The sequence below is a fragment of the Triturus cristatus genome, chromosome 7 (assembly GCF_964204655.1).
Source record: "Triturus cristatus chromosome 7, aTriCri1.1, whole genome shotgun sequence".
Classification (NCBI taxonomy): Eukaryota; Metazoa; Chordata; class Amphibia; order Caudata; family Salamandridae; genus Triturus; species Triturus cristatus.
In genome coordinates, this window is record NC_140590.1 from 1,515,028,540 (window position 1) to 1,515,100,628 (window position 72,089).

General features: G+C 46.0%; 1 pseudogene; it reads left to right on the forward strand.

Moving 5' to 3' along the window:
• Positions 1 to 2,830: 2,830 nt before the first annotated feature.
• LOC146812272 (uncharacterized) lies at positions 2,831 to 44,385 on the forward strand (annotated as a pseudogene).
• Positions 44,386 to 72,089: the final 27,704 nt, after the last annotated feature.

Below are 72,089 nucleotides of genomic sequence, written 5' to 3' on the forward strand. Positions count from 1 at the left end.
GTCTAGACCATCAAGGTCTAGCACAAACATTTTGATGCCAAAGAGCATTTCATATGGGGTCCGCCCACCCAGAGGTCTTCTTGGGAGATTATTAAGTGCACGTTGGACTCCATACTAATGGGCTAACAAGTTCCTGCCAGTACCTAAGGGGCCGATTCACAGAACTAACTTAAGACAAAATCCTAAACTTACTACTTTTGGTATTCACAGAAGGCATTTAGTAGTAGTAAAGTTAGGATTTTGTCTTAAGTTCGACTTAAGACAAACTTAAGACAGACTTAAGACAGACTTAAGAGAGACTTAAGACAAACTTAAGACAAACTTAAGACAAACTTAAGACAGACTTAAGACAGACTTAAGACAAAATTAAGACAAAATCCTAACTTAAGTCTGTCTTAAGTCTGTCTTAAGTTTGTCTTAAGTTTGTCTTAAGTCTGTCTTAAGTCTGTCTTAAGTCAAACTTAAGACAAAATCCTAACTTTACTACTACTAAATGCCTTCTGTGAATACCAAAAGTCGTAAGTTTAGGATTTTGTCTTAAGTTAGTTCTGTGAATCGGGCCCTAAGACTCTAGCTGTCAAGGATTGCTTTACTTCACGGTTCATTCACTTCACAATTGAGTTGCCCTCAGGCCTGTATGGAGATGAAAATTGAACCAGCACCCCCAAAGACTTCATCGCATCCTTGTACGTCTTAGAGGCGAACGCTGGACCCTGGTCAGAATGAAAGGTGCCACAGGCAAAAATCCCTACAAGGCACGCAAATCCCTGATGACATTTCGAGCGTCAGCACTGCTTTGTGGCCATACCCAAAGGAATCTAGTGCACGAATCCACTGCAACTAAAATATATTTATCTCTGATATCGGAAGAAAAGGGACCGCAGTGATCAAGATACACACAAGCAAAAGGGCGAATAGCAATGCTAAGCGGTGTTTGTGGTGGACGTGTTACCACAGAAGGTTTGATTTGTTGACAGATGTCACAAGAAAGTACATAATTGCGGGTCTGTTTATATAAACCACGCCACCAATAACGTTGCTGCAAGATAGAAACAGTCACAGACACTCCGGCATGGGCCGAGGCCATGCCTTCGTGTGCGGTTTTGATTAAAGTGTGCCTGCATTCCGCGTTGGGAATCAACGTCCAGTATTCTAGCAAAAGGAACTTGTTCAGTAGTTAACTGATAAGAATATTTTGCAGGGAAACCTTGCGGGTAATTGAGGCCCTCCTTAGTAGCAGCTATTGCCGCTAAAATGTTATTATCAGTCTTAGTCATTGATATAGTAACGGCTGCTACGGAACACGTGGCTACTGCAGATTTGGCTGCTTCATCAGCCAAACAATTCCCAAGAGTGTGCGCTTCCACAGCAAGAGAATTTATAACATTTGTGAGCGACAGACGCTGTTTTAGATCTGCCACTTGAGCCCAAAGCATTTTATGCTTAATTGTGCTGCCTTTGGAATCTCGATAATCATTCCGAGACCAAATGAATAAGTTGTCATTGAAAGACTGAACACAGTAATAAGAGTTGCAGACAATGAGAGTCGAAACATTTGGATCAGCAAACTCGAGAGCAAGAACCAGAGTACGCGGCTCAGCTAATTGTGCAGTACAGTCTCCCAGTGCCTGAGTATGCACTATGGAAGACTTGAATTCTCCATTCACCATTGTACCGGCCACAATAGCACAAACCGCTGAGTATGCATGTTTAGAATCCGTGGCCGGCTGCGCCGAACCATTGGTGTTACTGATACATGCGTACTCCTCCAAAGGAAGCAAAGACAGGTGAGGTGGATGACCGTGTTCAAACTGCAAGAACTTCTGTTTCTGAAGAGAGGGGTCAAAGATAAAGGTGACATCCGGGGACGTCAAGGAAGTAGCCCATTGTATCCAACGGGGATGCAAAGCTTTTCATTTTGGCACACTTGCCTTTGTCACTGCTTCTAAAGCAGGGTAAGGTGTAACCACCAGAATGTGTTTTCCTTGTGCCAGTGTGCTTTCCTTTAGGACCACCATCTGCACAGCTGTCAAAACTTTTTCACCAGTCGAAATCCTCATCTCAGCCAAAGTATATAAATGTGATTTGTATGCAATAGGTACTGAGTCTCCTTCATTGTACGTCAAGTAAGTGAAACCCACTGTGGCTGGCACGATTCGTATCACCAGATTTGTGTGGTTATCATGCATCAACAAGTACTTAGATTCAAGCAAATCAGATTGCAAAGAAAGTAAAATAGCAGAATGTTCCGGTAACCAGCTGGCTTTTGAAAATGTGGGTTGTATCAAGGCATAAAGCAGCTTGATACGCTGGGAATATAAGAACGCCCGAAGTTCAAAAATCCGAGCAAAGACTGAAGTCTTTTCAGGGTAGTCGGAGACTACAAACATGCGCATTTCTCCAGAAAGTGGGGAGGCAAGCCCCAACCTTCATTGTTGAGCTCATAGCTCAAAAAGAGCACCGCATAACACGTGATGTGGGATTTAGCAAAAATTCTAGAATTATGCGGTCAACACGGCACAGATGCATCATAATTCATCGTCTGTGAGATAGATATCATCCACATACAAGTATGCATCTGGGTCTATGCGCCCAACAAAGAAACAACATGTGCGGCGAAAACTCCTGGGCTATTTTTATACCCCATAGGCAAATGCCGGTATTTTTTCTGTTTTCCACCGGCCGTGAATGCGGTCCATTGACTGCATTCAGGGGACAGGTTGTGGCTATAAAAACCATTGGAAATATCAAGAGTCGTTTTATATTTTTTACAAACTATGCTGTCTACTAAAGCAGAGCTATGGGTATTCTGTACCGCAAAGGTCCGACAATGAGAGTGCAAATGCCGGTCATCAAAAACTATGCGGTAAGACCCATCGGGTTTGGACACGGTAAAGAGCGGATTATTCATTGGCGATACCCATGTTTCAATCACTCCGTGATATTCCAACTGAGTGAGAATATCAGCAAAGGGACCTTTTGCTTCCTGCCGTATGGTATATTGGGGTTGTGGTTGAGGCATAGACCGCAATGGAATATCATGTGGCGGTGAATCTTTATCCCAGCCAACTTGATTATGGGACAGGGCCGGTGCCAGGGTCAAAGCCCACTCAGCTGCAAAAGCCTCTGCATGCTCTCTGGGGAGGTAACGCGAAAAACTCGGAAGTATCATGTCCTCCCCGTGAGCTGCGGCCAGAACAAAAGGTGGGGGCCAATCTGCCTCCGCTAATAAAATGTCATAGGAAGCGGTCAGATTCTCCCAAAAAATGTCACCCTCCATATGTAAAACCATGTCGTACAGTCGATCCGGGGGGGCAACCCAGGTGTCAGCTGTCTCCACAGTAATGAAAGTTTCAGTTGCCTCCAGACAAGGACGCAGTGCCTCCCACACTATTGTAACTTCCGCTGCACTGTCTAGCAGGGTTACCGCCCATGTCCAGTCCAGCAGTCGGGCTCTCACCGTCTGAGGCATATCTCGCTGTCAAAGCGGCACCTTTTTTCTCTTGAAAAGGGGCACGGAAGCGTGGTTGTTCCTCCTGCTTCCCCTTGTCTTCAAACTGACGAGGTAGATCACGTCCGCTTGGAACTGGTTGACTCGTGCCATGATCCTGGAATTCCCCACCACCGACTTGTGAGCCAGATGAGTCCTGTGAAGAACGAGAGGAACGCTGATCAGGGACCTGAAATCGATCAGGAATCTTAATTTTTGCACGGTTGCGCAAGTCATAAGTACGCTCAGAAGTCTCATGTGTCGGTGAACCAGCACGCAGCCCCTGCTTCTATTGTTGTTGCTGCCCCCTTTTTTTATCCCTCCAATTCATTTTTAGAAAAGACCTGGCATCCAACTGTGTCAGATGGAACTTTTGGTTGTGTTTGAGACTGAGTTTGCGTTTCAGTAAAAGGCTTAACCCCCAAACTATTGCGGCCAATGGTTTTGTAGGCCTTTGCAATAATTTTCGGTAATTCGTGTGGTTTGTCCACATCAGAGACTGCTGCCAAGCCGTTAGCGACTTGAAAGCTTACTGCATCGCCCTTGACATTGGCATGGATCATATCAGCCACCATGTCGAACACTCCCACCAGACGAATCCCAGTTCCACAGCCGCTTCAGCACCATACTCATCTTGAACACGCTTAATCATGGAGGGGAGAACTGTCATAGAGGGAGTGCTGAAACACTTCGAATATACAGCTGCAAACGCCTTGCCCCAAGTGTTACAATCAGCTAACTCTGGTATTAAGTCTTTAGGCAAACTAATAGTCAAAATTCTGTGTTTTTCTACAGGAGAGGTATTAGGAAAATGAGCTTCAAGCTGCCCAATAAGGCAATTCATCCTTATTTGTTGGATGCTTGCCCATTACCGAACTAACCATAACGGGACTGATAGTCACCCCACCAGTCTCCTCAGGTTGCGCAACAACTCCAGGTGGAGCCACCTGGAAAGTACATGACACAAACTGAATTGCAGCTCTATGTACTTGAATCAGAGAAGTATGCAACATGCGTAGCTCAGGCAGCGTTGCTGTTGTTAACCCACGCGGGTGAGGTGCATACCCAGCTAACACTGGCCACGTGGCCCCTTCTATTGATAAAGGACCTAAGCGGACCGGCATGAAAGTGTGAGGAAGGGCGCCATTAAACCAAATTCGGTGTTGCCAAGCTGTTAACGGAACCTCAAGGGTCTGATAGGGTTGATACGCAACCGGAACAGCCGCGGCGGTGTATTCAAGAAACAGATTGTCTCCCCCGTCCACCGCCGGAAAGGTGACCCAAGAGTAAAAGACCTCAAATGAGTACACAGGATCTGCTTCCACTACAAAAATCAGATCCACACTAGCATCAGGGACACCATATGCTTGTAGACAATTCCTGAGCGGAGCATGATTGTGAACAGCAATATTATGCCCAATCACAATAAAAAATGTAGAACAACTTAAAAAATCGGCAGCACAACAAGGGCAAATAAGAGGGAGAAATACCTTTTTTAAAATTCAAGCTTGAAAGAACCTATAAAAACTTCAATATAGGAGGTTGCAGCGTCACAGCCGCCTCCGGAGGCAGAAGTGAGGGTATTGTGGACAAGCACAAGCACTACTCAAGCGTCTCGCAGATAAGAACCAGACCAAACATTGGCAGCGCCATGTTGCGGGGATTTTTCACATATACAGAACTATGCACAGGAAAACAGGACCTCAGTGAATAGGGGTGTAACAACCTACCACATTAGTACCCTAAATACCAAACCGACTAGCTATAGTATCTCATTCGTTCTCCATCTACAGCAAAGCTACCAATGATTAGACAACCCAGAACACGTCACTCTATCTTGGGAATCGCGGGAGCCAGACTTGTCCACAATGCGAGTAATCAGAGACGCGGTATAGTTTAAAATGTTAATTTCAACTAACGCGCTCTATGGTGCAGTACACGAGCCACTACTAGCAGCAAAATGCATAAACACAATATAGTCAGCATTGTTACAATACCATAGAATACAAACAGGGATATCATGTTATAAAAAACAGTGGAAAAGGACTAGATGACCTAACCACCCTCCCCGTGACAAGAGATTGTTTATTATAAAAAAGAAGACCTCTGGGCTTTGTAAGCAGACCCCCATACCTCAAGGCCTAGATGCAATGTTCACATTGCAGGACAAGCACAGCTCTTCTCTTCGGAAAGGTGTCTCTCCAAGTGTGTCAAGACATGTTGCGCTTGCAATATTAAAGTACACGTTTTCCAGTAGTGCAGCTGTGTGTAGCATGTTATATCTAGGTGCGAGGGACTGACCAGAACAGAATAACAAGGGCATTGTTGTTTAACCGTGAACATCGTGTGCAGGCTAAACCTCAGAGCACAGCAGAGAACATGCAAGGTAGCCAGTTCTCATGTGAAAGGGGCACAAACAGAGTCTTGCGAAATATATGCATGCAGTGTTGTGCGCAAAAGCAGCCTCATGGCAGCGGAGCTCATGCTAACTTAGCAAATATCGACAATGGACCTATAAGCCATACTACAGTTCTTAGATATAAAGTGTGGAGGATCACATAGACAAGTATGAGTTTGCACACCATGATGGTAGTATAACAATCTTCCCCCTGACATGTCCAGGCATCGGAACCTGGACTTCAGTACTCCAAATGTACGTTCAACCACATTCCTTGATCTGTACCTGGTTGTACTGTTTTTTTGGCTCTGTCTGGGGATGAACAATTGGGGTTAGGCAATGTGGGCCATTTTTATGTAGGACACACTGATGTAGAAATAAGTAGTTTTCTACTACAGACCTGGACACAATACTATAGGTTTTTACATGTATGTCTATGATTCTAACTTGTTGAGGATTCTGTACTTCCATGCCTTCATTCGCTCATCATTGATTTGGCAAGAGAATGTTGAGCTTGGGATTCTGAGTACACTGTGATACCTTGCCCTGGTTGATTTTCATTCTATGTTAGTTACTGTTGTATGATATGTTTGAAAGCATTGTGTTTGACTTTGCAAGTTTAAAATTGATGGGTTTATATACAAGAAATGTGGTAAACTTACACCACAAAACTGGTGATCTATCACATTGGTTACATATGTCAATGTGGCTTGATACCTATGTGTATGTGTGTACCTAGACTGTCAGTATGGCTGAGAGATATGTGTGTTTTGTACTGTTGGTATCACATTGGTACCTGAATTTGACCTTCACACATGAATGTGGCCTACACTTGTATTGCATGACACAAATGGAATTTGCAACTACTTCTTCGAGTATGCTCCTAAAACTTTGGTCAACATACATGTATACTGCCACATGTGGCACACTTACTTATCAACAAAGGATTTGTTTACTTGCATGCAGGATTTTTTTTCAGGAAATGGCACCTTCCAGCACAAATACAATAGTTAGAGGCATATTCCTCTGTCTATGTGTGCCACAGAATGCAGCACACAAAGGAAGAGAAGGTAACATGGATGAATTAAGGAATTTATCCTCATTACGCATCATCTGGGGATGCATATTTATATGAGGCAAGCTTAGGTTTACCTGGTTTGGTGTACATGCCATGAATCATAAACCATGGAAGTTGTGTGGAAAAGCCCACACAACGCCCATGGAACACCTCCCTTGCACACTGTAAAGCAACACAGCATTTTGTGCTGTGTTGCATTACTCCACATTTTTCATGCCTTTCAAAGCGATGCAAAGTGGCTTTTTGTGTCTTCAAAAATATGCCTTAGAGGTTTGCATCACACATGTACCACAATGCATGTTGGAAGCATGAGGCACATAGACAAACACATAGATGGCTATTTTGTCATACATATCTACATTTTAGTTGGGTGTTGTATACTTCAGATTTCCTTACCAACAAGTTGGCCATCGCAATATTGTTCATTGATGATACTGTGCTGGAAGATATAGGCATTGTGCACACTTCCTGGGTATTTGGTCAGCACATTGAGGAACATCCCCAGATGGTCTACTGTTGCCTGGACGTGTGCTTCCCGTTTCTGTACAGGTGAATGTTTCAGCAGGAGGAACCAACTGCACATGTGTACAACCAATAGCACCTAAGACATAGGGAAATCCATAGAAGCCTTGCTTGGTGTTCATTTGTTGTTATGGGGTCTTGGGGAAGAGGAGACACTGGGGTATGAGCCTGATTATGGCATCCAGGACAGAGGGCAGGAAGGCAGAAAACAATGCGTGTGAGATTCCTGCCAGTCTGGCTGTTGTGATCTGGACTAAACCAGACCGGATGCCAGCATGTGGAGCTCGGCCATCAGTTTGACCTGTAGGAGAATGTTATTGGGCCAGGCAGTTGGGGGCTGGAGACTTGGCACAATCTTGTAGCGCAATTGAATGATAGACTCCCTCTTGAGTCTGCAAAATTTGATGACCTCATCCTCCCTGAGCTCAATGAGGGATATGTGCTGCGGGAACATACTCTCCCTCCTCCTTCGCTGCCTACATGGTAGAATTAGTGGTGGTCTCCTCACGACTTCTAGCTGCAAAATGATGGCCTCCATGACGTAGTTGAGCTTGCCAAATTGTTTTGTATGGTTGCTCTTTTTTAGTCACTAAGAGTGATCCTGAGTCCGGCATCACCTCTGTGGCTCATGATTAACAACTTGGTAGCAAAGGCACACTATACAGACGAACTTCCCATAATAATAAATAATTTTACAGCAGTACATGTCTCTGATGACATATTATTTTATCCATTCAATGTTAGCTTCGGATTATTGATTTAAAAATATATTTCCTATATAGTTTGTTGTAATCATGACCCATGGTTAACATCTCTCTGTATCTCCTTGTTTGATTTACAAATCCATTTGAAAACCAGGATCTTCCATTTGTTGTACACACTGCATATTTTTCTCTTGTATATCATATTTTTACCCTACATTGCACTTAATGATAGGCCAAATTATATTGATACCTGATATTGAATTGAACTAAATATGTTTTTTTTTCACTTAGTCCTCTGTAATTTGTGTGGATCTTTTTATTCTAAATGAAGTGGGGATTTTTAGTAGTACAGATCCACATACTATTTTCAAAGTGAAGGGCTTACTGGCCCTCGCTTATTACATGAATATGCTCTTTTTGATACTTACATGTTAAGATATTGTAGAAACCTTTAAGAGATGATCATACACCCCTGACTTCTGACATTACTTATAAGACTGTTTATATCCCAAACTCCTTTGTATCAACGATTAGCCAATATCTTTTACAAACTTTCTACCCCCTGTAACCAAGACCATGTCACTCCAGATGGGAGCTGCCCTATGGAGTCAATGCAGACCACACAAACAACAAGCATTGGAAATGCAATAGGTCTCGCATTTGCTTAAATTAGAACTACTGGTGTTGTAAATGACAGTGTATTTTACCCATGTGGTATGGAGTGTATGTATGTGGTGTGTAGTGGAATTATGTGAGTTGCATTGGAATTGTTAGTTGTGGAATTATGAGGTGTGGAATTGTATGGTGTGGAATTGATTTGTGTAGTGGAAGTATGTGGAAAAGTGAGCAGTGTAATTATGTGAATAGTAAATATGTTTTATTGAGTGTATTGGAATCATATGGAGTGGGATTGTGTGTTATGGAGTGTAATTATGTGGAATGGTATTTTGTGTTGTGGTGTGGTATGTAGTGGAGTTAAATTGTGTGGTGTGCTCCAGAGCTAAGGCAGGAAACAATTAAAAACAAGCGGGAGGTGGAAGTGCACCTTGGCCGCGTCTGCTTAAATGCCATGTGTGCCAATGCACGAGGGGGAATTGTAGCAATAGGTGTCCTCAGAAGCATCAAATGAGTCAGGGTTGGGGGGGGGAGTGCGTAGCTGTGCCTTAAACACCAGCTACGACGAAAACGTGATTAACAAAAGTGTACTTTGAAACTGTAAATAAAATGTACAGAGTAATTTTACTTGTAAAAGGGGCTGTCCTCATGGGAAGTAATAACAGAAGAGAGGGAGGTATTAAACAGGAAGAAGGAGGGACTACTAACAAAATAAACCAATAAAATAAAAAGAATTCTGGAAGATAATGCAAAGAGCCAATGAAATGTATGGGCAGAACATAGACAGAACTTACTGTCCTTACCCTGATTACAGCATGTCTCGAAGAGACAGCGCAAGCGTTGCCTAGGCGAGACCAAAAAACATGCATATTCACGCTTCTCTGCTTTTATTGACTCTTTCGCTGATCTGACATGACATAACTGCTGATGCATTTCCTAAGGACCAGACCGCAGGTTCCAAAAAGTTAGTAAGGATATCCATCCCTTCTATTCCACTGCACTACCAATACAGTAAGTCAGCATCGGGGGTCAATGGACTTACTACCTCCAGCACTGAGTCAGTGCATTCATGCAAAATTGATTGCTAATTGCTTTTCCCCTGGTACTTAATTCTAAGAGAGATTCATAACATGTATTCAATGTACCATTGATAACTACATGTAAACGATTAACCCAGACTGTAATTGCTTATGTTGCCTTAAAGCTGGCCATCCCCAGTTCTATCTCCAGCCCTCCCTCACTCCATCTTAAGTCATTTTTCTCCTTATGTCACACTAACAACAGCACAATCCCTCCACACAAATGACCACATGTACACAAAATATTAGTGACGATTATAGTGTGTGCAGTGTCATGAGTTGCTACGTCTCTAAACACACTTGTGGGTACACTATCATAATATGTAAGCTATACTGTCTTACAGTGTGTTTCAACAATCAAAATTAATAATATGTTCCAGCCTTAATAAAGCCCATTGCATTCCCCACACAAGGGGCAAAACTGTTGTTTGATGAAGCTTTTGTGCACTCTAAAAATGATATCAATGTGAAAAAGAACCTTCTCCTTACAAAAGAAGCATGCCTTGAATAAAAAAAGTGTACACAGCAGCAAGAAGTTTAACAAATCCATTATCGACAAACAAGATAATGAAAAAAGGCAACATTTGCTATACAAGATACTAAGAAATATTCAACATCTGATGTTATGTACCATTATCCTTTTAATTTACAGTTGCCTGTTGGTTGGTTGGTTGGTTCAACAGGTGGAAATGAGCGGAATGGTAAGACTCCTGGAGGTCAGGTGAAAGCGAAAAATTACTGGTCAGTGAAAGGGAAAGCGAGCAAAAGCCTCTTAGAATAGGATAGTTTGTAGTAAGTTTAGGAGAAAGGTGAAGATATCTGCATTCAGACAATGACCCAAGCAAATTCATCAACACAACATCTGGAAAGAGGCTTCTTGGTGGTAACAAGCTGCCCAACTAGCCATAGCAGGCAGAGCCCAAGTCTTCACTCCTGAGAAATGCAGGTTTAGCATAAGAACAAAGCTACTGAATACAAATATGGAAAATTGAATATCTAAGACAAAGATAAGTATGCAATTTAGAGTCAAGAATGTATTTATCACAGTACTGTAAAGGGTAAAAAGATGCCAACTATAAATAAAATAGCAGTTAGAATGTTGTGTCAAAAAGATGAGTAAGCGGAATACACAAAATTAGAACACAACTTTTCGAAAATGTCAGAATTGTAAGGTTTTTGGAAAATGTTTACTAGAGAAAATTCATTAGTGATGTTTGCAGCGTTAATATACTTAACAAATGAGTAGTGACAGCAATGCTATGCTAGTATTCCTCTTCCATCAAAATTGTACGCTGGACCTATAGCATATCACCATTTTAGTTCCCTGTATTTCTGAGTGTCATGGAGCAAATCCATACTGATCACTGAAATTAAAATCTTGCCCATATTCCTTACTGCATCCCCAATAGTCACACATATCAAAAAATATGTTTTGGAGCTTCATTCTCTGTGCGATCAGAGCTGCATTGAATACGTATGATGGGTTTTCGAACACTTTCATCTGTTTTGAAAAATGTCAAGCGGAAGCTAGCCGGGTTTGAGGGAACATCTCAGTAGGGTCACTCCAGCTGGGCCCCATCTTGAATCAGGCACTCATCACCTTAACATCTTGTATTGTCCAAGGAATCTCTGCACCACAGCTAGAGACTTGATAATTCCCATTGACTGAAGATTCTTAAAGACAGATGTCTACACCTACTTGTGTGACCTCCGGAGGACTTTGACTCCCATGATGAATTTTTCTGTCATTTGAAAGGTCAGGACTAGAAACATGATGGTTCAGAAACTTGGAAACATGGAATCAATTACCTCTCTTTGAATTACACAAAAATTAGCCACTCAGATCTCAAGGGAAAATTAATTTGGAAAGGGCCAAGTGTAGTAGAATATGGAAAAGTTACAAAAAACGTACAGACGCTCCTTCTCTGGGGCGGTGCCAAGGATCTGGAACTCCTTACCACCCAAGGTGCATTCAAACCCATCGTCCCACTTTTTCAAAAAAGAGGTGAAAAAGATCCTAATGAATAGATTCCTTGCATAGACTTTCGGAGAGACCCTCCCCAGGGTGCAAGGGACGTCACAATGGCAGCAATTTCTAGATTGGTCAGAAGCAAGTCGTTGACAGGAGAACCCCCTAAAACACAGTTCCCCTGGGTACCTGGATCTGAATAGTTTCAGAGCAGCACCCACCGTGAAGATGCCAGAACAATGCCAATTAATGGAATATTAATGGAATGATGTTCGTTTATTGTGATATCTGTTGCAACAGCCTATTGTGGCTCTTTACTCTTGAGGTACCTTTCTATACCTATCTTTTGGTTCAATCAACACTATGTACAGCGCTCTGATACCCTTGGGTCATGTGTGCACTTTATAAAAACCTCTAAATGAATTAAATAAATAAATAAAGTATTTAACAGCGGTACAAAGTATTTCAAGCTGTGTGGTTTCTGTTGTTTTATAGTCAGTATGTGATAGAGATAATGATTTTGTGAAAGACTTGCTAGAGGAAAAGAGCTTGCAAGGAATTTACTTGAAGAAATACTGTAAATGTAGAACTCGAGGTAATCTCTTGCAAAACAAAACTAGCATGGAGGCCTTATCAGAACAAGTCTGGACTTTTAAAAGTCCTAAAAATACAACACCAGTGATATTAATCGAGTTCCCATTCTTGCTTTGTGCCTTTGTGAGAAAAAAATGAACCAATGTCTTTCCCCCTCCATCTACCCCCAAACCTCTATTGTTTCTGTTAATGGAAATCAAAACAAACACTGCGCTGGAAAGATGTTTACTGAAACAAAATGGAGGTCCGAGCAAACAGACATGAGCCCAAATAAAAGTGATCAGTCAGCAAGCTATATACACACTGTATACTTTAATCCCGTACCAGCGAAGGGCTTTGTGCTTGCTGGCATGCTGTGTGCTTTGCTACCTTAAAAATGCGTACGGCGGGGAGGTATTTTGATAAGAGGCCCCTCTGAATAGCGTGACATGCCTTCTCTGAATAGGCCTTTCGGCCAATCCGTCAGTAAAAGTTTTTCTTCGCCAATGGCAGCGAATCAAACATTTCACTGTGATTTTTAGACTTAACTTGCGTGCAGTTGTCAAGGCTACAGTAAATAAATGTGCACTGTCAGGGAGGAGGGAAACTCTGAGTTGCCCCGCAAAGGTTTATTTTCGAGCGGGGTCATTGTGAAGCAGGAATGAGTGAATCTTTTACCGGCAATATTCAACGCTTTAGTTTATTATTGAAAAGAACCTCAAAATACTTTTACATGACTGGCATTTTTGTCGGATGGGGTTTGAGTTCCTCCAGTGTGATTGTGTAGCCCATCCTCCTCGATTAAAAGAGTGAGTGAGGCCAGACAGCACCTGGGTCGTCCTGAGCGGAAGACGATGATGTTTTTGGCAGCTTTTTCAGTTGAGCACTGACAAGTCTTGTTCTCCACAGGAAAACAATCATAACATATCAGTCCTCGTGCTCACTGTAGTGAGGAACTTTGTTGTCATATCTTTCAAACTGTTTTAACGTTTCTGCCCTGGCCGACTGAACCATCACAAAATGAGACGTCTTCTACGCATTTTTGCTTTTGTTGGAAACAACAGCGTGGGCAGAGCAGAAAAAATGCCAAGCTACTGCACCCTGAGCAGCTAACACCCAAAAACTACTCAGAGTTTTAAAAAGCAATGGCTCGAGTTCTCGGATTACTTACCAGTAACTTTCATTACTCCGATTCAGTGGCGGCTCCTCCGCTAAGGCGGAGGAGCGCCGCCCCACTACCTTCAAGCAGTAAAACAAAGGAAAAAATAAAATTATAATAACTAATGTTATTATCATTTTATTTTGTCCTCCTGCTGCTGCAGCTTTGCGTGATGGGGAGGGGCTGCAGAGCAGGGGAGGAGTGGTAGCAGCCGGCTAAGTGCGCAATGACAGTTTGGCCGCCCCTCTCGGGCCCGCCAGTCATGCTGGAAGAGGTGTGGCGCCTCGGCCAGGGCGACTGACTCCAGAATCTGGGGGTCACTGTTCGTTCCCGGCGCCAGATTAGCCCAGCACCATGTGACTCTGGGCAATAGCTTGCTTAATCTTCCCGACGGCCCCAGCGCCTAGAGACCCTTACGGGTGATTGTTTACGCTGTACAAATGTGTATTATTATTTTTATTATTATGCGCACTTTCCCTATTTTCCATGCAGGCTGCATTATAGCCTGCATGGAGAACATGCCCAGGCCCCCAGTCCCTAGCTGAGTGCCAAACCACAGTGCTCAGACAAATCCCAATGTTGATTTGTAGCATTGTGATTGGTATGGGGAGCCTGGCTGACTGCTTCCTGTTCCATTCCAGACGCGAGGAGCGATGACGGAGAGACACGGCGGTAAGGTACATTTTGTTTTCTTTAAAAAAAATATCCTCTTAAACCCCCCGCCCCCACGCCCCCTCGCTCCGCCACCCCGATCCATGCAGGCCACTACTGCTCCGATTCTTCCTTACTGGTCCCACTACTTGGAGTGAATGTGTCCATCCACTACTTATATTTTACTGCTTCATCCAAGGTATTTTATATTTCCACATTTGGGTAGAGGAACTACCCATAAATCACCTCACCTCCTCAGACACTACCTGTTCTATGCCAAGCCCCTGACTAAAGGCTGAGGAAGGATACTAGGCGGCCGATTCCGATGGCCGGTCGGACAGCTGTCCGTAGCCTTACCCTGCGACCGACACGTACCCGGAGCCGGTCCGTCCTGTATAGGAAGTACGATGCTCATAACTGCCAAAACACGACCGACACGTAGGCTGTGAATCAAGACCCATTCTCCGTCCGAGCCGTAACTCCCAAAGAGGAACCCTGTCGCCCGGAAGCAGTATCCATAGCAGTTTCCGGCATGACAAGTACGATGCTTACTTCCTATGCGCCGAACGGGTCGTCACGTACGGCACGTCACAGCATCTGTAAAACAAGGATATCAGCTACGATTCGCACCACAAATCAATACACAGCTACGAGCCGGAACAGCTTGCAGTGGGTACGAGATGGAGCAACAAGCAGCGTGTACCACATGAACACATCATGAATCCCATCGCGCAGGTCATACCAGTACTCTACATCTATGACCGGATCAGGGACCGACGCCGACGGCGCAGACGGTAAGTCAGACACCTACCACATAAACAAACGACACGTACCCGCAAAATGGCACACACACACAGGGGATACATATCCTGGCCACTAACAACAGCCCACCATACGGGTTGCATGGCCAGCACCACTAACACCCCCACCCATAGGGGGACTGTTGCCCATCACCCCTGCCACCCCCAGTCACAGGGCTTATGTTGCCCATCACCCCTGCCACCCTCACTCATAGGGGACCTGTCACCCATCACCCCTGCCACCCCCACTCACAGGGGACCTGTTGCCCATCACCCCTGCCACCCCCACTCACAGGGCTTATGTTGCCCATCACCCCTGCCACCCAAACCCATAGGGGGCCTGTTGCCCATCACCCCTGCCACCCCCACTCACAGGGGACCTGTTTCCCATCACCCCTGCCACCCCCACTCACAGGGCTTATATTTCCCATCACCCCTGCCACCCCCACTCACAGGGCTTATGTTTCCCATCACCCCTGCCACCCCTACTCACAGGGCTTATGTTGCCCATCACCCCTGCCACCCCCACTCACAGGGCTTATGTTGCCCATCACCACTGCCAATCCCACTCACAGGGCTTATGTTGCCCATCACCCTCGCCACCCCCACTCACAGGGCTTACGTTGCCCATCACCCCTGCCACCCCCACTCACAGGGTTTATGTTGCCCATCACCCCTGCCACCCCCACTCATAGGAGACCTGTTGTCCATCACCCCTTCCACTCCCACTCACAGGTCTTATGCTGCCCATCACCGCTGCCAATCCCACTCACAGGGCTTATGTTGCCCATCACCCTTGCCACCCCCACTCACAGGGCTTATGTTGCCCATCACCCCTGCCACCCCCACTCACAGGGTTTATGTTGCCCATCACCCCTGCCACCCCCACTCATAGGGGACCTGTTGTCCATCACCCCTTCCACCCCCACTCACAGGGCTTATGCTGCCCATCACCCCTGCCACCCCCACTCACAGGGCTTATGTTGCCCATCACCCCTGCCACCCCCACTCACAGGGCTTATGTTGCCCATCACCCCTGCCACCCACACCCATAGGGGGTCTGTTGCCCATCACCCCTGCCACCCCCACTCACAGGGCTTATGTTTCCCATCACCCCTGCCACCCCCACTCACAGGGCTTATGTTGCCCATCACCCCTGCCACCCCCACTCACAGGGCTTATGTTGCCCATCACCGCTGCCAATCCCACTCACAGGGCTTATGTTGCCCATCACCCTTGCCACCCCCACTCACAGGGCTTATGTTGCCCATCACCCCTGCCACCCCCACTCACAGGGTTTATGTTGCCCATCACCCCTGCCACCCCCACTCATAGGGGACCTGTTGCCCATCACCCCTTCCACCCCCACTCACAGGGCTTATGCTGCCCATCACCCCTGCCACCCCCACTCACAGGGCTTATGTTGCCCATCACCCCTGCCACCCCCACTCACAGGGCTTATGTTGCCCATCACCCCTGCCACCCACACCCATAGGGGGTCTGTTGCCCATCACCCCTGCCACCCCCACTCACAGGGATTATGTTTCCCATCACCCCTGCCACCCCCACTCACAGGGGACCTGTTACTCATCACCCCTGCCACCCCCACTCACAGGGCTTATGTTTCCCATCACCCCTGCCACCCCCACTCACAGGGCTTATGTTGCCCATCACCACTCCCACCCCCACTCACAGGGCTTATGTTTCCCATCACCCCTGCCACCCCCACTCACAGGGGACCTGTTGCCCATCACCCCTGCCACCCCCACTCACAGGGCTTATGTTTCCCATCACCCCTGCCACCCCCACTCACAGGGGACCTGTTGCCCATCACCCCTGCCACCCCCACTCACAGGGCTTATGTTTCCCATCACCCCTGCCACCCCTACTCATGGGGCTTATGTTGCCCATCACTCCTGCCACCCCCACTCACAGGGCTTATGTTTCCCATCACCACTGCCACCCGCACTCACAGGGGACCTGTTGCCCATCACCCCTGCCACGTCCACTAACAGGGCTTATGTTGCCCATCACCCCTGCCACCCCCACTCACAGGGCTTATGTTGCCCATCACCCCTGCCACCCACACCCATAGGGGGCCTGTTGCCCATCACCCTTGCCACCCCCACTCACAGGGGACCTGTTGCCCATCACCCCTGCCACCCCCACTCATAGGGCTTATGTTTCCCATCACCCCTGCCACCCCCACTCACAGGGCTTATGTTGCCCATCAACCCTGCCACCCCCACTCACAGTGCTTATGTTGCCCATCACCCCTGCCACTCCCACTCACAGGGCTTATGTTGCCCATTGCCCCTGCCACCCCCACTCACAGTGCTTATGTTGCCCATCACCCCTGCCGCCCCCACTCACAGGGCTTATGTTGCCCATCACCCCTTCCACCCCCACTCACAGGGCTTATGTTGCCCATCACCCCTGCCACCCACACCCATAGGGGGCCTGTTGCCCATCACCCCTGCCACTCCCACTCACAGGGGACATGTTGCCCATCACCCCTGCCACCCCCACTCACAGGGTGTATGTTTCCCATCACCCCTGCCACCCCCACTCACAGGGAACCTGTTGCCCATCACCCCTGCCACCCCCACTCACAGGGCTTATGTTTCCCATCACCCCTGACACCCCCACTCACAGGGGACCTGTTGCCCATCACCCCATCACCCCTGCCACCCCCACTCACAGGGCTTATGTTGCCCATCACCCCTGCCACTGCCACTCACAGGGTTTATGTTGCCCATCACCCCTGCCACCCCCACTCACCAGGCTTATGTTTCCCATCACCCCTGCCACCCCTACTCACAGGGCTTATGTTGCCCATCACCCCTGCCACCCCCACTCACAGGGCTTATGTTTCCCATCACCCCTGCCACACCACTCACAGGGGACCTGTTGCCCATCACCCCTGCCACCCCCACTCACAGGGCTTATGTTGTCCATCACCCCTGCCACCCCCACTCACAGGGCTTATGTTGCCCATCACCCCTGCCACTCCCACTCACAGGGCTTATGTTGCCCATCGCCCCTGCCACCCCCACTCACAGGGCTTATGCTGCCCATCACCCCTGCCACCCCCACTCACAGGGCTTATGTTGCCCATCACCCCTGCCACCCACACCCATAGGGGGTCTGTTGCCCATCACCCCTGCCACCCCCACTCACAGGGCTTATGTTTCCCATCACCCCTGCCACCCCCACTCAGAGGGCTTATGTTGCCCATCACCCCTGCCACCCCCACTCACAGGGCTTATGTTGCCCATCACCGCTGCCAATCCCACTCACAGGGCTTATGTTGCCCATTACCCTTGCCACCCCCACTCACAGGGCTTATGTTGCCCATCACCCCTGCCACCCCCACTCACAGGGTTTATGTTGCCCATCACCCCTGCCACCCCCACTCATAGGGGACCTGTTGCCCATCACCCCTTCCACCCCCACTCACAGGGCTTATGCTGCCCATCACCCCTGCCACCCCCACTCACAGGGCTTATGTTGCCCATCACCCCTGCCACCCCCACTCACAGGGCTTATGTTGCCCATCACCCCTGCCACCCACACCCATAGGGGGTCTGTTGCCCATCACCCCTGCCACCCCCACTCACAGGGATTATGTTTCCCATCACCCCTGCCACCCCCACTCACAGGGGACCTGTTACTCATCACCCCTGCCACCCCCACTCACAGGGCTTATGTTTCCCATCACCCCTGCCACCCCCACTCACAGGGCTTATGTTGCCCATCACCACTCCCACCCCCACTCACAGGGCTTATGTTTCCCATCACCCCTGCCACCCCCACTCACAGGGGACCTGTTGCCCATCACCCCTGCCACCCCCACTCACAGGGCTTATGTTTCCCATCACCCCTGCCACCCCCACTCACAGGGGACCTGTTGCCCATCACCCCTGCCACCCCCACTCACAGGGCTTATGTTTCCCATCACCCCTGCCACCCCTACTCATGGGGCTTATGTTGCCCATCACCCCTGCCACCCCCACTCACAGGGCTTATGTTTCCCATCACCACTGCCACCCGCACTCACAGGGGACCTGTTGCCCATCACCCCTGCCACGTCCACTAACAGGGCTTATGTTGCCCATCACCCCTGCCACCCCCACTCACAGGGCTTATGTTGCCCATCACCCCTGCCACCCACACCCATAGGGGGCCTGTTGCCCATCATCCTTGCCACCCCCACTCACAGGGGACCTGTTGCCCATCACCCCTGCCACCCCCACTCACAGGGCTTATGTTTCCCATCACCCCTGCCACCCCCACTCACAGGGGACCTGTTGCCCATCACCCCTGCCACCCCCACTCACAGGGCTTATGTTTCCCATCACCCCTGCCACCCCTACTCATGGGGCTTATGTTGCCCATCACCCCTGCCACCCCCACTCACAGGGCTTATGTTTCCCATCACCACTGCCACCCGCACTCACAGGGGACCTGTTGCCCATCACCCCTGCCACGTCCACTAACAGGGCTTATGTTGCCCATCACCCCTGCCACCCCCACTCACAGGGCTTATGTTGCCCATCACCCTTGCCACCCCCACTCACAGGGGACCTGTTACTCATCACCCCTGCCACCCCCACTCACAGGGCTTATGTTTCCCATCACCCCTGCCACCCCCACTCACAGGGCTTATGTTGCCCATCACCACTCCCACCCCCACTCACAGGGCTTATGTTTCCCATCACCCCTGCCACCCCCACTCACAGGGGACCTGTTGCCCATCACCACTGCCACCCCCACTCACAGGGGACCTGTTGCCCATCACCCCTGCCACCCCCACTCACAGGGCTTATGTTTCCCATCACCCCTGCCACCCCTACTCATGGGGCTTATGTTGCCCATCACCCCTGCCACCCCCACTCACAGGGCTTATGTTTCCCATCACCACTGCCACCCGCACTCACAGGGGACCTGTTGCCCATCACCCCTGCCACGTCCACTAACAGGGCTTATGTTGCCCATCACCCCTGCCACCCCCACTCACAGGGCTTATGTTGCCCATCACCCCTGCCACCCACACCCATAGGGGGCCTGTTGCCCATCACCCTTGCCACCCCCACTCACAGGGGACCTGTTGACCATCACCCCTGCCACCCCCACTCACAGGGCTTATGTTTCCCATCACCCCTGCCACCCCCACTCACAGGGCTTATGTTGCCCATCAACCCTGCCACCCCCACTCACGGGGCTTATGTTGCCCATCACCCCTGCCACTCCCACTCACAGGGCTTATGTTGCCCATTGCCCCTGCCACCCCCACTCACACTGCTTATGTTGCCCATCACCCCTGCCGCCCCCACTCACAGGGCTTATGTTGCCCATCACCCCTTCCACCCCCACTCACAGGGCTTATGTTGCCCATCACCCCTGCCACCCACACCCATAGGGGGCCTGTTGCCCATCACCCCTGCCACTCCCACTCACAGGGGACATGTTGCCCATCACCCCTGCCACCCCCACTCACAGGGTGTATGTTTCCCATCACCCCTGCCACCCCCACTCACAGGGAACCTGTTGCCCATCACCCCTGCCACCCCCACTCACAGGGCTTATGTTTCCCATCACCCCTGACACCCCCACTCACAGGGGACCTGTTGCCCATCACCCCTGCCACCCCCACTCACAGGGCTTATGTTGCCCATCACCCCTGACACTGCCACTCACAGGGCTTATGTTGCCCATCACCCCTGCCACCCCCACTCACAGGGCTTATGTTTCCCATCACCCCTGCCACCCCTACTCACAGGGCTTATGTTGCTCATCACCCCTGCCACCCCCACTCACATGGCTTATGTTTGCCATCACCCCTGCCACCCCACTCACAGGGGACCTGTTGCCCATCACCCCTGCCACCCCCACTCACAGGGCTTATGTTGTCCATCACCCCTGCCACCCCCACTCACAGGGCTTATGTTGCCCATCACCCCTGCCACTCCCACTCACAGGGCTTATGTTGCCCATCGCCCCTGCCACCCCCACTCACAGGGCTTATGTTGCCCATCACCCCTGCCACCTCCACTCACAGGGCTTATGTTTCCCATCACCCCTGCCACCCCCAGCCATAGGGGACCTGTTGCCCATCACCCCTGCCACCCCCAGCCATAGGATGGGTGATGCGCAACACATCCAGCATACACAAACATCAGGTATGTCCGCAAAATACATCCCCCACGACATCATGACAACAGTGTGTAGTCTGTGACAAATGCCCACAACAGTGAATATGGCTATGAGCATACAATGTAAGTAACAGCACATGTGTGACCAACACATGAGTGTGACATACACAAGGCAAGCATCACCATAGCACTGTGGCAATGTAAAAAGAACACCCCCTCACTGTGTAGAACAGAAGTCAAGTGGGGGCTCACAAAATGCAGCAGATGTGGAGCATTGTGGTGATGGGGACCAAACCCCCCTCAACACAGTAACCAAAAGGTAAGTGTCATCATGGTCAAAGCTGCAAATAACTAACAGCATGTATGATCCCTGCTCCCAACACATCAAACACTTCTGGGGGAAAATAGTGGTTGTGTCCCATACACACAGAGATGTGTTGAGGCAAACAGTGCTGTGAAAACATAACACTCTCGGCCATGTGCAGACAAGCACCACATATAGGGGCTGGCAATGCATACGGCGTACAATGACACAACAGCAGAAGTGCAAAAACAACAATTGATGGGCAGAATGCAGAACAATGTCATACATTCACCCCAGTACAGAGATCTGGGCATAAATCCATAGTTTTTTTGCTCACCATGCCGTTCCAGTTTGAACCCAGCCATATGCAAATCAGTCTTGACCCTGTGCCTCATGGGAACAGTCCAGCCCGAACTGCCAAGCCGGGTCCTCCCTGGACTGGAAACAAGCATCCTAGGACCGGTTTCGGGGTTTCACCCCTCTTCAGCCAGGATAGCTTGATTCCAGTGGCATCAAGAGCAAGGGACCCACGTCTGGGCATACCCTTCCCACTCGGGGCGACAAATGCAAAAACAACAGTCGATGGACAGAATGCAGAACAATGTCATACATTCACCCCAGTACAGAGATCTGGGCATAAATCCATCGTTTTTTTGCTCACCATGCCGTTCCAGTTTGAACCCAGCCATATGCAAATCAGTCTTGACCCTGTGCCTCATGGGAACAGTCCAGCCCGAACTGCCAAGCCAGGTCCTCCTTGGACTGGAAACAAGCATCCTAGGACCGGTTTCGGGGTTTCACCCCTCTTCAGCCAGGATAGCTTGATTCCAGTGGCATGGAGAGCAAGGGACCCACGTCTGGGCATACCCTTCCCACTCGGGGCGACAAATGCAAAAACAACAATTGATGGACAGAATGCAGAACAATGTCATACAACAGTAGAAGTGACCATCACCAAGCATGCACACATCTTGAAAATAGACACACCAACCAAAACAACATGTGTAGACTGTAGGTGTCAGCTCACTAACTCACATTCCATGCCAGCAATGGCACCCAACAACCAGGATGAATGTGCACAATGATGTGAAATGACTCACAGGGACAGCATGCAAAATCACAGAAACAGCATCCAGACAAAGGCCCACAACAGCAATACCAATGCCCTGGTGCAGATGCACAAACACAAACAGGCAAACTCACACTGCACATCGGACACAACATGTGTATGTGTCACAGTATCCACAGGCAACTACACAACACATGAGAGAGGCTGAACCACAGTGAACAGATGTGGACACAGTGCCATACAAACGTAAACCATCATTGGGACACCCTCAGTGGGCAATCAGGCGTTGGGAGATGAGAGGGAGCACAACAAACACATGTGACACTAGCTGGAATGAACACCAACTAACACAGCAAGAGACTGACACACAACAGCACAATCCCCAGGGACAAGACATTGGTGTGACACAAGCATGCATGACACCTCCACTGTGATGACAAAGGCAGATGTCGTACAAACTGGGAAACCCAGACATGTGTCCTGTGCCACAAACGTACATCACACATACACAAACACAAATCACTCAGCATGGCCCCTCATCCATGGACAAACGGGAGCTAAGGGACCATCCATACAAACATTCACATCAGTCCACCATCAACACCACACCCCTGAACTGCAACAATGTGTATCTGTGAAGCCCACATGGACAGGTGACACTGCACATGCCCACATGACAAACACAGGAATGTTGGCAGGAACTAAGGTGCACACACACATCACACAAGGACTGTTTACAACTCTGGGGAATGACAGACACACTGCACAGTATGCGGTACATGGCCATGACCTCAAAGCTCATGTGAGCTTCACAATCCCTGCCACTGTCCCAGGACTATGCAGATGCCAAGGAGGAACACAAGGCACCCATGCTGACACCTGCCAGCATCGCTGCCGTGAACCCGACAAGTGGGAGCAGTCACACACACATACAAATGTCTCAATCACTGAAAACTACCACCTAGGGACAACTACGTGATATTGCGAACAAAAAAGTGCCTTGAGGAACCCTCACTGTGTCCCATCTGTGTCTGACAACATCATCAACACTCAGAACTGACAAATCACAATGATGATACACCAATTAACAGGACTGAGTCATGTACCCACACATCTGGTAGCCCATTGGAAAAGTAGTGGGATTAACCCAGTACCACTCAGCAAGCATCAACAACACAAACATATCAAGGGAACACTGTCTGTGTATGGACAGGGATGTGGACACACACACATGCACATACAATACACACCATGGGCCCAGGCCATGTCACTGGACAACACACTAACTTGAGGGGACACAACTCCTGTGGGAGCCCAGCTGTGCCAAACATATTCACCGCAAGTCCCACTCATGTCTGCAGAGCACTTGGTCAATCAGCCATCAGTTACCGTACAATGAAGGCTCTGGTCAAAACAGCCTGGGTACGTGAGTCTCCCTTAAGTCATCTGCACATACTCAATACATATGTACAGCAAGTTGCACAGAGGACCCAGTTGCTCCTATACCAATGATGCCCACACCTGTAGGGCCAGTAGTGATGAGCACGAAGTATGTGGAAGTGACAATTTGTGAGGAAGGACAATTTGGACAATGGGAAGCACATCATATGTGCAGGGGTGCAAGCCACAGGTGTGACCATGGCAATTAAATGCTCACAGAGAGATGTACACAAATGGTTGATCCAGACACACCCAGGTAGCTTCAAAGGATGACATGGCTACCCACCAGAATAGGATACATATCTCATGGACCACAGGGAGTACCTCACATCAACACATCAGTATGCAACATTGTAAACCAAGCATTACAGGTGCAAGGGTATCTAAAACAACCTCAACATGATGTACAGCTAAATCAAGTTCACAGGGACAAAATAAAAAGCTTTATTCAGCATATGAAAAGTGAAACGTCTGTTCCAACAAAAGGCCAATGGCCAGTCCATGTCCAAAGGGCAAGGAGTGAACTAGAGTCACAAATTCAGTATATGAAATTCGAAACGTCTGTGCAACCAAAAGGCCAATGGCCAGTCCATGTCAAATTGCCAAGGAGTGAACTAGAGTGACAACTGTCACACCTTGCTTGCCTGCACTGCTACGGACCGGGGTCATCCCCTCGGAGGGACATACATGGGGGCAGGCCAGGCACCGCAGGGACAGGATCAGGGCGCAGCAGAAGGAGGCAGTGAAGTGATGGGGGATACAGGCGAGATTCTTGCAACTGCAGTGGAGATGACTGAAGTGGTGGGTGCTGTCACAACTGTGTGGCACAAGTCAGATAGGGTGGGTGCTTGCACAACTCCAGTGGGCAGGTCAGATGGAGTGGATTGGCTCACCACTGCAGTGCCCTAGTCAGACGGGGTGGGCGTGGATGCCAAAGCAGTGCCTACATCCATGGGAGCGCAATGGGGGACAGGTGAGGTCTGCAGGGCAGGGGGTGGTGACACGGTCCACACATCAGTGGCAGCAACTGTCTGACCAGGTGTGGAGGAGCAAGTGCTAGGGAGGGATGGCCTTAGCATTTTGGGGATGGTGTATCTGTGTGTGGGGGAACCCGGGGCAGGAAGTGGCGGGGGACCCTCTGGAGTGGTAGCCTGGGTGATGGAGGATGGAGACTTTGCCTTGGAGCTGCGCGCTGGTAGGGGGGTCTTGCTCTTCTTGCGCCGGGGGGACTTGCGGGTGGGAGTCTTGGTCTGAGTGCACCTAGGGGAGGGTGTCCGGGTGTAAGGGGCACTCCCTTCTGTGTGTGGGGACTCTTCCCTTTGTAATCAGGATCTGCTGGGTCGGTGGGGAAGAGGTCCAGGTCACAGAGGAAGAGCTTCTGGGGGGATGGGGTTGCAGGTGAGGCAAGGGAAGGGAGCTGGGAGGGAGAGGTCTTGGAGGACTGTGGAGTGGTTGTGGATCACTGTGTGTGTGTCAGCAAACCAGCCCCTGTGAGTGTGGAATCAGTCCCCTGCGCTTGCTTGTGTGCACGTCTAGACCTTGGTTTGGGGGTTTGGGGGTTTTGGACAGGTAGTGTGCTAGGAATTGTGGGTGCTGCAGGGGTAGGAGGGGTCTGGGACTGTTGGAGGAGGGACACTGCTGCCGTCAGGGAGGAGGCCACGGACTGGTTGGACCTCTGTAGGGCAGACATGCCAGAGGAAATGCCCTCCATGAATGACACCAGTTGTGTCAACAGACCTGTGTGTGCATGGAGGACCTTCAGCATCAACGTCTGCCCCACATGCATCTGTCTAAGTAAGTCCACAGACTCCTCACTCAGGGCAGCAGGGGACACAGGGGCAGGGAGTGCGGTGCCTGGCACAAAGGAGACATGCTCACGAACACGGGAGCCCACAGGGACCTCTGGGAAGGGAGCCGATGGGAGGGGGGTGGTGGTGGTGGTGGTGGTGGCGGTGGCGGAGACTGCCTCACTAGCTGGGGTTTGGTGGCTGCTGACACCCGCCTCCACAGGGGAGTCATCCTCAGAGCTGCTGTGGCCTTCAGCTGGGGGGGATGGTGCTGACGACTCCTCTGTGTGGCTGAAATCGCCCTCCGTGCCACTGGGTCCACCTGACTCCTCTCCTTCTGTCCCTGTAAGGCTCTGTGGCTCCTCCTGTTCCGTGGAGCTGTCCCCTCCTGTGGCCGTGGATGTATCTGGATAGGAATAGGAAGTAACAGAACAACATCAGTCATCTGCACTGACTGCACACACCACAGTGAGTACAACACAGCACAGGGCAAGCCCTGACATCATCAGCTGAACACAGCTCAAAGTGCCAACACTGTTTAGAATAAGACGATTGTCATTTCCAATATCAACCATGGCACACATATCCCTCCTTGATTTTCACACATAAGTCTGTTGCATGTTGGATGCTAATACCCCAATGTGCCAACATGCACCACCCACACATTAGTTGTAAATGCAAGTGAACATGTAGGAGTATGTCACTAGACCCACAGCACATCTCTTGTGACTGACGCACAGGTGTCCGGATAAAGGGATGGGCAGAGACTCATTTCACATGCTTGGGATGCATGTCAACAACACACACTATGATGTAGTCATGTCCTGATGGGCAAGGCCACAATGGGGTACATGGTGCACACTTGAACACAACGCAGGCTCACTCATAGCAAGTTCAATGCCATGGCACTGGGATGACCTGTAAGTCAGTCAACACCGTCTCCTGTCACAGGGGCAGGGCATCCAGACAACAACAATATGCACTGACTCACAATCCTTGCTCAGGGGCAAATCTGACTCTGCAGATGACTGGTACACTTGCCCATCCCATGCAAACAACATATCCAGGACCCAGAAGACCCCACATCATGAATATCAGACATATGAGTCTCAGCAAACACGACTCCATGTACATTAACACATCAGAGTCTGCCATGCATATAACCCAGCTGCATGAGGGACAGAGTTGCATACACCATTGTGCGCTGTCAGTTGCTCACACACCTATATGTAACACAGGTCTTGTCTCCCACAGTCACATTGCAGATGTCATACTGACCCTCGGAATCATGGACACCCCAGTTGTATGTAGCAACAAGCCACACCCTAATGACACAGAGGCACACACCTGAGGGCACATGTCACGAAGCACAACCTGCAATTTCACACACAGGAGTGGGATTACAGAGTGTTTCTGAATGCCCTTGAGGGGGCAGGACTGGGCAGGACTAAGTGAAACAGTGTTTTGCCCCGGACAGTTGTCAGGTGGCTAAGCAATTGTGGCATACTTGCCATACCTACTCCTGATGCCCAAAAATTGGAGTAACCTGCTGCATGGTTTTGTATTGAATAATCCAGAAACATGTTTCGAGTCAGACCTGCAATTGGTACACATCTCAAGGGCACACACAGTTCACATGTCAGATCTCAGGCATTGTGTAAACAATTGACCCACCCATGACACACACAACAGAGTCACGGGAACTGATGCTGACTGGTACCTGATACATAGCTGACTGCAGGGACACAGTGTCCTAGTGACACAATCCAAAGACTGTAGGGGCCACACCTGTGGAACAGATGAGGAGGGTGCATCACACAGATGAAGGACCTGATTTGGGGACTATAAGACCTACGTAATGTGGAAGTGTGACCTGGACAAAAGACTGCTATTTGCATGTCAGACATAGTACACAGATCAGGCATGGACTTACTCCCTTCCTGCTGCTGTCTGGCCTTCAGCTGCCTATCCAGGCCCGGGAAGACCACCGCCAGTATCCAGAGCATGTGGGGCGTCAGGGTCCGGTGTCCGCCCCTCCTGCGTGGAGGTGACAGCTTCAGCTGGACTCTAGCTATCCTCTGGGTCCAGCCCCGAAGGTCCTGCCACCTCTTCTGGCAGTTGCGGATGCGGCGCTTGTAGACCCCCACAGAACGAACAGCCCGGGCGATGGTCAGCTAGATCTCCTGCTTCTGGTGGGCATCAACCTGGAGGAGGACAAAGTGAAAAGTACATTAACACAGATGCCCCAGATTTGTGCAGCACACAATTAGATATACATGTCATCATCACAAAGGGAAAATAATTGCACAGGTAGTGCAACCATGGGGAATGAAAACTCACATGCATGTCTGACTTGTTAACAATGCATGGATAGTCTAAGCTGGCAAAAATGCACTTTAGCAGCAGGAAAAATATTCAGTACATGTCCCTACACACTTTGGGGGATGAAAGTAGTCAGTGATAATGCTTGCCACTGATATACACACTGCTAGTACTGCTAGTCAGACAACATGCTTAATTAGGAAGGCAGTGGACAGCACACTCACCTGCTCCCCTGGTGTCTCATAGAGCTTTCTGTACTCCGGAAGGAGCCCGTCCAGCAGGGCCTGGTTCTCCTCCTCAGTGAAGGCTGGGGCCCTCTCCAGTGTACTTGCCATAGAAGGAGCCAGAGGATGCAGAGACAGCAGCAGTGGTAGCAGGGATGTGGTCCAGTAGCATGTAGTGCAGGCAAGTGAGCTCCCTGGGGTCCAGCCAGCCTTATATCTGTGCTGCAGAGGCAGACTCTGTGCCATGTGTCCAAAGTGATAGGTCCAACACGGTTGCATTCTATGAATCTGGCCAATCCATTTAAAAGTACGACTCGTACACGCCTTCCGCATCGTTCAAATCTTCACCTTCATGGAACACTTGAAATTGCAACATTGTTGCAGGCATCCAACTGAATTTCCAGTGCACAACTCGTACAAGTTTTGAATCTGCATCCGTCTCCATGACAGTCCTGAGCCAATGGGTGCGCCCTGCTCGTTCAACTGATTGTATAACGCTTATTTTGAACGTACACATGCACTCGTCTCCATACGGTTCAATGGCTAAGGCGTACGCATGGCTCGGACATGACCTGTGCAATGCGTACGCATTGTCACTCGCGTCGGACCTCATTGCATTCAATGACAAGGCCTACGCATGGCTCGGACATGACCCGTGCAATGCGTACGCATTGTCACCCGCGTCGGACCTCATTGCATTCAATGACAAGGCATACGCACGGCTCGGACATGACCCGTGCAATGCGTATGCATTGTCACCCGCGTCGGACCTCATTGCATTCAATGACAAGGCCTACGCACGGCTCGGACATGACCCGTGCAATGCGTAGGCATTGTCACCCGCGTCGGACCGCATTAGTGTGACTATTAGACGGATGCAACACACATATACTGGCCATGGACACCTGCACACACCTGCCACACTATAGCATTGGCCACACAGTGTCCCATGGCATGTGAGGCGGCATTCCCTGGGTGTTTGAGGGGGCCACTGCAGTTTTTTTGTCTATCACTTTGTGCAGCCACTCCAAGGCTGTTATCTTGTACATGGGGGAGAGTCCTTTGTGTGTTGTGCACATTTGCACTGTGATGTGCAATTGGACAGTAATTGGCATGAGTGAAGGCCACAGTGTCAGGTTGGATATGTTTGGGGCATGTCACATACACCCTGAGTCCTGGGGGTGATGGCATGTACGTCACAGTGAGACCTGTAGCCCCAATACTGATGAGCACCCACAGTCTGTGTGCAAGTTGTCTCTCAGATGTGTCTGATCACATGTTACCAATGGGTGACAGTCGCCACATCCATGTGGTATATGCATCAACCTTGATGGGGTGTGTGTCTAAGAGACGTACATGTAGGGCCGGCATGGACAACAGTGGCCACTACCTGTGGGACTTACGCTTGCCTTGTGGTGTGTACGTGCTATGCCATGTCCATTGCTGTGTTGATGTGGCAATACAGGGAGCCTGGGTTTCTGGATGGCAAAGATCTGTGATGCCTGGGAGACATGAGTCCTCATTAGTCACTGGGGTGGGTTTTTTGAACGTTGCAGCAGCACATAGGTTGGGTGACACAGCCAGATGATTAGCCCATTGCACTACATGGGACTCATGTGGACATGTAGAATTGAGATGTGAGGTGGTGATCTTGTAGGTGACATATGTGTCCATGACCAACAGCACACACCTCAGTACATTGTGTAATGTCATGAACTAGCATGTGAGAGTGATCGTGGTCATGGCCACATGGGGGGTTGTACTGACAATCTTCCTTTGTGCATCTCTGTACTGCAGGGCACCAGCTGTGCATCGTCCGTTCCCAGACCTTGCAACCATCCAGGAACGCGACAGCATCAGACGGTACTGCTTCACCAGTCCACTGATAGAGAAGTTGGCGGAGCAGTTGGCACCACATCTGCTACCTGGCCGGACATACCCTCCAGCACTGACCCCAGAGGTGAAGGTGATGGCAGCCCTGCACTTCTTTGCTACTGGTACCTTCCAGTACACTGTGGCTACTGCTGGTGGCATGTCGCAAACGATGTTTAGTCGGGTGCTACACGATGTCTTGGAGGGGATGTTGCAATTCCTCGACCTGTATATCAAGTTCCCAAGCCAAGATGAACTCCCTGAAATTAAGGATGCCTTTTATACACTGGGGAGGATGCCAAACGTCTTTGGATCCATTGACGGGACACATGTTGCCCTGATACCACCAGAGGCACATGAGCAGAGATACCGTAACAGGAAGCACTACCATTCGATCAATGCTCTGGTGGTCTGTCTTGCTGACATGTTGATCACACATGTGTGTGCACGGTTCCCTAGTTCGGCCCACGATGCCTACATAATGAGGAGTAGTCACATTGCAACGCTGATGTCACAGATGCCAGCTCAGCGTGCCTGGCTTGTCGGTGTGTACTGACTGTTTCTCATTGTGTGTTTGTCATTGTTGTATTCCACACTCCTACCAAACTCATCTACTTGTTCATTTTTGTGTGTGTAGGTGACTCCAGATACCCCAACATGCCGTGGTTGCTGACACCCCTCAGGAACCCTGTGACACCAGCCGAGCTGCGCTACAATGAGGCACATGGTCGGAGCAGGAGGGTGATTGAGCGGACATTCGGCCTCCTGAAAAGCCGCTTTCGCTGCCTGGACAAGACCGGAGGGGCCCTCCCATACGAGCCTGCAAAGGTGTGCAAAATAATACTGGTCTGCTGCATGCTACACAACATGGCGGTGCGGAAGGAAGTGCCTCTCATCCTGGATGAGGATGACGATGACCAATGTCCGGCACCTGTGGAGGATCCCGGCCTGGGCCAGGATGCCAGTGATGATGAAGATGATGGTGACGTCCGCTCCCAGCTCATCAACAACTTCTTCACCTGAAAGTGAGTTTCCAGGAATATGTCGAGCCAGCTCTGTTGCTGTCTGAGTGTGTCTGTGTGCCACTTGACTGGATGCGTGCTGTGATGTGTCCATTCAGGTGGTGTGTACTCCACAATAGGGTGGAACTGCTAACTAGTGTTTGTGTAGGTGTTTTGCAACATGTTTTGTGCATGTCATGTGTATTGCATTTTTCTCCTGTTCGTCTGTGCTTTTGACTGTATCTTGTCTGTCCTTCCCAGGGTCCTTTGCCTGCTGTGTGGTCAACACTGACCCCCAACATCCAGAGGCCAACACCAGTGTGGAAGTTGAGAATTCCCATCAACTGATGTACCACACATCCCTGGACTTCCATTCTCCAAAACATTGTGAGCGTGTGTCCACTGTTACGTAGAATTACCGTGCAACTATTGTGGAATAAACGTGTTGCTGGTGTGTAATGAACCTGTGCTCCGCTTTGTTATGTGCGTTGTCTGTCTTCCCACATCTGAGTGACATCTGCTTACCTCACCTGTGGACTTGTTACCACTGACTGTGCTTGGTGTTGTGTCTGTGCATGCCAATGTGTTTCAGGTCAACATCATTGTGTGTGATGAGTCACATGGCTATGGTGAGTATGTTTTGTGTTGCCATAGTGGTGTGTCTCCCTCACATGTGTCACATGCCCATGACTGACCTTACGTTGGTCACATTGTTGCAGTATTTGGCATGCACTGTGTTGTGTAGCAGATCGACTTCGTCCTGAATATGACAAGTTTGAATCACAACAGAGGCAAGTATGGTGTACTGGTGAGTTTATTTATAAACATGTGTGAGTGAGGTGCACAGGATGTTGGGTGCTGTACAGTGGTTTGGGAATCCAAAGTTCACATTTGAGTTGGACATGATGGTAGATGAAATATCCAGAGTAAAGTCCACAGTCATCTGATACATTGGCCCAACATGAACCCTCCATGTCATGTGGGCGAGTTGTGTGCGATTGGACAAGGTGAACGGGTTGCGCACAAAGAACATTGTCCAGAACAGGTTTAGAGGCCCTGGGGGATGTGCTGGGACATCTGCCTCTCACATGTCCTTCTTCGGACGACCCCTCTTCTTCCGGGGGGGGGGGATCCTCATGTGCAGGCCTCTGCGGTGCAGGGGACTCTCCGCCAGAGTCCTCCTCCCTCCCTGTGGCACTGGCAGATGGTGTTGTGACAGATGTTGTGGGCACACAGGGGGGTGGGGACAGGTTGGTGTTGATCTGGTGGAGGCATTGTAGTATGTCCCGATGCACCGCAGTATGGGCATCCCACTTTGCGTCCATGCGGGCATGGTGGGTGACCTGCTCCTGTTGCATGTCCTTGAGGATCCCCACTACCTGGCCAAATCCTCCGGTGCTATCCTGGTATGCATCTATGATGCGTGCTAGTTGGGGGTCATCATGCAGTCCAGACCCCTCTGCAAGGTGTGCCCTGTGCCTCCCACCCCTCCCAGCACCCCTCTCCACACGGGCAGGACCAGTGGCGGTACGCACAGGTGACCCTGGCACCCCTTGGGTGGTGTTGCTGGTGGTGTTGGCTGTAGCTTCAGGGGGGTCCTGTGTCCCTGTGCTGTGGGTGTTGATTGTCCTTGGTCTGTCTGTGTTGGCAGAGGTGCCCTGTCGGTGTCCAGATGGTGGAGGCGTGGGTACAGGGGGTGCAGATGTTGCTGCTCCTGGTGCTGCATGATGGCTCACACCAGAGGGGCCAGGTTGGTCGTAATCATCCGAAGAGGACAGTGAGAGAGTCAGACCAGAGAGCTCAGTTTCCAACAGAGTCTGGGACTGGGTATCCTCGTCATTTGTCAGTGGGTGCCCAGCACGACCTGTGTTTGGAAGAGACACACAATGTGATTTATGTTTCTCCATGCATCGTTGGTTCACAAACATGACTTTTCTACTTTTATAACAGATGCCTGCCTGTACACTGCTTTTTCCCAGCTTGTCACGGACAGAGTTTGATCTTGTTGTTGGCCATTTGCCAGCATGGCCTTGTGCTCCCCACAACAGAGCCCAGTGTCAGACATCTTGTCGGTCCCTTCCCACTCCCTGTGAGGCGAGTATGTTTCAGGTTGATCTTGCTGGGCCATGTGGGTGGGTGTAGGTTGTGTGTGACTGCGAGTCCCATCATACTCTTGGCTACACCCCCCTACCCAGCATGCCCATGCTTCCTCCCTCTTGACTCTGCTTCCCTGTGAGGAAGTGTGACAGCAATGGCAAGATGGCTGACTGTGGAATCCCGGTGTTTGTTTGGCTAGCAGTCCCAGCATGGCCTTGTGCTCCCCACAACAGAGCCCAGTGTCAGACATCTTGTCGGTCCCTTCCTACTCCCTGTGAGGCGAGTTTGGTTCAGGTTGATCTTGCTGGGCCATGTGGGTGGGTGTAGGTTGTCTGTGACTGCGTGTCCCATCATACTCTTGGCTACACCCCCCTTCCCAGCATGCCCATGCTTCCTCCCTCTTGACTCTGCCTCCCTGTGAGGGTGTGTGGCAGCAATGGCAAGATGGCTGACAGTCAAATCCTGGTGTTTGTTTGGCTACAAGTCCCAAGTGAGCCCTTGTGCTTCACACAGCAGCAGCAAGAACAGGGGATCTTTTGCTGATATTTCAATGAGGTGTGTGTCAAAGCATTGTACCCGGTGAGTTGTGTGGAGTTTGTGTTGGGGGGTTGCCTCCCCATGCTGATTAGTATGGTCAGGGCTGTCAGTCCTCCTTCCTATCATGACACGTGCTTCCATTGTAGGGCGTGCAATTTGTCTTTCAGGATGTCAGTCAGTGGTGTCCTGCTTCTGATTTTCACACCACCCTTAGCCGGACCCAGTGTCAGCCATCTTGTCAGTCATTTTCCACTCCTTGTAATGTGGGCATGTTTCAGAGGGGTCTTGATGGGCCAATGAGGAGGGGGAGCATTATCTGTGACTACAGGCCCCATCATGCTTTTGGCTACACTCACTTCACCTCCATCCCCACTATTCCTTCCTGACAGTCAGCTGCACTGTGAGGTGGTGTGTTTGTGGTGGCAAACTGTCTTGCTGGATGTATTTGGCTTAGTGCCAGTGGCTTGCTCTATTTGTTTGCAGGTTGGTGCATGTCATGACACAGTCCCCAGTCACTATGAGATGGCAGGTATTGTGTTTGTGTGACTGGCATACACATCTTGGGTTGATTATCTACTGGTTAGTGTAGGTTTGCTTGGGGTGCATGGTTTCACTGTCCCCTTGCCAAACAATCTTGGGTTTGTTGTTTGTATACTCACCAGTCTCTGGGATGTCTGTTATGCCATGGACGCTCTCTGTTGGTAGGATGTCCCGCACCTTCTCCTCCCAGGTCCTGAAGTAGACTGGTTTGGCAGGAGGGCCACCGCCGGTGCGCTGACTCAAGGCGTGATCTTTCTTGATGAGTTTCTTGACCCTCCTGCGCACGTCATACCACCTATTCTGGATATCGTCCTTTGTGCGCAACGTTGATGCTTGTGCATTTACCTTGTCCACAATCCTCGAGCACATCTTTGTTTTCTGTGAGATGGGGGTCCTTTGAACCAATGTACCAAACAAATGTGGCTCTACTCTGATGATCTCGTCTACCAGCACTTCTAACTCACTATCTGTGAACTTTGGAACCTTCTTTGGCATGGTGATGGGTGGTGGTGGTGAGGGATGTGTGTGTGAGGGTGCAAGTGATGTTGGTTTGGTGTTAGTTTTGCTGTGTGTATGTGTGTGTGCTTTTGTATGAGGTGCTGATGGTGTGTGAGTTGTGTGATGGGTGAGTTGTGAGTGTGTCTGCGGTTGCTGTGTACTGGTGTTTGCTGCTGGCTGTGTCTCCTGTTTGCAAGGGATGATGGTAGTGGTTGTAGTCCTTTATATAGTTGTAGTTGTGGGTGTGTCTTTGTCCAATTAATTTGTGTTGGGTATTTATTGGCTTAGTCATTGCTTGTTTGGTCCTTTTTTTGTGTTTTTTCCTTTGTGTTTTGTAGGCATGTAGGAGACGTTCATGTGACGGAAACGGACGCCGCTGTCTCGTGCAGGCTTTTCTGCCTCGTTCATGCTGCCTGTCTTCTGTGTTTGGTAGGCGTCATTCGCGGCGGTCTCTATTACTTGTGTGCCGGGTTGTCTGTGCATGCCGGTCGTGCGGCTTGGTCTCCGTGCGAGTCGGTCTGGTTTTACACGCATTGCATCGTACTGCGCTAATCGTACATCGCGGGTACGGGTCGATCGGGTTGATTCCGGGTTCGTGTCGGTCGGTGAATATCGCGTCGGTTTTCCGGCCGGATCACTATTTTCCCTCCGGCTTGGTCGTACGGCTTGTATTCCGTACGTGTCGGTTGTAATTCACTCGCGTTGCATCGTACTGCCCGGGTTGTACGGCGCTGGTCCGTGTCGGTCGGTATTCGGTCCGGGTCCGTGTCGGTCAGTTCGTTTTGCGGCCGGAATCGGAGTCGGCCCCTAGGTAGGAGTGAGGGTTGTAAGTACTAGGACAAGTAAGGAAGAATCAGAGTAATGAAGATTACCAGGAAGTAATCCAAGCTTTACCTTCTCTTCTTCTTCATTGTTCCATTACTTATTTTAGGTATCTGCCTAAGCAAAACTAACCATCATGAGAAACCACAGTAGATTATGCAGAGGAGAAAGAATTGTGTTCTCTTTCATTATTATCCTCCTCCAAAAAAACAAACGGCAACCCTCTATGTAGGATATAAGAATAGTACTTTAAGACAACATGGATTCTAAAACTACTTGTGATCCAAAGCTCATTCAGAATATTGAGCAGCATTCAATATGTATTGCAAAACAACATAGACAGAGAGGAGCAGGTGGCAGCTCTACAAATATCCCAAATGGAAACCCCCTGCCCATTCAGGCCAGGAAGCTGCCATTCTGCTGACAGAGTGGGCTTTAATCATATCAGGGATTTTTTTACCACACTTCTGATAGGCTAAGGAGATTACCATCTTTATCCACCTAGTCAGGTTTGAAGAAGAAGGTCTCTCTCTCAGAATCACCTACCGCAAACCTGAGAACTCTTTCATAGGGTAGATCTACCCAAAAAGGGGGTAGGTGCCCCGAAGTTGTATTTTTGTCAGGGAATCCCCTGTGAAAATCACAAGGATGCCTCGTTGGAGGGAGTTCATTTTGAATTGTACAATGGAAATGCAATGATTGAGAAATCCCAAGTCTGGAATCATGCGCTAGTCACCAGAGACTTTTTGAACAGGAACTATTGCATTGTTCACCTCCAGCAGGGAAAAGCTCCCTTGGAGAGAGCTTTTCCTTTGCCTGTCCTCTGGTGTTTGAATGAAGTGAGGTTCCGGAAACTCCAGAGATATTTCTAAAAAGTTACCTCGACAACTGATCTTCTGGATCAATTTGTCTGAAATCAAGTGTTTCCAAACTTGATGAAAAAGTGGAAGTTGACCTCCCACTGGACCAATGGGGATTCTGGCACAGTCTGGAACTCTGTTTGGAATTTCCCTTCCCATCAGACTGCTGAGGTGTAGAACCACACTAAGGCCCTTTGGGTTGAAGACAAGGCTTCTTCTAATAGAAGTCTGGCCTCCTCTTCATGTTGTATTCAGGCTTCATCTTAGCTCCTTCCCACAATCTCCTTTTACATCAAGAAAGGTGGGTGTGCTTCTGGCTCTTAAATTATTTTCACAGTACCTCCTCTAGTTCTTCACTAAAGTGTTTGTTACCCAAGAAGGGCATTCACGGTAGGCAGTTCTACTTTGCTGCCTTCACCTTCCAGTTTCTCAAGTGAAGGTGTCTGCTAGCTGCTACAGACCCTGCTAAAGCCATGGGCAAGGCCTTCAGATTGTCGATCATAATGTTAGACAGGAACTGTGTCTGGATCTCTGTCTTGCTGAACCACTGAGAAATGTCCTCTCCCACTTAGATACTAGCTGCCAAGGACTGAAAATCCTTCACTTACAATTATGAGGCATGTGAAATTAGTAAATAACAATGTAGGACTTAAACAATACTTCAAAGCTATAAAAGGTAGCTACACTACAGTGTAAACTACCCAAGGAGATCTCAGACACCCACCCAACCCTTAATAAAGAGAAAGATGTATGGGCTCTATAACCTCCTGGTGGTGTAACTAGAAGGCAGTCATACTCAACAGCCTGACTGAGGTAAGTGTATACAATGCCCAGCAACTGCATTGTGCTTACATATTGCACTGAAATAGTGTACAAGTCCTTAAAATGAAGCTACCCCTGTGGTCGTGTTCTAAATAAGCTGTGGACTGTGTCTGCTCGAAGAGGAAGCACTCCAGGCCCTGCCTCAGCACGTACCTTGTAGGACGATGCAGTTCCAGGAAACATTGCTCACTGGTGTCAGGTGCAGCAAACGTAAGAACCATGAAGAAGTGGTACACATTTGAAAGTGGCTGGAATCTGATTAAGGGTTGCCAACAGCAGCTGCCATGGACATGTAGACCCACTGTGCCTTCACCGTAATACCGCAATATGTTTTCTTGGAGCCCTCCCACAGCTGTATGAACAAAAAAAAGAGATGTGGATTAAAGGAACGCAGCACCGGTTGCAATAAAATTCACTTAGTAATTCACTGAAAAAAACAAAGAGACATTATAGTTAGATGAAAATGTCAGTTAAAGCATACTGTTTTAAAGTAACAGAACTAGCAAAATATACCACTTGTGTCCTTACAATGCACAGTTTATTCATCAATGATGTAATTTCAAATGTTGCAGTGATATTAACAGTGATGTCATAGATCATGTCATTTGTGATGTAATATGTGGGATAATTAGCTGCCATAGTAGGGCACGAGCTGTAGTTACTTGAGAGGAGGTAACTATAACTGGTGAATTTCAATGGTTTTGTTAGTTTAAAAGTGTATTTTTTAACTGACATTTTCACCTAACTATAATGTCCCTTTGGTTTTTTCAGTGCATTGCTAAGGTTTTTTAATAGAACGTTGGTGATTTTGTATTTAAAAATCAAAACAATATTGGCTCCCAGTTCCGTGGGAGTTTTCACCCATGGCGTCGGGGATATTAAAATGTTATCAAGTTAATAAGATTTCCCAGTGCACTCTGTAATCCAAATATTCAAAAACATTCACTAAATTTGATTTTGTGCTACTCCATCCGTTGCACTGTGTCTTGAAGTGCCTTGTGAGAACAATTAAATGTCAGGTCAGGCGAGCCGGTCCCTGATGGATGTGTGCACTTTCACTCTGAAACTACTAGAGTTTCTATTCCAAAGTTCAATAAACCATAATCCTTCTTTACTAAAATGATTCACTTGTTTCTGCTTTGATTAAATCATAAATGTATTGCAAATAGGATAAAGCATCATGTTTTTCCAGGGTTAACTGATGGCAGTTTAGGAAGCATACTAATGGCAGTAGTTATAGCAGGTTACTGTAAGAAACAATCATGACATTGTGTACCAATGGTTTGGCAATTTAATTATTTGGTATGTACATTGAATTTCAGTTGTGTAAATGTGTTTGAATAGAAAAGGGACTGATGTGGTTCTTGTTTTTATATCATTTTTAGACACCAGATGAAGGGTCAACACAGACCTGAAATGCATTGGACTATGTTAAAAAAATGGCAATGATGGAATCAAGATGAATTATTGAATGTTTTCAGCATAAAACAAACTGAAGAAGATTCTACAATAAATTTATGATTTAATCAAAGCAGAAATAAGTGAATCATTTTATTAAAGAAGGATTATGGTTTATTTAATTTTGGAATATAAACTTTAGTAGCTTCAGTGTGAAAGTGCACACATCCATCGGGGACTGGCTCACCTGACCTGACATTTAATTGGATATTAAAAAGTTGTCACTGCCCCTTAGCACCAGTTTTTACCTGACAATAAAAACTGGCCATTTGACCAGCAATTCTTAATCAGGGTGTGGTTAAATGGGTAAATGTCCGACGGCCCTTTTTCCATCAGGCCATCGGAGGTGTATGTCAGAGACGTAATGGTTGCTGACATAATGAAGTTCCACCCAACTCTAAATGAGATGGGCAGAACTTCAGTTTGACGGACAGGGTACTCCATTGCCTTTCCAATGGAGTATCCTACCTGCCAACATCTAAATCTGCCATTAAATATGTGTAAGCTATTGTGCGTAAAAGTGCAGCTCAGATTTTGCTCTTCTTATGTCTCCTGTGGTTGTTCCTTAAACTATGGGTATGGTTCTGGAGATGTGATGTATGACTTCTTTTCAGAAAAGTGTAGTTATAGAGCAAAATTGGTACTGCTGTTTTAAACTAATATAAAAAAGATGGACAGTTCAAATTAAGAAAAGAAAAATACAAAATTATTTCTAGCAGGTTAATGGTGATTGATTGAAAGTAGAGAAAACAGGCCCAGCATATTATGCAAATAACATTGAGAGGAAAATACAAATTTTCACAGAAAATGTTCTACTGAATAATAGCTTCTTGTGAAGACTGTAGGAGGTTGGGCATTAAAGCTTTGCTGCCCTTACTGCATACTACACTACAATTAGGGAACATCACTGATACTCACACAGTGAGTGATTCCTGAACACCTTAGCCTGTGGCTTCTTCCCCCAGAATGTAATGATGTGAAACTATGCTGCTTCTCTGAACTCTGACCTTGCTTGAACACAGATTAGTGGCAGTTGCTAGATGCTTTTGATGCTTGTGCCCTCCGCCCACTTATGTTTTCCTTTGGTTTGCTACTCCTGACCAATGAATGAATACAACCCAGGAGCCCGAGTTTGGCCTGAAGGGACAAGCGTAGAGCGGGCGGGGGCTGCTGGCTGCCATAACAGTGAGAGCCTTTCCGATTAACATATGGGTCACAGACAAAGAGGTAAGTGACAGAGTTTATTACTCTCCTCCGTTCGGAGGCTACCAGGATCGCTGAGTATTGTGGGGTTCATACTGGGCCTTATCTGAGGCAGTTGCCAGCAGTTGACCTATTGTAACATTTCACTGGCTACTGCGCTTTGGTCATTGTGCTGATATTACCATTGATTCAGTTGAGTTCCACCTTTGCACACATATGGCACAGGTACCTTAGACACGACCTGTTTGGTCATGTCATTGGGGCATAGTGAAGGTGGTTCAAAAGGTGATTAAGTCGCTAAAGGTAGCAGAATAGGGGTTGAGCTGAGCAGAGGAAGGTAATTACTCCACCAATAAAATATAAGAATGAACAGGTTTGCTTTGGAGAGCCCACATTGGGTCTTCCAAAGATATTAAAGACTCAAAAGACATAATATTGTTGTTAGAGTGATATTGGTCTATAGTGGTAGAGTGCTGCACTGTTTTCTGACTTCCTTGCCCCCTTTACTTTCATGCCTCTCACTAAGCACCTCTGTCTGCAGCAGCTACCAAAGGGCATTCCATTAAGTGGCCCACTGAAATCTGGAAATTTCATATTAGGAGCACTGGAGAATTGACATAATTGAGGCTGGATCGGCGCTGGCCCGTGGTCGCTCAGTGTGGGCATAAAAAGTCACATTCCATGGGAAGCTGCGGTGTTTTGGGGCGTGTGACAGTTGGTCACTTGGGGGGTGTCGTGGTTTGCTCTGAAGGTGGCCCCATATTTGCACCCCTCTCCCCCTGTGAATTCTCCTCCAGGTGGACTCCAAAGATTGTCCCATGGATGTGCGCATGTGGGTATTATCAAGTTGAGGAATTATTGGGCAGAATGCGATATATTCAGTCCCATTACATTCAACTGAAATAATAATTTGAGGTAATGCTTCAGATTGAATTCCACAATCAATGTTATCCCCTTCTAGGGGTATATTGGTAGAATCACTAGTTTCATCATCTGGGGTTTAAATTGTGGGTCTTATTAGCAAAGGTAGACATTTACCTTTTGAAGTACACCTGTTATATTTTGCAGGCCATTGGAACGAATTGTGTATTTTCAATTACTAATACCAACGCCTCTAACACACCTTGTAGGGTCCCTTGCATTATCAATAATAAACCTAATATTGCCAAAGATGATGTTGGGTTTATATTTAAACTTGATGATGATAATGATGGAACAGAATGGCCATCAAAAGACAATGAAGTTCGCTCTGACAGACTTGATACAACATTAATTGATGCTCAGTTTTCAAAGAATATCTCCATTTAATATAAGGGTTCACTCCAAAATCTCATCCTGAATTATACGTTATAACCAGGAAGATGATAATAATCTATGGCAGTTTCCAGGTGAGTTGAACCAGGCGAGGATAACACGGCCAAGCCTCTCACCTCTCTTAAATCCTAGGGCCTGATTATGACTTTGGCAGTCTTACTGCCGGACCGCCACATCGACGGTCCCAAGAAGACTGCTAAACCGGCGGTCTTCCACTTGCCATATTACGATGCATGCAGCCTGAACCGCCGACCGCTGTCGGTGGAGTGCGTCCCGCCTGGGCCATGGTGGACTGCAATGTTGGTGTGCGCATTCGCAAGCCGTCAGGTCCGCGGTTTCCCACCGAGCTGATTATGAAGCACAGTTGTACTGGTGGTTCCTAAGCGGCGGTAGGCCGCTGCAGTATGCTCTCAGCAAATCACGAGAACAGTGCCCTTTGGATGGATACAAATACAATACAGCTGATATCCATTGACCAAGTGGACTCACCTGCAGATCATACTATATAGCACACCGCATCCCAGACCATGATCCTATGCCTCTCCACACACAGCAAGACAGAGCAGCAATTCTGGTCACATAAGGCTTTCCTTTTTTCCCCTATCCCATTTAACACCCTCCACACACTTTTTTGCATTTTTTACTAATATCCCTTAGTGTTTTTCGTTAGTCATTGTCTCTCACTTTAATTCAGAGTTATGTTATGTCAAATAAATCCACATTTTCAGAGCCTGAGTTCTCAGTCATGGTGGATGAAATCATAAGACTAGAACCACAATTGTTTGGAGCCCAAGTCCAACAAACTCCTCTCAGTAGGAAAATGGAAATGCGGTCTAGGATAGTCGACAAAGTAAAAGCTGTAGGTAACACCGTGGGCAAAAAGGAGGAAATTAGGAAGAGGTGGCACGGCCTGAGAGCGAAAATGCTTTCCCTGGCCTCCAAGCAACACCTGGAGGCCCAAAAGACTGGCAGTGGTCCTCCCAGCGCCCCATTACAACTGCTTACCTGGCAGGAGAAGATCATGGCCATCCTGCATTCTGAAGGCTTGACAGGAATAGCTGGGGGCGTGCAGTCTGATAAGTTACACCTCACTCTCACTAACTTCAATGTCCTCTTTTCTCTCATCTCATCCCAGCTTTTGCTATTGTGTTCTCGATCTACTCTCCTAGCATGCAGTACTCAAAGTATCAGAGATATTCGATTGTCAGTTTCAATGTGTATTGTTGCATATAAGATCACATGTATCAATCTCCATTACATGTCACATGTTGGAATGCTGTCTGTAAGTATCTTAATATGAAATTATCACCCCAGGAACCATTATATGTGTCAATATGTAAATGTATGGTCCAGCTCAACTGCATTTTAGCCACAGGTATGTAACACTAACCATTTGTCAAGTCTTGGCAAGTAGAGATTGAAATGACGACAACTACCATGACGGTCTGTTTCTGTAACAGAAAACAAGATGCAAGAGTGGTTTTGCCCATTCTCATTTGTCTGCCATATTACAGCTGATTTCCACTTCTCATGGACATAATCATTTGTCAAATGTTGGCAAGTTAAGATTGAAATGACTACAACTACCATGAGGCCCTGTTTCTGTAGCAGAAAACAAGATGTAATAGGGATTTTGCCCATTCTCATTTGTCTAACATGTTATAACTGATTTCCACTTCTCATGGACTGAGCAATCTATAGACAATGCCTGCTTAGCTTGATGTTGTCCTGGCATGTGTGACACCATACCAAGTGTGTACCTCAAATATTTGTAATGCATTAAGGTAACTCAGCTGATTAACAGTGGCCGGTGACCCACTGACTCTGCACTGCTCACATCATTACTAATGCTAAATATACAATCAAGTTGTGTGTTCACCTGTATTGTACACAACTAAGCCTTGGAATGGTCAAATACACATGTTATTTCACCACTGTGTTGGCTTAAATGTTTGGGAGATGTCATGTTCATTCCTTAATCCAAAATGCAACACATCAGCACATCTAATGAGCTGCTCAATTCTAGTCCATTTATTGAATGTCTCCTTAACAAGTTCTATACCACATAAATATAATACAATAATAATCTCTACCAATTTTGTTTTTCCTAGCTCTCTACTTACTGTGACACAAAACATTTGGATGTAGATATCACACTTCCACAATAACAATGTTCCATATTTCACAACATGTCGATCTGGCACTGCATCTGGGCAGAGCTTGGCAATCTAACAGACTCCCAATCCACCCCCGGATAAAGCCCTCAGTGATGACAACACTCCTGGGCCTGTGGACGTTGATGACGGTCCTGGCACATCTGGTCAGTCTGGGCAGACGGCAACAGTGAGTCTCACTGTGCCCACACCATCACCTTCCACCCCAGCTGCAACACCTAAGCCAACCCCTGTCCCCCCAACCAGTTTACCGAGTACAGTCAACACCATCTTGTGCCCCCAGAGTCCTTGACCCTGAGGTGACAATCACCAAGTCATAGAGGAACCAGGAACCAGTGGGAGAGGGCACTCTGGGCCAAGGCCCATTTGAGTAGGTTTCGTGAGAGGGTAACTGTGGGCCCGCCGAGTGAGGCCACTGGGGCAACTCACACCTTAACCACCATTGACCAAGTCTTGGGAACTTATCAGGACTCACAAGGCGTGATGGGCCAGGTATTGATGGAAATCTGGGACATAAAGCAGCTGCAGAGGGACATACACCAGGATCTGGCCACACACAACACCAACATGGGCCAGAACATTGGGGTGCTGCAGGACATCAACACAACCCTCTGCAAGGTTTTTCTACCACCATCTATCTCTTCCTGTGGTCCAACTACAACTGGGGCCTCTACATCTGCGGCAGCCATAGGAAGGGAGACCCCGTCAGAGGAAGACATGTCTGCAGACACCCCTGTCTCAGCAGCAGCAGATCCCCCCTTCACCGCAGCAAGGGACGTCCATGCAGAAATCCAGGCGGTGTGGATGGCAAGACATTCACCCCCACCAGTAAGAAACCTCAACCTTAATTTCCTCTAGTGCGTACAACACATTCACTCTTTGGACTATTTCCGGACACTTTTCCCTTTCTGATGGGAGTAGTATTTTGGACTTTGGACTTCAAACAATTTGGCATCTACATTTATGGGTTCACCAGGACTGACTTCTTCACTTTTCATTTTCACTGTTTGGTTTTCTCAATGTTTATTTTCTCCTTGTTCACTGCAATAAATGCTACTAGTCAGAAACGCATTGTCTGCTGCAGTATATTTCACATCTAGTAATGTATATATGCACTTCCATGTGAACTTTACAATGCCAAAACATGCTACTTGTTTAAGCATGGATATGTTGCATGTACATAATGTTTAACTCAGGAACACAGCTATGTCTCACCAACACATACATACAAGTGTCTTGTCTTATAATATCATTATTCTATTGTTCAATCGTGGGTTGCTATAATATCAGGAACAAAGCAAATCATACAAGACTCAAATATTTTGTGTCAGTGATCACATTTTCAGGTGCAGGCCTTAACAACATGGAAGGACAATTTTCTATGGAATAGGCAAAATAACATGGGTCTATTTCATCAGTTGGAGCCATATTGCCTACCCCACAAAAGGAATCCTGCATCATTTCAAACAGTAAACAGTCACATGGCAGTACAACAGTTTCTGATCACAGGCTCTTTTCGATCCAGTGTTGCTGCATTTGGTAGAAAATCACAAACAAATGTCTGTGATGTGCCACAAACACTTTGTCCTACAATGAAGAGACACATCTACCACTGTATATAGTTTATAAACAATGAGGATTTAGACAATGTAAAGAGAGACTAGCATGATTTGGGCCTAAACAACATTTTGTTGGAGCACATGATGCCACACATAATGTATTAGTACCACCACACGACAGGGAACAAGTTCAATGGATTCCTCTTAACTTCCATTCTATCATTCTGCAAGCTGTGTTGGTGCAGGATGTGTACATCCAAAGTCTGTGACAGTCATTCCCAGGAACAATCAATGTCCACTTTGTATGTCCAAACAGCATCATATACCTGCTAATGTCACAACTTTAAAATGTATAAATGAAGATGACATGGTGAAGTTCCCTAAAACAGACCAAAACAAAGAGATTAGCTATGAAATCATATATATGACACAGTTCACATAGTCAACTTCTGGAGACCACAGTTCATGACAAAAATGTACGCTAAAGAAAGCAACAACAACAAAGTGAGCATATGTCAAAACCTTCCTTCACAAACACCTTTCACCAACATTTGCTAGAGCTTGAGCTTCCTAATATGTACCCTAAATATACTCCACACACCATCAGAAAAAGAGCTGCTTTAATAGTCATAGTCATGACATTTCACAACATACTTACACTCATGAGAAGAAGTTGCCTCTTCACCACTATCATCATCATTTGGCATTTCAGGATTCTCACTGGTGGTACTTGATGGTTTCCAGCCTCTGCGATATAAGGGATGTTCCATCGCAGGACGATGTTGTGGAGCATGCAGCAAAGTGATTTGACACATGTTCCCGGGTGAGTAGAGGAGGGCTCCCTCAGTCTTGTCCAGAAATCTGAATCTAGCATTCAGGAGCCCAAAAGCCCGCTCCACTGGCCGACATGTTCTTCCATGGGCCTCATTGAAGCAGACTTCCCCTGACGTAGTTGGATTCCTGAGTGGTGCCAACAAAAATGGATGGCTGGAATACGCTGATTCTCCTAGATACAGACACATGTGGATGTATGACGTATTCACGCATGCTTTTACAATGCATGCCTTTACAACGCAGGTAATACAACAAATGAGTTGTTACCACGCGTTCCATTACAAGGCAAGTCGTTACAACAACTTGCCTTAGGGAAGCGCTGGACTTTGGAATAGTATATTTTACTATTCCAACTCCAGTCTGTGCAACAGTAAGGAAGGCATTGGATTTAAAATCCAACAATGCGTTCCATAAAACAAGTTGTTGTAACGACTTGCGTTGTAATGGAACGCGTGGTAACAACGCGTTCATTGTAGTGCCTGTGTTGTAATGGCACTACATAGTTTTGTCTTCATGTAAATGCTGTTTCCCAACCTAGGTGCAGCAATAAGTTACACACTTTGTGATTATACAACCTGACATCACCCACACAAAGTGAGGACAGATCATACCTACCAACAAGCCAGGCCCTCTCTGGTAGCAGTTGTGACATCACCTGGGGTATGGTGCTGTTCTGCAGTATGAAGGAATGATGGGCTGATCCTGGGAAACGGGCAAAGATATTTGAAATTTACAAATCCAGTAAGCAGAAAACTTGCACATAGATAGAAATAGAATGGAAGTGCTTCCTGTTACAGTAAACTTGTTCCCTGGCTTGCCGTGGTACTAAGGCCATCAATAGCTCCAACCACATGTGGAATGCAAACAAATTCATAGAAGTCCTCCTTTACAGTGGCTAAATCCTCAAGTCTGGGGAACTGGATGTTGCTGTCAATGTGTTATTTTATCATTACTGAAAGTACATCTTATAGTACACCACTGAACATTGGTAGTGGCATACCACCAGATATAGTCACAGTGTACTGAAATGAACCTGTGGCCAGAAAATGCAATACTGCCATAAGTGTCACAATAGGTGGAATACAAGTTGGATTAGTGTTTCAAGGAAGGAGATCAGGCTCCAACTGATGACATAAATTGTGTATTGTTTGACTATTTATACAAAATCTCTTGATGACATGACTTTCTAATACGGCCTGAAGGTCTGGAAATGGGCGATACACTGGAGGCTGTTATCTCCTCTCTCTCCCAGGGTACCTATGTGTGGAGTGGAAATAATTTTGAACATTGGTCACAGTGTCTAGAGTAACATATATATATATGTAGAGTAAGTCTAGATTCATGTGAGAAAACATAATTGGTTCAGAAAGTATTATACATAATTCACATAATAATTGTCTACTATCCACCTATAATCCCCATTGTGGACTTCACAAGTGTCCGTAACAGAAATGTAGATATTTTACAGCCAAAAATGGATCATGTACTCACAAAATACCGTCACCGTTGGTGTACTGTGCACAGCAGTAATATAGCGTTTATGCACAGTAATGCAGTACACTGATGTATGAGTAAAGCAAACTATAGAGCAATGGAGTAATACATCATGTAAACATTTTACAACACATTTGTAGTGGTGGTGATGCTCTTAACAGTCACCAATAATGTAGTTTCAACCGCTAAAATGGCAAAATGCCTGTCCTCGCATGTAGGACATTTTGAACCTGCTACTGCCGGAGGAAGTCGACCACGCAGTGGGCGGTTTCATCCATGGCAGACACAGCCAAAGGCCCATAGGCTAACGTTGGTGATTGTGACAGTCCTGTGCCAATGGCTGTGTTCGTCTACGCTGATGATCGTTTGCATAGTGTAGATATAAGCTGCGGTTTGAAAAATAACTCACTTGCCTCCTGACAGTGCTGTTATTAACACCTTCTCCATTGTAGCTGCTGTTTGTTACCTCTGAGGGCAATCATGTCAGGTCAAGCATGTGTGAAGGCCCCTGCCTTCTCTCCAGAGGAGCTTGAGAAACTTGTTGAAGAGGTCGAGGTCCTTCCCCTGTATGGCCAGCTGTATGGCTCAGTAGAGGAGCAGGTAAAGATCTCACATAGACTTTATACTCCATCCTTTCTATTCCCACAGGCTACAATGTGCCTCTGAGTCCCAAAGTGAATTTAGAGTACTGTTGTAACATTTTGTGACCCCTACATAGGACAATCATGTGATGGATCATTTATCGAGTACACTTTGTGTACTTAACATCACCATTGTGATGTGTGTTGTGTAATAAGCCCTAGACCCTACTTGTGTTGCATGCAGATATCTATGCATGTTGACCTTTTATGGTACCTATGATAGATTTGCTAATCAGATCATGGTAAATGTGAAAAAAATGCATAGGCTTTACAGCATGAGCTGTGTATGTATACATTTAAGATATAAGAAGCAGTTGAGGATGAATTTAGTTATGTGTACAGTCTCACATATCACTCAGCTCAGATCAGGGCTCACAAAACTGTTGTCTGGGAGCTAGCTATAACTAACAAACCCCTTCAGAGTGCCACACAACATTGAGGTCACTTATTGGATGGGCACAAGATGTACTGTTATGTATTAAAGTGTTGAAAATGTGATGTTTATGTGGGATCAGTATGCTCAGCCTGCAGAGAGCAAGGTCTGGCAATGAGTTGTGCCTAGTCTGGGCCATGGGCCAGGCTGGGGCAGAGTTACTGTGGCAATACAACTGATGCACAGAGTAATCTCCCTCTTGACCTGCAGATCCTTGGATGTTCCCAAAATGAGTTTTCTGAACCAATGTTAGCCCTGATTACTAATACATGGACTGCATTTGGTATGGTGACTGAGGTAATCCCCTGACCTGATATTTCTTTCCATTGATCCACATTGTCAATGTTTACCATTTTCTAATGACAGCCCCTTATTCTCGCAGGTCTGTTGTCATTTTTCCATAAGACATGCTTGAATTGTACAGGCCTATTGCACACATTGTTTGAAATCACGGGGAGAGTGAAGAACTAGAGTAGCTAGTTCGCATCCCCGAGGGATATGTAGTAATCAAAATGAGCTAGCTACTTAGATTATGTATGTGTTATATGTGTCTGTTTGGGAAAAACCGATTGGTTTTTTATGAAGGCCCTCACCCACCAACCTACTTGGTGGCATGCTTCATCATCGGGCCCCACCCGAGGCACCGAGTGTGCCTCAGGTGTGCTTTGATGCCTGGTTACAGCGGAGCAGGTTGTGTCAAGTGAGTGTGCAGTGGGGGTGTTTGAGTGGAGTTTTAAAATACTGTCCTAGAGGTCCCAAAAGATTACTTTATTAGTGGGCCCTGGGCAGGGTTAAAAACAAGGCTTTTGGACGTGTTTGGACAGACTTATGGTCTCCCACGTCCAGTGTGGTTAAATATTTTCAGTCAGGCCTTATTTGTTAAACTGGCTTTCGTCAGGACCTATGTGTGAGGGGGTGGATCTAGGGACTCAAGTGTTGTCAGTGCCTTTATGTGAAGCATGCACTAAGGTGCTATAATTGTAGGAGGAGGTTTTACTCTCAGTTCGTACCTGAAAAGAAAAGGGACGAGACAAACACATAAACATATAAAATTGGTAACACGTAGTTTTAAAGGCACACAATGAGTGATGGTAAGGCCATGGTACCTAAAATGTGAGCGAGTCAATCGACAGTGAATTACGGAATTATCGGTTGTGTGGCAAAGGCCGGATAGCAATACTGTGTGTTAGAGGTGCTAGTACCTGTATGCGAGAAAAAATGCTATGGTGACCAAGGTAAAGGCATTTTCTATTTAAAAAGGAGAAGGCTTCCTTCCTAACTTCGGAGGACAAACTTCATGAGTCTCTGGCGGGGATCCGAGACTCCTATGCACTCTGCGGGGTATAGAGGGAGAGAGGGTTAAGGAGAGAAAAGCTCGCTGCCAGCGGTAAGGAATGTACACTCAGGAGGGCTGTGTCCCGGTGGCGGTACCGCGAGCGAGCTTAGACTTCCCACTTACTTGGCGCTGTCTCTGGATCCTCTGGATCACCTGTTGTGTCCGGCCAGGAGCTCCGTGGATGCAGAAACCGTGTGCCGGTGTGGTTTAAATATGCATTGAGGCGCCGCAGCTGGCGATCGCTTGAGCGGGGCGTGGCTCCCGTGTGAGTAGCATCAGGAGGTAGCGTCTGTGAAAATAAGAATAAACACAGAAGACATACTCCTATTGCCTGCGTTCTGTGCCTGGGGTTTCTAAATAGTGATATTTTGCACGGAACCAGGGGGGCAAGATGTAAAGAGTATGTTAGTGTGGTGTTGCTAGAAATGGCACGTTGTTTTGTTTGACAGTCAGCGGGAGATATGGTTTCCCAGGGTTGTAATGTTTGTAAAGTGGCTGCTCATTGGCTGCTGAAAAAATAAATAAATGTGGCAAAAAAAGTTTGAAGCAAAAGGTACTGCCCCATGCTAATGAGTGTGACAGTAAAATGTACCTGACAGTAAAATGTATCTCAAGAAGACCGGGTATATCCATAGTGCATGTACTGCCCTAGGTTATTGCGAGGGTGCCAGGGCTTGCTAGCGCGTGTGGTATCACTGGTAGTGATAACGGTGGGAGCTATAAAATGACTAGTGTGGTCGTCTGATATATCGCTAAAAAACGCAATTGGCGTTATGCCGTGTATTTCACTATTGTATAGCGTTATAAGAGGTGTGTGGTGGTGCCAACTTGAGGATGCAGTGGCGAGGATCTATTTGGTATGCAAGTGTAATTGTATGCAGAGGGGGTCAGCGACTGAGGCTGTTCCACGGTATGTTGTCGCTCAGCCCATGGGTGTGGGTTGAAAGTCTGTAGATCATTGTTGGTCTGGTGGACAGGTTTTTGTTGAATGATCGTCCATTGCAAATCATTGGGCGTGTTCACATCTTGTAGGTAGTGGTCCATGAGTCTACTGTTGGTCTTTTTGCAACGGATCGTGCTCCTGTGTTCCACAATCCTGGTCCGTACTTTTCTTCTGGTCATCCCAACGTATCGGAGTTTGCAGGGACACTCTATGAGGTATATCAAGTTCGTAGAGTTACAGTTAGTGTGTTTTAGTTGGTGCCATGTTTTGCCAGGCTCCAGGGCAAGGGTTTTGCTGTGTCCTGTGAGGTGGCAGACGCTGCAGTCACCACAGGGGTAGTGCCCGACCACATTGGGTAGGCCCCATGCTGTGTGTAGCGTGTTTTTTGGCGGGGGTGTGGTAACCCTAGGGCGGGTTGACACTAGTTGGTCTTTTAAGCTGCTAGATTTCTTGTAAGCAAATAATGGTTGGGTCCAGATTCTGTTGCCGGTGTTTAGGATTCTCCAATTTTTGCGGATTATTCTGGCCACATGGTTGGATATACCGTTGTATGTTGTGACACAGGTCAGAGGTGTTGTTGTCTCTGGTCGTTTGGTTTCTTCCAAGAGTGCATCTCGGTTCTGGTTCCTAGCGCGCTTCCTGGTGGTCTCAATTATTTTCTTAGGGTATCCTCGTTCTTGCAGTTTTGAAACAAGGTCAGCTGATTGCTTGTGATAGTCAACAGGGGAACTGCAGTTGCGTCTGATGCACAAGAACTGTCCGAGTGGGAGATTGTCCCTGAGGGGTCGTGGGTGAAAGCTCTCAAATTGGAGAAAAGAATTTCTTGACGTGGGTTTGTAATATGTGGAGGTTATCAGTGAGCCTTCCTTGGCCTCTATCATGAGATCAAGGAAAGGTAGTTTTTCCATGCTGGCTGGGCTAGTGAAACTTAGGGACGGGTCTCTTTTGTTAAGCCATTCGAGAAAGTAGTTTAATGAGTCTTGTGTACCAGTCACGTGTTGTCAGTGCCTTTATGTGAAGCACGCGCTAAGGTGCTATAATTGTAGGAGGAGGTTTTCCTCTCAGTTTGTACCTGAAAAGAAAAGGGACGAGACAAACACATAAACATATAAAATTTGTAACACGTAGTTTTAGTGCCACACAATGAGTGATGGCACATTTTAGGCACCATGGCTTTGCCATCACTCATTGTGTGCCTCTAAAAACTACGTGTTACAAATGTTAGCACCTTAGCGCATGCTTCACATAAAGGCACTGACAACACGTGAGTCCCTTGATCCACCCCCTCACACATAGGCCCTGACGAAAGCCAGTTTAACAAATAAGGCCTGGCTGAAAATATTTGACCACCCTGGACGTGGGAGACCATAAGTCTGTCCAACCATGTCCAAAAGCCTTGTTGTTAACCCTGCCCAGGGCCCACTAATAAAGTAATCTTTTGGGACCTCTAGGACAGTATTTTAAAACCCCACTCAAACACCCCCACTGCACACTCACTTGACACAACCTGCTCCGCTGTAACCAGGCATCAAAGCACACCTGAGGCACACTCGGTGCCTCGGGTGGAGCCCGATGATGAAGCATGCCACCAACTAGGTTGGTGGGTGAGGGCCTTCATAAAAAAACAATCGTTATTTCCCAAACAGACACAAATAACACGTACATAATCTAAGTAGCTAGCTCATTTTGATTACTACATACTATTGCACACATTAACAGTGCAGATAGTTGGTTACTTCAGAACCGATTATATGTGAATCACCACCTTTGTTACCAACAGTCGAACAAGAAATACAATGGTGTGTTGAATTTCATCCCTGTAATAGTGCCACCTATGGTAAAAGGTGTGTCCTGTGATGCCAATACATAACACACAAACTCAATCAGACGTAGTATGATAGCCCATTAAATAGTCGACGAGTCCACTAATCCCAGAGAGGAAGTTCTCAGTGACACACATGACGGCTCTTTCATTGTTACATAAGTCTTAGGATGTAGTCAATACTATGGTACCAGCCTGTATGGACCGTATGAATCAAGTCAATGGACCTGGCTGTAAAGGTGTCTGCACAGTCATGCAAAAGTAGACTACCCTTCAGAAGGTCACAATGGTGTGTTGTGTTTCATTGTAAATCTCATCACAGAACATGTAGGATGGCCCTGCCTACATGATGCTAGTGTCCTGGCTTAGTCAGTGTAGGTCATGATCAAGGTTGAGTATAGTCAACAGATGACTACAAAAGTGTGCATTCATACCTTTGTAGTGCTTCGCATGTACAAATTACACATGTAGTGTGTTAACTATTGATTAATGCTTGTGCTAGGTGTATTTAAAATGTATGTTGACCAAACAGATATCCTAAAACTCACAGTCATATTCTGTTTCTTCATCTATTGGATCCATACAGGTCAACGCCCATCAGAAACAATCCATTATGGAAAGCCATCACTCAGATTCGTCTATTGTCTTTGTGACAAGGAACACAGCAGAGTCCAGTCCACTACCAATGTACTATCGTGAGCATACACATGGCTGAGTAAAGTGATTAACCAGTTCATGTTGTTTGATGTTGTGGATGACAATTGCACCACCAAAATGGCCACTTGTCTTCAGTGTGTAAGGAGAGATGCACCCTCACTACTGTGTCTCATGTGATGGTGGCCCTCTTGCATGTGACATAGCATACAGTGCACTTTCGATGCACGGACTCATCAATGCTTCGCTTGGTAAGTGGGGAATGTACAGTAATATGAGATAGCAAACCATCACTGGTCCCATCAGTATTTGTGCCTTCACATTGGCATGTGTACCTTTACCTGTTGTAGTATCATCTGCACAACTGTTTCATAGCTGGTCTTCATAGGTTGATGTCTGATTCCATCACAAATGTGTGTGTTGGCCAATGTGTTTTTAGAAATAGTTATTTGTGATGGGTATACAGTTGATGTGTTACCACAGAAAGGCGTGTGTTGACATTGGTGAATGGGTCACACATACCCTAAGTAATTAGTCAGTTCCAGATGATGAAGGATATGACAGATAGACTTACATTGATTTCTCACAATGTGAATTTCTATGCCATTGATGTGGGAGTATTCAGTTATGTGAATTGCACATGTCAAGGGTCATTCATTGACTGTTAACATGCATTAGGGAGTGACATGCAGAAATGTAATGATCATATGTGAGTGTCTGCACTCAGTAATACAATGGAATTTGTGTTTGTGAGACAAAAAGGTAACATAATGAACCTTCCCATTAGGGCACAGGTTAAACCACCTCTTCATGTAATGGAGATTCCCTCAACCTCAACAACCTCAACAACCTCCAAAGGTCTATTGGCTTTTAGTTATGCAATGTAAGAATGCTGTTTTCATCAGGACCAATCCCGGACTGGGGATGTCCATAGGCCTAGCTGATTCATTATGTTGTGGATATTTGTAAATAAATCTGACAGATATTTGGGCAAAATTGTCTCTAGTCTACTTTTCAGTGCTGCATGTGATACATAGCGTAGCTACTTAAGTACAGCTTTCATGAGACTCTTCTGAGAGTGAACATGTGAGGAAGTTTAAATTAGGAAATGTCAACAGTGTGAAATGAGCATTTCCATATCTACTTCTTCCTGCTACTGTACATATTGATGCAGCATAACTTTATTAGTTGACCATCATTTCACCATGATGTGGTATTAGGTATATGACATATTGACCTATTGGTGGTTGCAGGGCCATGTGTGGAATCTGTAGGAATGAATTTGTCATTGCCATCCTATTTGATAACATCAGGTTACTAAGGTATATTACAGGAGCCAACCTATACAAGTTGATCAGGAATCCTACTAGATACATGAGGATGGATTTCAGGCAACTCCACTTACACAATTGGAGGTGTCTGTGGTTATGACTTCACTTTCAGCAACTGTTACCAGGTTATGTAGTTCTGGTCATGAGACTACAGACACAGAGGGACCCAGTGACCAAGAGGGTGGAGTGATTACCATGAAGGACGGAAGCTCTAAGTCTTCATCATCAGGGTCATGCTCCAGTAGACACTCTTGAGTGGTGGTGGACCCCAAAGGATTTGTTCCACCCTCATCCTTGTTTGCCACCCCCAGTTCCATCTCCACCCACCCAGTTGCTGCCCACCCAGCTTGCCAGGCCCGCTCCCCTAAGAGGGGAGCCATCTCCTTCTCTCCAGGCACATCAGCCCCTGCCCCTGTTACTCCTGCTACCCTGAGTGAAGAGGCTATTGACCTCCTGAGAAACATCTATGTGGGTCAGATGGCACTACTGAATCCCATCCAGGTGCAAGGCAGCCAACTGCAATATATTGTGGCCTACCTGGAAGGGATCTAAAGTGCTATGTCTGCCCTACAGAGATCTTTTCAGGCACTGACCTCCTCCCTCACAGCAGCCTTCCACCCATCCCAAACGTCCACCTCACCTCCTGCCTCTTCCCCATGCAAATTCCCTATTCCAGTGCCTCTCCCAAGCACACTCACACATATGCACGCACACATTTCAACATCCCCAAGAAGCACACACAAACATAAGCACCACATAACATAGAAGCACGCATCCACTCACATGACACTCACCACCACCCTCCAACATAATTCCAGACACCACACCACCCACAGACTTATCCACAGCACCCAGCATTACAACAGACACCACAACGCACCCACAGACCCATCCATCACCCTGAACATTACAACAGATACCACACCCGCACCCACAGACCCATCCACCTCCAGCATTACAGCAGACACCATACCCACAGACCCATCCACCACCCCCAGCACTACAACGGACACCACAGCTGCACCCACAGACCCATCCACAACACCAAACAATACAACAGACACCACACTCATAGACCCACCCACAACACCCAGCAAACCCAGCACGCCCACATCACACCCCCCCAAAAACACGAACACATGCACTCACCCACACAACAGACACCTACAAACAAAAAACATCAGACACACAGACATGCACCAACAACACACCCACCCACACCTGACACTTCCACTCCCGCTTCATCCTAACATCTACTCCCTCCCGAACATCCTTCCCATTTTCCCCATGAAAGTGTGTTATTTTACCTTGCCCATAGCCCTATCAAACCCGAACCCCTCTCTCAGAGCCAACAGGACCTCATCCACACCCCAACCCATCCCCCCACATCCCAATCCACCCCAGAGAAACCTGATCCTCCACCACGAAACCCAGCTGCAACCCTAAGAAAACCAAAACCCCTCCCAAAACCAAAGACACCCCTCCCAAAGTTAGGACCACCCCTCCCAAATTCAAAACCAACCCTCCCAAGCCCCACCACATCCCTCCCAACCCCAACCCCATCCCTCCCAAGCATGGTCTTCGAGGTGCCTGTCATGCCCAATGGATGCCCCTTTGTGAGGAGGTTCCCTGGCAATGTCATGAAAGACAAGTTTAGTGGCACAGCAGTGTGCTGGACCATGCAATATAAATATGGACTGACCATTGGCCTTTGGTTTAGTACATGTTAATGTGTTTGCAAAATTATACCATTTGCTTTGTTTAGAACACATTAATCCTGTCATTACATTTCTACCTATTTGATCTTATTAGATACTTTGGGATTTATGACTACAGTTGTGTTTGTTTCACCCTGATTGCTGATCCATTTGAAGTGGTATGTGTGATCTGACCTTGGAACCAGTGCTGGAGTCACACAGGACAAGGGGAAATGTTCAATGGATGTATATGTGGGATGCATTCCAATTGAAGCTGACATTGCATTGGGTGGTATTTCATATGGTTAGTATTTCAATTTGCCTTGGCCAACGTCAACATCATTTAGCTTGCACTTCTCTATATGGTGTAGGTTGGATATGTGTTTAATGTGTGCAAGTTAGATATTTGCTTATCCACACTTAGAGGATGTTAACTGTCATACCTTTGTAGACATTTGTATGGACATATGTCCATTTTCGTGAGTGTACCTTACACCTACTTTATGTAAATGTGTGACAAATGCTATTACTGCTTTGTTTACTTTCATGAGTTGTACTTGCATATTTCCCACATATGCATGGAACATGGTTAGGCTATTGGTTGTCCCTGAGGTTTTGAGGCATGTGCTAAGTGGGCTGTGGCCCAGGATCCCAGCCTTTCATGGGTCCCGCTGGTAGAGGCAAAACTACTTTACAGAGAGTCTTTACATTGTGACCTTTGAATGCTTCTCACACTGATTATTTGGAATCTCATTTACCTGACATTAGCTTTTAATGTGGGTGATGTGTGTGAGTCCATTACAGAGATTTAGTCTAGAAGGTGTGTTTCAGTTTCATGACACATCCATACAGATGTATCTTTGATGTCACAGAAGGACCTAGCATCTGAGCAATGTGAGGGTGTCACAGAGATAGATCAAGAGGTGTGATTTTGATGAGGAGGTGCTATTGTGTGACACAATTTAATGCACACATCACTATCCCTGATTTTGATATGGAAACACATGTCAACTTTAGTAGAGTGTGCCTATGCAGTGTTAGTGACCCTGTCAAAGAGGGCATAACTGAGCTTTAATTCGATCACACATTGTGATCAACCTGAACAGGGGCCCACAAAATATATTTGCTCCAGGAACCCTAAACCCCTTGTCAGGTCCATGGTGGGCATCTATTTGTTGAGGAGTCTATGGAAATGAGTAAGAGTATAGATTACCATCAGTTGCATCCACTGCAGTGTTGGTTTTAGACATCATCAAGCAGCAGCAGTACATTTACGATTGGCTTCATGGCATCTCAGGATGTGTGGAGCTGAGTGCAGGTGAATTTCAGTCTTTTATTCCTCCCTTTCCACCAGCTCAGATGTGGTGGTTAGACCACCACACTCACATCATCAGGAAGGCACATCGTAATTGGGCTGGCAGTAACGCTGGTGGTCTGCCCTCTGACAGAGGCATTGGCCTATCCTGCCACCACTGTGGTCAAGAATTGTTGGGGGCGGCTGGACCATGGCAGTCTTTTGTCTGTGAAACCCCATGCATCGTAATAGGGTGGTTGGAGTACCAACTGTGCGGTGGGGATTCCGACCCTGATGCAATGGTGGTCCCAAGACCCCACCAAACTCATAACCAGGCCCTTAGGGCCCGATTACAATGGCGAAGGGATTGCCACCGGTCCCTCAGCCATCTGCATGCCCTTTTCCCCTGCCAGATCAGGATGGCGGAGGGAATCATAATGCAAGCGTGGCGCGTGCAAAGACCACCCACCATGCTTCGGCCACAGGCAATCGTAACGATTGTCTGGCGGTGCGGTTATGGCCGTGGTTATGGGGGCAGTGCCTCAAAGGCACTGCCAACCCGATCATGATGCTGGCGTGGAACCGCCATGGCAAGGCTGGCAAAAGCCGGCTTCGGGGGGGCACTTGTGCACTGGGGGTATGGTACCCCCCTCCATTTCCAAGCACAAGGTGGCAGGCACCGCGCGGTGCCTGCCACGTTGTGCATGGAAATGCACAACATGGCCATTGGACATTACAGCAGGTGCTGCAGCCAGCAGCACCCGCCACAATGTTAAATTGCCAGATGAGACCGCTGCGGTGGCGGTCGCATCATTATCATGGGCGCGGGACAGCCACATGGCAGACGGGCGGTCCCATTACTGCTAGGGTGGCGGGCGGACTGAAGTCCACCCACCATCCTAATGACCCCCTTAATTCTTAGTTATAGCAAGAATGCTAGACTCTGAGGTGCAAGACCGGTCACCAAGAGAAGATGGAATTTGTTTAGTTTTTCACCTCCTTGGAACAATACAAATGTTTTGTTACAAAATTTCTAAAGGAGTTTGATAGAGGAGAATTAGCATTGGTTTCTCTTTCTATTGAAATTAGTAACTTTTAATCAGCTGCGTTATCTGAGATATCAGGCATGACTCCTATTGCTTTGTTTTAAGTTAAGACTGTACATTCCATTTTTGCTTTTGACCCATTCTGGGGCTAACCAGACCTAAGATTGCAGGTTGATGAATAAAGCTTTTCCATTCTCTACAACACCAACAAGTGCTGTGCTTAAAATACTCCTATTTTACAGAACTGAGATAATTCCTCCACAGAAATTACTTATTGCTCTAACTAATGATCTCTATTCAAATGAAAAAACAGTACCCTACTTTGATTTCAACAGCCGTTATTCATCATTATCCACTCATATAGCTGTTCAATCTTGGTCCCTTTAGGATCTACCAGCATGGAATTCAGAGTTCTCTTTCAACCAAAAGTTCTGCAGTTAGAATATTCCTGGCTTATACAAGCGTGTAAAAGCATGTCATTTGACTGACTTGCAAAGGATTATTATCCCGAATATTGATAGTTTTGTGTCTATCCGCAAATCTGTACACACCCATGGAGAGGAAAAGCTTTGTGGAGGCCTACTTTGTTTTCCACAAGGATAATAAGTCAATTATTAAATATTGATTTGGATACACACTGGTTACACACGGATATAGAACAAACTAATTTTAATTTTCAGTAAATAATTACTTATATAAGGAGATAACATCCAATGTGATGTATGTGTATTATAGGGAATACTACTATTGAAGGAAGCACCATTAAAAAGATGATACTGAATTTAGAAATGGATTTCCCTGGTACTTACAGCTACATGCCACATTCCATGTAACTACTGATATATGTAGCAATTTCTCATTCTACAGGGATAAATTAGCTTGGTTTGCCTCTTTAACCGATAAAGTACTCGCATGTTCTCAAATCCAATCAGATTTAGTCAGGAAGGCAGGTAATAATTATTTATTTATTTATTTTATGCAATTTTTAAAGCGCGCAAATACCCGTACGGGTGTCTCGGCGCTATCGATTACAGAACTCACTTCTTGCGATGAGGGGGAATTAGGCAGAGAACAGCCATGTTTTAAGGCTCTTTCTGAACTTGAGCAGCGTAGGGGCCGTTTTGATGTGGAGTGGTAGTGTATTCCACAGCTTGGCAGTAGCGATAGTAAAACATTTATCTCCCCAGCTGGCCTTTCTTGTCCGTGGGACTTTCAACAAGTAGGCTGAGGACGATCGTAAGGTCCTAGGTTGTTCCACTGGGCAGAGGGCTTTTTTTAGGAACTGTGGTCCGGAGTTGTTCAGAGTTTTGTAGGCTATACACAGAGCCTTAAATTTGATTCGGCTCCTAATAGGGAGCCAATGTAGCTCTTTGATGTAAGGAGACGTGGAGGTGAATTTGGGGATGTGTAGTAGGGTTCTGGCCGTGGCGTTTTGCACCGTCTGGAGTTTATTGAGTACCCTTTCCTGAGCGTTCAGAAGAAGGGAGTTACAATAATCGGTTCTTGAGAACACTAAGGTGCTGATAAGTGCTTTGCCCGCGGACTGTGGTAAGTAAGGAAGTAGTTTTTTTATTTTTTTTAGGGTGTAGAAGGCAGATGATACCACAGCGTTGGCGTGATGGAGGAAAGTCAACTTATTGTCAAAAGTGACTCCCAAATTGCGGACCTTGACTACCGGTTGGGGGGGGGGACCCAACTGAGATGGCCACCACTGTGGGGACCATGCCGGCTGCAAGCTCCCGAATGTCATCACCTCCGTTTTATCAGAGTTTAGTTTGAGGCAATTTGATGACATCCAGGAGCTTATCGCCTTCATTCCCTCTTGGAAGTTGGCTGCGACAGATGTTCCATTATTGTGCACCGATAATACTAGTTGAGTATCGTCGGCGTACGTTGTAAGGGCAATTCCATGCGATTTTATCACCCTCGCTAAGTCCGATACATAGATATTAAAAAGCGTCGGACTTAGCGAGGAGCCTTGTGGGACTCCGCATGGGAGGGAGAAGGTCTGGGAGGTGAAATTACCCATCTTGACTGTCTGAGGGCGATTGGCCAAGAATGAAGCAATAAGATCTTTGGCCTTGCCTCTTATTCCTAAAGCCGAGACACGGTCGATCAGAGTGACCTGATCGACCGTGTCAAATGCAGCGGAAAGGTCCAGAAGTATTAGGACCGCCGCTCCACCCTTGTCCATCGTTGCTCTGATTTCATCTGCAGCTTTAAGCAGTGCTGTCTCCGTTCCGTGTCCCTGTCTGAAGCCAAACTGGGTGTCATCAAGTAGATCGTTGTCATTAATGAATTTCGAAAGCTGGATGTTCATTGTTTTTTCGAAAATCTTGGCTGGGAAGGGGAGACAGGCGATAGGTCTATAACTGGCGGGGAGAAGAGGGTCCAGAGTTGGCTTTTTTAGAAGAGGCTTAATAATAGCCTCCTTCCAAACCGATGGATAGATGCCTGTTGAAAACATGGCATTGCAGATAGTAGACAACACGGGAGAAATCGCTTCTGGGATGAGATTCAGGATAGCAGGGGGACATGGGTCGAGGGGGGATCCAGATTTGGTGCTGGCTACCAGATGTTGAATGTGTTCCTGATTGATGGTGTCGAAAGATGAAAAGATGGGAGGAGTATTGATGGGAAGTGCCACAGGGGAGGGGGAAGGGGAGGAATGAGAGAAGGTGAGGAAACTGGAACTAACCTTCTCCTCAAAGAAGCTGGCCAGAGCGTCCGATTGAGACTGAGAGCCTTCTAGGCGCGCGGCGGGGGGATTGGACAAGGTTGTAACCACCTGAAATAGTTCTCCTACCGAGTTTTTCGCCTGGTTGATTTGTGACGTATAGTAGCGACTTTTTTCAGAAACTATAAGTCTTTTGTAGATGGAAAGGGCGTTTTTATAGGTCATTTTGTCTGCAGGGCTATAGTGGCGGCGCCACTGCCTTTCAAGGTTCCTGCAATACTGTCTCTGAATCCTAAGGGGCTCTGTAAACCACTGAGCTGATGGTATTTTCCTGTTGCGGTGGGAAATTTTGATCGGGGCTAGTTTGTTACAGGCCGTGTTTAGGTTTGTCAAGTAATTAGAAGACGCTATAGTGGGGTCCTGTTCGTTGGGGATATGACCTTCCTGCATCATCTAAATGAGCTAGATTGATGTTTTTCCAATCTCTGTAAGAAAATTGAGAGGAGGATGTAGTAGGAGGTTTGGTAGGATTAATTTCAACAGAGAAACAGATCGCTGCATGGTCTGTCCAGATCAGGGGGATTACTTGGGTAACGGTTATAAAGGGACTGTTGGTGAATAGACCATCTAGTGTGTGGCCTGCTTGGTGCGTGGGAGATTTTATCAATTGCAGCAGGCCGGCAGCTGCTAAGTCTGTAGTTAGCTGCGTGGTATCGTGGTCGTTGAAGGCTTCTAAGTGAAAGTTAAAGTCACCTAGTATGGTGAAGTGAGGGGAGCCTGCAGCTGCTTCAATCATATTGCCTATGTTGGCTAGAAACTTGGATCTTGACCCAGGAGGGCGATAGATTAGCATGCCCTTAGACGATGACTTGGCCGAGAGGCCTAGTGTGAAAAAGAAAGCCTCGTATTCAGGACAATTAGATTGCGTCGTTGTGAGCTTAAACTCGTTTTTATAGATTATTGCTATGCCTCCACCTTTTTTATTTTTAGTCCTGTCTAGTCTGCATACATTGTAGTTGATAGGGGTGGCAGCTCTGAAGTCTGGGCCGGAGGCTTCATCCCCCCATGTCTCTGTAATGAATAAGAGATCCAGTTTATGCGTGTCAATCAAGTCGGCAATTTCTAGCTTGTGTTTGGGGAGGGATCTGGCATTTATTAGCGCTGCTTGAACCAGTAGTGGGACAGTTGTTGCGGGTTTAAGGGTTTCCTTTCTGCAAATAGGACATTGGTCTGGGCCTAGGATGGGATTGGTATACCCTAGATGTGGTGGAGCATGAGGAAAATCAGCTACGTGCCTGAGATCAAGTAGTTCGGCAGAGGTGTAGATGAGTCTCACCGAATTGGTAGCTGATCGTGGGACTGGAGCAGCAGGGGGGGTAGCCCTTGGCCCGTCCTCGGCGCGGACGAGCGCAGACGAGCTTGCCTTATGCGCGCCTTCGGCGCGCAATCGTCGCGCCCGCTGCGCTCGTCCGCTGCGCTTCCGGTGGGGACACATGCTTTATGGCAGAGAGGAGGGTCCAGGGGAGGCGTGAGGGGGCGTGGCTACGGAGGTGGGCGTGTCCTAGCAACCGGCCAATCCCGCCGCTTCTGCAGGGAAGTTGAACCTACGTCAGCAAACACTCTGCTGAGTAGGAGGGGATTCAAATACGGCGCAAATTAAAACAATTCAGTACAGTTTTTAACTCAAGTAGCTTAAAAAATGAGCTCTCAGTGCCCTGCTCCCGGCTGTGCCTCAAGAGCTGTGCATAGTGCAATCAAACGCGGCGCTCGTGATCAGCGCGGGTTATGTCCGAGGGGGCGTGGCTACGGAGGTGGGCGTGTCCTAGCAACCGGCCAATCCCGCCGCTTCTGCAGGGAAGTTGAACCTACGTCAGCAAACACTCTGCTGAGTAGGAGGGGATTCAAATACGGCGCAAATTAAAACAATTCAGTACAGTTTTTAACTCAAGTAGCTTAAAAAATGAGCTCTCAGTGCCCTGCTCCCGGCTGTGCCTCAAGAGCTGTGCATAGTGCAATATATACCGGTGGTGGTTTGAACATGAATGTAGAGTACAAAAAATGTCCCTTAGTATTGAAGTGTTTATATAGGAGAGGTTCCAGGGATATTAACCTAGAACATATACAAATGTGCAAAAGGCAGTACTGGAGATTAGTTTTGAATAAGAAAGAGATTTTTTATAACAAACACCGGAACGAAATCTTGGAGGTAATACAGCAGGGGAATCAAAAAATATGATGGGCTCTTGTAAACAATATTTTCTATATAAATGCTGTTGCCCCATCTTTATAGCCAAAGAAGAATGGGTATTACATGTAACCACCCTTTATGGCACTCCTTTCTCAAAAGTGCCAGAAAATGTGCATATGGCTGAAAATGAAAAACGAGACTGACTCTCTCAGAAATCTATAAAGGCGACAATAGCAGTATTTATTTTAATTTAGTAGAGCTGCCAGTCCAGATAATATTGCAGTAATTATAATAAAATCAAACATTGATAGGTGGGTAGATAACTTACAGATAATATTTCAGAGAATAGCAACAGTATTGATTCCAAAATCTTGGAGGGTCTATATATTAAAACCAAACCTGACAAATATGACAGGAGGATCCTCACAAATTACTGCTAATTATCTTCCTTGATATCTCTGGAAAATTCTGTTAGCTCATCCTGAGGGATGTATAATGAATAATCAGTTATTTTCCTTAGAGCAGGGAGGTTTTCAAGCCGGTCATTCTACAACTGTATAGCGTTTTTCTCTTTGAGCAATTATTTTAAAAAAACTCCATAGAGATGAATCAGAGGTTGAGTTGTTGTTTTGTGTCCACACAGTCTTTTAACTTTCATTCAGGCTTTGCAATACAGCCTATTGGGCTTGTGGGAAAATGGATCCTTCTGGTTGCCGCCCAAAAAGATAGACATCTGTAACAGATTACAGCAAGGATGTGTCTTGGTACCCGCCTTTTTTGATTTATATGTGGTATATCTGCCGTCCACATTAAAAAGCTCCAACTCCTTCTCTCCAAAAATGTTCTCAATTCTTATGCCTTGTCTATTGTATTCCGAAGACTTGGTTATGTGACTATACTCTAAACAGTCTTCAGAGGAAACTTGATGTTCAGTAAGTCACAGGATTTTTTTTAAAGTAAATGTAGAAAAAATTACTGATTTGTTTCGGAAGAGTTTTACATTAGTCCTGTTTTTTTTTAGTAAAAATCAGGGTGGACGAAGTTAAAACCTATAAATATTTAGGGTTGCACTTTGTTTCAAACCTAATGCGGAATGATCTAAATGACAAATATATTAAAACAATGTAATTTTTACGGAGTAGCTTCTTAATTTAATTTAATTCCCTCTATGGGAGGGGCTCTTGCTGGTACCTCCTATGGCACATTTTAGTCCCCATGGGAAATGTATGATTAAAAAGAATTTTAAATCTCTCCAAAGGGCCAATGATACAAAGTGAAATACATTTAATGTCATGGTACAACTTGGCTGGTACAAGTCTTTTACAATGTTTTAATACATTTTTGTTAGATGATAGTCCATTCAAGATATCTCAAAATCTGTTGGTCTGAAGCAAAACACAATGAATGCAGATGGACATGGGCTCTTCTGAAATATATTAACACACTTAAACAATTTTCCTTATCCTTGGGAGCCATAGGATGTTGGGATTCCTTTCAATCAAAAATACCATGATATGATGGAATATTGCATTTATCTATCTATGGTGATATTGATTATCTGTCTCAAACATTTTCCATTCGGTCGAATCTTCAAAACTTGGATAAACCTAATACTTTTCTATATTTGTATTACTATTCTGACCCATTGCTTTGTGAATAATTCTTAAATTATGTTCAGGTTGCATCCAATAAGGGGGGTTCCAATTGTTTTTTTTTTTTACAAATTAACTAGAAAGGAGGGATTTGTATCTGTTCTCTTAAGTTGAAATGGACAATTGTCAATGTTATAATTGATTGACCATAGTTTTTAATTATTTGCTGCAGATCTGTTCATTTTGCTGTTCTTTGATGCTGCCATTAGTTTTGGACAATTTTTAACAGTTTTGAAGAATTTAGAAAGTTATTATTATGAATGGAACATGCTCTGTTAAAATGAATTTGTAAACATGCGTTATTTGCTTTACGTAAAATTGTCTTAAAAAATATATTTTATTACCAACCTTAAACACATTACCTTCACACTCACACACATAGCCATCCAAAAATTCCGAAAAACACTCAACAAGAGCCTCCTTACCACTGCGGCTGTAATTACAAGTGGTCTGTAGAATAAGCTGGTATTTGCCATCCTCGTTGTTACGTATACTAGAAGAAATTCAGCCCATTATAAGCTGTACCGGTGGTTTCTGGTGTTTGGACAACATATGAATTAAAAAATAACATGATACAAAAATATCGAGATGTCAAAAATGTTGTCAACAGGAATATTGAAGGTAAGAATAAAATTTTAATTGTTGTTTTTAATATCAATGTACCAAATATTGTTGCACATAATATCATTTGTAAGTGTTATTTTGTATGCATTTTATTGTAGAGTGTTTGAGTTTATCAGTTTAATAATATTTTTTATTTGTGTGTTTAGTAAAATCCTTTATTAATTATAAAATGTTTGACATTTGTTTTTCTATTTGTATTAATAGGCAAATAAAATGTATATGTAATCTTATTTAGTTTTTGGGTGTTGGGTTTTTAGGGGATAAGACTGGAGACAAAGGTGAATATTTTAATTTAAATGTACTGTTAATTATTTCAATGGTATGCAAATTATTATTGTAAAATGTATAAAAAATATTTTGTTTCATTATTCATTTTTTATAAATAATAGTTTATAAATGTTTCGAATGAATATACACATTATATTAACTGAAATATTTGTTATTGTAAATATTAAAATAATTGTTTAAAATGTAGAACCATTGGAAAGATTTGAAATATATAAAAAATACATTTAATAATATAGAATATTCATTTATTTATTTTTATAGCAATTTTTGTATTTAATAATTTTAAAATTAAATATTCTAAAAAATATATATAATTTTAAGGATGTTATTTTAATATTGACAACTCTAATGGCATTGTAAATAAATTGTTGAAGCAATTTTTTACTTTTATATTTACATTTTTAATGTATATGAAATGTTGCCTAATTAAACTAGGAAAAATAGAACACATATGTATTATTTATGATGTATAAATGTTTATTTTGTTGTATATTTATATTTTATAGGTTTATTTATGAAAATGATCTTTGAAAAATTGAATGGCCTTCTTATGACAGAGAAAACATTTTTGAGATCTCCATGCTCACTCCCTCAGAGTACCCCTCTTCACCCACTAAGACTGGACATGGGCAGATCCTCAATTGTGGAGAAAGCTCAGCTACGCCCCCTATTGTTTTGGTTGCATTAAAAATCAACTAATGAGCTGCTCCCTTATGCTGCTGCCCTTGTTGAAGTAAGCGCTCTTGACTGCTTCAAGGCAATTGGTTGGCTCTCTAAAGTGAAGTCCCCGCTTACTACTATAGGGTTGGAGGGATCGTGGGACACAAAGGACCCCGTCTTATTGCCTAGCAAAGACCTGATTAAGAAACTATATTGAAATTGGGTGGCCCAGTTGAAATAAAGTCAACTGAGCCTTTTATAGGCAAACTGTGAGAGAGGCTTTATTTAAATAACCCCATCCATCAACGAGCTGAACAAACTGTCCCACTCAGAACCCTGCGAAGTCCTGGTTCCACGTGAGAACATAGAACGTGGAACCAGAACATTATCACACCAGTCCTCTATCTCTAATTCATCCTGGGGCCAACTCACAATCGATTTTATTGAATTTAAACTGTCAAGTGTTTATGAACAATGTCTGGAGGCCATCATGATCCCGCAGTATAGGAACCTTTATATGCAATTTAGATTTGGCTCCATCCCGGTGAATACTCCAATTACCAATACCATTATCTTTTAACCCTTTGTCCAAAGTCATCCACCCTGGACACAAAATGGTGTTCGGAGATGTTACTTTGAACAACTCAAAAGGTGACTTTCCAGTTGTAGAATGAGGTGTAAATCTGTAAGCAGAAATTCGACGTTGTAACTCATCCTTCCAGTTTAAACAGTTAACCCTTGCCAATTGTATACTCTCTTTCAATGTTTTGTTCAACCTCTCTATTGCTCCATTAGCCTCAGGATGATAAAGCGAAATCTTCTTGTGTTCAATTCCACACTTCAATAAATATTCCTCCATTTCACGTGAACAAAATTGTGGCCCATTGTCTGATAGCAAGGAACATGGGAATCTTTCACGCTTGAAAATGGAATCCAAAAATTTGATTACACATTGAGTGGTTATGTTTCTCACAGAGCTTACTTCAATCCACCGAGAGTATAAATCTAGCAAAACAATCAGATAAGGAGTTTGATGTTCACCATTAAGAGGACCATCAATATCAATCGCTACTTCATCCCAAGGACACATGGGTAATCTCCTACAAACCATAGGTGGATGACTGGGTTTATGAATTTTGTCACTTAACGAACATGGCACACAATCACGTACTGCCCGTTCTACCATGAGATCCAAACCTGGCCACCAATAATCATGTCTGATTCTTTCTTTGGTTTTTGACATTCCCATGTGTCCTTCGTGTGCAATCTGAATAATATTTTCCCTTAAACACTCGGGTGGAACTAATCTTGTGCCTCTAGTTAAGATACCATCCACAACAGCTAATTCATTAGAAACTAACGACCATGGTTTCTCAAGACTGTTTTCTTTTCCTTGTGACAATAACTCCATCACACCCACCAATTCTGAATCATTCTTCATCACCTCCTTCCACTCATCTTCTTTAATCACACCTAAAGTGATGTCACACACTTTAACCTCAAACTCATCTTCCATCTCCTCCTCACAACACAATCTATTTGAATCCACGCTGTCAACTAAACGTGAGAGACAGTCAGCCGACACATTTGTTTTTCCAGGAATATTTTCAAAGTTAAAATTATATTCCTGTAAAGAGATAACCCACCTTCTGATCCTAGAGGAGATAGAGTCAAGACCTTTTTTCTCAAAAACTTCCTTTAGAGGCTTATGATCAGATCTTACAGTAAAAGAGGTGCCCCAAACAAATTTCCTAAATTTATTGAGCGCCCAAAATATAGCAAGGGCCTCTTTTTCAATGACCGAGTAATTAAGCTCAGCACCCCTAAGACATCTCGATGCACATGCAACCAAATGCTCATGACCATTTCTCGACTGAAAAAGCAGAGAACCCAAACCTTTTTTGCTTGCATCGGTCATGATGAAAGTTGCATCACCTTGTTTAAATGCTTTTAAATCAGGCGCATTTTTAAGATCCATTTTAACTCCTGAAAACTCTTCTTTACACACCTCATCCCACACAAATTCTGCATTTTTGCACAGTAACTTTCTGAGATGAATAGTTTTATCAGCAAAATTTCTAATGAATTTGTTATAAAACTCAGCCATGCCTAAAAAAGAGGAAAGTTCCTCCTTTGAACACGGTTCTTTCAAATTCACTATGGTATCAACAAACTCCTTTTTTGGTCTGACTCCACTCCCAGAAATGTGGTGACCAAGGTAATCTACCTCAGTTACCCCAAATTTACACTTGTCACGACGTAAAGTCAGACCTGCTTTGAGTAACCTCTCCAAAACCTTTATAACTCTTCTATCATGCTCTTCGAGGTTTTTCCCATATATCAAGAGATCATCTTGATAACATTTAACACCAGGAATCCCTTTGATGACATCATTCATAATTCTCTGAAATACAGATGCTGCTGACTAGGCCTGGGCGGTAAATTCCGTTCCGTTCGCGGAATTTGCGGAATTTGGGTAATTTCGCGTTCCGCGGAGAACGCGAAATTGCCCAAAAATCTGCGTTCCGCGACTTCGCGAAATTTTTTGCTTGTTCGCGTTCTCAATATGCGTGTTCGCGAGATATTTCACCCCGAGCACGCAAACAGCGATCGCGAACAGGAAAAAAGTATCGCGAACAAGCAATTCCGCGTGTTCGCGGAATTTCTGCGTGTTCGCGGAGATTTTTACCGTTTCGCGGAGATTTGCGTAACGCGATTACGCAAATTCCGCCCACCCCTACTGCTGACACCAACCCAAAGGCATCCTTAGAAATTTAAATGCCCCATGGGGGTTACAAACGCAGTCAAATCCTGTGAGTCTTTGTTAAGAGATACCTGGTGATATGCTAATGCCAAATCCAAAGTACTAAAATAGCATGCACCTTCTAATGTCGAAACCATTTCATCAATATTAGGAAGCGGAAACCTGTCCCCCACCACCTCTTTATTGAGAGCCCGAAGATCCACACATAGACGAATCTCATTGTTGGCCTTCCTCGCTACCACTATGGGTGCCAACCACTCTGTAGCCTCCACTGGTTCTATCCCCCCAACACTCAGTAACCGATCTAACTCTGTTTGAACTGCTTCTTGTACATTGATAGGAATACCCCTTACTTTTGCTGCAATGGGTCTAGCACCACACTTAAGTTTAATTTGATGGCTATACCCTTTTAAACAACCTAAAGTGTTTCTAAACAAACCTTCAAACTTCTTTATAAATTTGTTTTCCACATTCTCAATAGACTGTACTTGCACAGGGGGGGTTGCTATTCCGATTGAGGATTATACCCAGGCGTGCTTGAAGAGTCCAACTCAACAAATTGTCTCCTTTCTCCGCCACATATACCTTTGCATCAGTAAACCTTCCATTGCACTCCACACAGCTCAAGAAATACCCCAACATTTTTATGGGAGTACCCCCATAACCTGTTGGTTTAACATCTGATTTTAACAATTTGACATTTGCTTTAAAACTCTTCACAAATTCTTCTTTAGAAATGAATGTAAGATGAGAGCATGAATCAAATTTTATTTAGATCCTTACATCCCCCACCTTGACCCATTCAGTAGGATGTTCCACACCACACTCATTCACTTGGAAAGAGACTTCTCTTACTTCATTCTTGCTATTGGGATTAGTCCGAAAACGACAATTCCTAGTGAAGTGACCCCTCCTCCCACAAGTGCTACACATAACCTTAAGAGCAGGGCATTCCCTTGCATTTGCTTTGTGACCAAATTTACCACAGTTGAGCCCTGCGGTTCAAAGGGGATTGAATGAATACGAGATATGCATCAAACAATTAGATTTGCATTATCTTCCAAAAGTAAGCACCATTATGGAGCGTTATTATTTTGGTTTAAGAGAACAAGGCAAAGAGGAAAAAGTGGAGGAATTTGTGACTGCTCGACGCCAGTGAAATAAAGTCAACTGAGCCTTTTATAGGCAAAATGTGAGAGAGGCTTTCTTTAAATAACCCCATCCATCAACGAGCTGAACAAACTGTCCCACTCAGAACCCTGCGAAGTCCTGGTTCCACGTGAGAACATAGAACGTGGAACCAGAACATTATCACACCAGTCCTCTATCTCTAATTCATCCTGGGGCCAACTCACAATCGATTTTATTGAATTTAAACTGTCAAGTGTTTATGAACAATGTCTGGAGGCCATCATGATCCCGCAGTATAGGAACCTTTATATGCAATTTAGATTTGGCTCCATCCCGGTGAATACTTTTATAGCCTCCTGGGGACAGCCTTCCACCATAATGCAGTATTGTCCAGGTTGTCCTCTTGTTGCTGAGTCAATTAGTCAAATATTTTTGTGTGTCCCATGTACCACTCTCCAAGAGCCAATTGGCTAACTCCTGTTTGTAGGCGGCTTGGCACCCGTTTCCATCGCGAGGCTCTGCACATACTAAAATCAAACTTCTAGTTGACTGCACAGTTGCCAAGTTTCTCAGCAAAATATGGATTATTAGAAGATCCATGCTGAAAATGCAACTGGTTGTAACTTTTCTAATTAACTTTTTAACCTCTTTTTAAATCAATAATATGTTTTTTTGCTCTGGTTATAACGCCATTTTTAGCATTGTGACTGCATGGCATAACTTAAATTTAACTTAAGTTAGGATTTTGTCTTAAGACCAAAATTTAAGACAAAATCCTAACTTTACTACTCCTAAATGCCTTTTGTGACTACCGAAAGTCGTAAAGTTAGGATTTTGTTTCAGATTATTTTTGTGAATCGGGCCCGTTATTTTTTCTACCGATTAAAAGAATATCTTTTCAACTGGAAACCAGAGTGCCTCGTGATTTGCCGCTGAATGGGTGGAACCTCTGTATATTTAAATATATGGATTTAAATATATATATGTATATATATGTGTATCTATCTATCTATCTATCTATCTATCTATCTATCTATCTATCTATCTATCTATCTATCTATCTATCTATCTATCTATCTATCTATCTATCTATCTATCTATCTATCTATCTATCTATCTATCTATCTATCTATCTATCTATCTATCTATCTATCTATCTATCTATCTATCTATCTATCTATCTATCTATCTATATCTATATCTATATCTATATCTATATATATTGCACCCTGCTTGGTAATTCTATGATTACCCCTTCCCTTGCCTCCGTAAATTTATTAAGTAAACAGGCTAATTGTACAGGGCTCCCCAAACCCAGTGCCAAAGGTAATGCTACCTATAGTGACGTGGTAAAGGCTGGTAACAGCCAAACTTTGGTTCGTCCTATAGTCAACCCCGAGAGTACTCTGCAGGATAGAACAAATTGTATGAGGAGGGAGGATGCGGGAAGAAACTCTGTATCCCTTGTTCGAGGTGCCTTGGTG